At 41.2% G+C, this 70,687-nt stretch overlaps 1 long non-coding RNA gene across 1 annotated transcript; it reads right to left on the bottom strand.

Moving 5' to 3' along the window:
• Positions 1-52,933: 52,933 nt before the first annotated feature.
• LOC127051277 (uncharacterized) lies at positions 52,934-60,518 on the bottom strand. Its single transcript, XR_007774460.1, has 2 exons — positions 60,335-60,518; positions 52,934-54,529 (listed from the first exon to the last, which is right to left on the bottom strand). It is a non-coding gene; the product is annotated as an uncharacterized LOC127051277 (long non-coding RNA).
• Positions 60,519-70,687: the final 10,169 nt, after the last annotated feature.

A 70,687-nucleotide genomic window follows, 5' to 3' on the forward strand; every position in this document is an offset into this window, starting at 1 on the left:
TACTATGTGCAGGTCTGGATCCCACAGGCTACATATTGCCTCTCTTCTTGAGTATATTTTAAATGGCTAGGAACTTCCCCCTGCTGGTGCCACAATATGGTATCTAAGAACAGATATTCTGATAGTGTTGCATATGATGTTGCTTTCTCAGCGAGATGGAAGCTGTCCAGCAGCTTGTTACAAAATGCAGATTGCTATTAAAAACACTTTATTTATGAATACTATTTAAAGGCCTTTGTCTGGCCAAGAAATCCTTTGCCTATCAGTGCAGGAATGCTGCTGTGCACAAAATGGGGGCAAGCTTTCACTTCAAGCTTATTGATTTTTTTTTTTAAAGCTTGTATAAACTTGTACCTTACAGAGGTGTGAAAAGTCAGTAACATGATGTAACGGTAATGGCTTGACATTCTCCTCACATTTTTCCTTGTAAAACGGAGCAGTGCTGACTAAAGGAATGTTCTGAACAGATGTCCAAGTCAAACAACATCAGTATTACTAGATTTTAATGTACAGTAAGTCTTTGAACCTTTTGAACCTTATTCAGAAGCCCAGTGCTTATAGACAATATTTATATTCCTGTTACAATGAGGGCATTTATAGCACTGTATGTATGGATACAGCTCAGTAACTTCACAGTTCAGTAAGGCATGGATAAAGCTGCCTCACTGAGCCATATGGATGCTTTCTTTGTCTTTCAGTATTTCTTCTTTGTTAAATAAGCAGAACAAACTATGCAAATAAAGAAAGACGATAACATTTCATTGTTTGAAAGGTAGACTCACCTTGCACCGATTCAAAGACAATTCCCAGATGTAAACATTTTATTGCAGACATCCAAGCAGGGTCTGTAAAGGATTTCCTTAGCGTTCTAAAGGAACACGAAGAATATATTTATGAGTGGATTGTTGTTGGCCTTGTCACCCCCATTGTGCTAGCCACAAATGCAATGCAAATACTCCCCCAAGCACAGGAATTGCCCCCTGCAAATATCTTCTGGGATGCTAGAGAAGAAAGATAGTCGAGTGTTTAGGGCCCTAGCGTAGAATGTGGGAGAGCTGAGTACAATTCCCTTCTGTGCTATTAGCTTCCTGTGTGACCTTGAGGAAGTCACTTAGCTTCTCTGTGCACCTTAGTTCCTCATCTGTAACATGGGAATAATGGCACTTCCAAATCTCACCAAGTGCTTGTGGATAACTATATTAACGATTGTGAGGCACTCAGATGCTATGATAATGGAAGCCATGTCAGTACCTGTGATTGATAGATAGGCCATCCATCAAGGGCCAGGGAAGTAATAGGGCCATGAGCGCACACAGACTGCAGAGCTGGCAAGTTGTAGAGGCGATTGTATCTGTCACCTCCCTCCCCCCAAGGAATAATGCAAACAGCAGAGCACATAATGTAGCACAAACTTCCTCATACAGGACAGTAATTAACTGATCCATAAGATCAAAGTGATGTTTAAATATTAAACATTATTAAATATCAACTTTCCTAAAATTAAAAGGGTATTTGTGGGTGATGTAGCCATGTGCTGCATCCAGAATAAGGGGCTCAATGGGAACTTTGAAGGCGACATCATGGGCAGTAGAATCTGAATGTGTTTGAAGTTTGCAAAATGGGTTCTTCCACCTAACTTCCATTCAGACCTACAGTTACAGAGAACATTTTTCACCGTTTCATTCTGAAGGCATGAGTAAAGGGTTTGCATGGCTGGACCTTATTCTCCAGTCTCTCACTGATGGGCTCACAAAGACCTATTCATATTTCCTAGGAGAGTTATGTATCCCCAAGGATAGGAATAAAAGATATTAGAGCAGGAAGGGATCTCCTTGTCCATCCTCATGACTACTCAACTCTATCCAATCATAGAAGATTAGGGTTGGAAGAGACCTCAGAAGGTCATCTAGTCCAACTCCCTGCTCAAAGCAGAACCAACCCCAACTAAATCAGCCCAGCCAGGGCTTGTCAAGCTGAGCCTTAAAAACCTCTAAGGATGGAGATTCCACCACCTCCCTAGGTAACCCATTCCAGTGCTTCACCACCCTCCCAGTGAAATAGTTTTTCCCAATATCCAACCTAGACCTCCCCCACTGCAACTTGAGACCATTGGTTCTTGTTCTGTCATCTTCCACCACTGAGAACAGCCGAGCTCCATCCTCTTGGAACCCCTCTTCAGGTAGTTGAAGACTGCTATCAAATTCCCCCTCATTCTTCTCTTATGCAGATTAAATAAGCCCAGTTCCCTCAACCTCTCCTCGTAAGTCATGTGCCCCCAGCGCCATAATCATTTTTGTGTCCCTCTACTGGACTCTCTCCAATTTGTCTACATCCTTTCTATAGTGGGGGGCCCAAAACTGGATGCAATACTACATATGTGGCCTCACAGTGCTAAATAGAGGGGAATAATCACTTCCTTCAATCTGCTGCCAATGCTCCTACTAATGCAGCCCAATATGCCATTAGCTTGCTTGGCAACAAGGCACACTGTTGACTGATATCCAGTTTTTCATCCACCGTACTCCCCAGGTCCTTTTCTGCAGAACTGCCACTTAGCCAGTCAGTCCCCAGCCTGTAGCAGTGCATGGAATTCTTCCATCCTAACTGCAGGACTCTGCACTTGTCCTTGTTGAACCTCAGATATTTTTTGGCCCAATCCTCCAATTTGTCTAGGTCACTCTAGACCCTATCCCTACCCTCCAGCGTATCTATCTCCCCCGAGCTTAGTGTCATCTGTGAACTTGCTGAGAGTGCAATTCATCCTATCATCCAGATAATTAATGAAGATGAACAAAACCTGCCCCAGGATCGAGCCCTGGGGCACTCCGCTCGATACCAGCTGCCAACTAGACATCGAGCCATTGATCACTACCTGTTGAGCCCGACGATCTAGCCAGCTTTCTATCCATCTTATAGTCCATTCATCCAATCCATACGTCTTTAACTTGCTGGCAAGAATACTGTGGGAGTCCGTATGGAATTTCTGATCAAAACAAGAGACCTTCTCCTTCTCTCTCTGGAGTTTTGTCACCAAAGAATGTTTTCATTCCAGTGCAGAATGAAAACAAATTTTGAAAAACATCAATTTTTTTCCTGAAACAGAATTTGTATTTTCCAGCCTGTTCCAATAATGGTCTTTATCATCATGGGGGCTTTATAGGCTTAGCAAATATCATTATACTAATGAGCACAAAGGCAAAGTACAGCAATATTTTTTATGGGACTAGTTGTCTGGAGTTGTGTGAGTAAGCTTTGCATGACTAGACACTTAGGGTGATATACTGGCTCCACAGAAGTCAGTGGCATAGCTTTCGTTAAATGGGGCCAGGATTTCATCTCTGGTGTTACACTGATCATTTAGATTAATTCTAAAGAAGCTAGGAGTGGACAATAGGGGATGGATCACTCGATGATTGCCGTTCTGTTTATTCCCTCTGAAGCACCTGACTTTGGATACCGTCAGAAGACAGGATACTGGGCTAGGCAGACCATTGTTCTGACCCAGTATGACCGTTCTTATGTTCATCTAGACATTATACAATTCCACTTATATGCAGGTTTTACTGGGATTAAGTTCTGTAAATAGACTTATAATTGGTTTGCTTTTTATTTTTAAGATAAATTGGTAGAAACTTGCAAATGTATGAGGCCACTTAGTTCCTTTGAGGCTGCAGAACCATTTGTTTTAGATATTTCCATAACCACCTCTTTGTAAAGAAGGCTGCCCATCTGTGATTAAGTTGTTACACTTCTCTAGTTAACTGCTTTAACCCGTTTTCCAGTGGACAGTAGTCTCCACCACAATAACTAGCTTCACAACAGATATTAATTGGGCCCCATCTTGATAGTCCCAGCAGAGACTAAAAACAGAATAAGCACTGAAAGTATCTTCTGCTGCTTTTTTTTCTTCCCCTCCTCCATCTCCTGAACTGCTTCACCCATCCATAAAACTTTCGAAAACACACGACAGGAAATTGCTTGCTGTGATAAATATTTCCTACAAACCTTCAGCAGAAATGGGTAATGATGGAATCAGCATACCTAAAACAAAGCCAGAACCAAATCCAAGACAGGGAAACATTTCTGTTTAGCTCGAGTATGGGTAAGGTGTTTAAAAAAAATCCTTTTTCCAAAACAGACTTGTTATCACAGATGTATTTTCAGACTTATAAAGATAGCATGTATACCACTATACAAGCCTTCCTTGTGATTAGTTGAGTACTGAGAAAAGAAGGGCTAGACATTCACACATGTGGAAAGAATAATGTTTCCTTCTTCACTTTAAACCACACTGTATATGGCTGCAGTTAAATTGACATCTAGCCACTTCCTCTTTGCTTTATTGCCACATCATTTATGACCTTTAGTGTACATAATTTTGGAGTTATTGGGATGTCATATACTTTATGACTTTTGCTACTTCTGCCTGAATTTGTTCTTTTGAGGCATTCAATAAAGCATGTTAAACCAGGCTTCTACTTGCTATTTCCAATACGTGTTGTTATGTGCTCTCTTTTGTCCTGTATGATTATCTCACGTTAAGCATTATACAGTATCATCTTTCAAAGTGGCTTAACAGAGGGGAACGTGTTTATAACATAATAATCCACAGAGCTTCTAAAAGACAACATATGATAACACTTGTGGTGGTTGCCCACCTACGTTGTGACAATAGATTTTATCTGATAAATTAGACCCTGGTTCAAATTCAGAGCTGATGTGAAAATAAGTGTATTGGAGTCTAAGTTTATATAATTTATACCTTCTTCCAGCCCCTCAGTTTGTAAGTGTTACTGGTTTAAACTCATTTAGTCTCAATTGGATGGTGTCTTAAAAAAAAAAATGCATGTACTGGCTTAAGAGGTGCTGAAGAAATACATATAACTATTACCCGCCCCCTCCTTTCTGCACCTCAGCGTAACTCTGATGATGCACAAGCCAGAGCTCTGACTTTTCAGAAGGCATTACATATAGGTAAACCTCAGGTCTATTGTAAATAAATATGGAAAATAGGTGTTCATAGTTCCTGCATCCCTTATAGGCTTGATCTTTTAGACTTAGGCTAATAACAGCAAAATAAATAAATAAATAAATACAAATACTTTTGGAGGCACCCACTCTTCAGTATGATTTACATATTTCCCCTCCGTAAGACCCATCCGCTTAGTCAGGATGCTTAGTTCTTTAGTTCAAATTGTAGAGGTGATGCTATGACTGACACCAGGGAACTGTTTAAGAACATTTAACTAGTTGTTCAAAAAGTAGTAATCTCAAAGCTGCGAAAAAAGGCTATACTGGTTAAAAAGAAAAACAAACAGGCTGTCATGGAGAGAAAATGAAATTAGCTATTGAAAAAATAGAAAAAAGGGAAAGTTGACAACCATGAATGTAAATTATAAGGTAGGAAGTATAGAAAATTGATAAGGGAAGCAAGAGTTCACAAGGAGACATTTTTGGCCAGCGAAGTTAAAGACAATATCAAATTATGGTGTTCAGACTATAAGAAGAATGTTGAGAGTGTTCAGAGGACAGCTGTGAAAATGATTAAATGATTGGAAAACATGCTTTATATTGAAAGTCTCAAGGAGCTCCACCCTTAGCTTATCAAAGAGAAATTTAAAGAATGACTGGATAACAATGTACAAGTACCTTCACAGGGAACAGAAATTTGATAATAGTGGATTCTTCAAACTACCAGACAAAACTATAACAAGAACCAATGGCTGGAAATCAAGACTAGACTAGAAATAAGGTGCAAATCAGTGTGGGTAATTAATCATTGGAGCAACTTACAAAGGGCAGTGCTGAATTCTATATGATTGGAGAGTTTTAAATCAAGATTGAATATTTTTGTCTAGGAGAAATGTTCTAGTTCAAACACAGCTGTTGGATTTGAATTAGGAATTAATAGAGGGAAGTCCTGTGCCCTGTTTTATTCAAGAGGTCAGACTAGATGATCACAATGGTCCCTTTTGGCTTCAAAATATATGAATGTTTTAGATCTGTAGGTAATAAGTTTGATTCCCAAACATGACCAACATGATGATCATTATGCAATGTCTCTTATCACAAAGTTGCGACTAGACACAATAAATCGAGCCCTGCTGGATCGATCGCTGCCCACTGATCTGGTGGGAAGTGTAGACATACTCTCATATCCTGAAATGTAGAATTATTAGCTTTCTTATCAACCCATTTTGATAAAGGTCCAAAATAAAATAAATTCACTCAGTCCAAAATTACTACACAGTCCAAAAGAGGGAAAGGAAAAGAGGGTGAGAGGTAGTTTTGATTATATTTGTGATACTGATTTAATTTTTTTTTTTTTTTTACAGACTTTTTACAGAGAGATGAGAAGATGATTCTGCTTGGTTAACCATGTCTAAAATAGCTTAGTTTTCTGTGTGTATAGAAGCATTAGAGGATTAAAATTAAGATTAGCATATGATTGTTCAAAGAGCATGAAATCTTTTCCATTACTAAGGTTTGAAAAAGCATGTATGATTCCCCTCCGCCTCCTCCCATTTGTTGTGTTGTACAGTGCATTTTCTTAAAATGGAACATGACTTTAGTGAGTGGTAGCATTAACAAAACTACTTTTTGCATTGCATTTTATCAGCTAGGACACAATTTGGGGTGATGAACAACAAATACTTCATAAAGAGGAAAGAAATGAGCTCCCAAATAGCGCACTGACAAAATGCAGGGAAAAGAAGCTGCTGGGAATAGAGGAGACAGAGAAAAATGTTTGATCCTTTAGAAATCACCACCTTTAATTATCTGTAACTTGAGCAATGTTCTCAGAATTTGGTGGAAATAAGAAAGAAAGAAAGAAACAAACAAACAAACAAACAAACAAAGAGAATCTACAGTGTTGGAAAGTTTTGGGCACCCTCGTTTTCCATCCTGGCCATGGTCTTGCCACTCCTGTGATACACACACCCCTTTCACTGGCATGTCTCTTACATCATGGGCTACAGGAAGGGACAGGAGCAAGCCAGCTTGCACCCTCTGGGGACTCCCTTATATAGAGGTTATCTCCATGAGAGGAAATCTTCTCTCCTTTTATGCCATTTGAGCAGAGAGAAATGAGCAGACATGCCCAGGACATCTGGCCAACCCTCTCTGCAATGCACTTAGAAGTCTTTAAATCAGAAATGGAAGAGACTAGCTTACATATGGAAAACTCAGAGGACTCCAAAAAAAAATAAGGGTTTACATAAGAATGTTGGTAATACACATGGAGGAAGGCTGCTTCATTCACTGCCTTAATCAAAGAAAACTACTACATGATTTGCCCTATTAGTACCTGTCCCTATCTAGACTGAAACCTTTAAAAAAAAAAGTTAGGGCACCCCTAATCATCACTGAAGGAATTAAGGGGTGTTTGGCACCTTTTCTCAAATGTGATGGGATTATCCTAAAACTCAAGAACCCTGGATCAGTGTTCTCTCTCTAATTTAGAAAAATTACAGGATTTAAATTGCCTCATGATAGCTTGGTGATTTTATTGGGATTATCATTCCAGGCTATGTACCCATTTAAAAAACTCTAATTTACAAACATGGTCTGGTGGTAGCCAAACATACATTCACTGAGGGGTTTTTTTTGGTTTGTTTTTGGAGAGTGGGGTAGAAGGAATATTAGACTATACCAGACAGCTCAGAATAAATGTAATGGGGCACGCTTCAATAGAAAAACTAACAGATGGCTTGGGAGAGGGAGTCAACATATTTTTTACCACGTGCATCTCCTTTTGCTAGAATTGGAGGAACTTTAAAGAGACCCAAAAAATCCTTTTCTTCATTACAAGACAATTATTGTTATGATCATACATATGATCCACACATATCTTCACATAAATAAATGCTAGAGGCACAGTAGGCTCCTGTTAGCTAGTGCTGTTTGCAAAAGAAGCTTGGTTGAATGCCATGCCCCACATTGTGAACAATGGTTAACTTTATAAGCACTCTAGCCATACTGGATTTAGGTGAGAAGGATTCAGCCAATAACATCATATCACTCCAGCGAAGACTATGGAGTTAACATCAGTGGAAATCTGTTGTCAGTGTCAGAGGATAATCAGCCTGTAATGCTTTAACCAATAATAGTAAATATATATTTTTAACACTCAAAGAGGTTGAGATTGGCTTGGCTCAGACAGGCCTACCCATAAAGGCACTGAAATCCAGATCCCCTCTAAGAGTGATTAAATGAGCTGCTGTGCTGTAGCAGAGGAATGAAATCTGCATTGCAGTGGTTTGCGTCACTTTTCCACTTTATAGCATGAGCAACTCATCTATGGCGCTATCCAACACCCATAGATTGGGCTTTTTAGCCATCTCAGTGGTACTGTATGTCTGACCATTCTCACTGTAATACAAATGCGTGTCAGCTAAACTAGAGCTTCAAAATATAATCAAGTAAATAATTTCCTGTTAGCATGTGAATTAATTGCCTATAGAGCAAAGAACAAGAGAACAATGAATTTTCTTTTTGGTGCTTCCTATAAGAGACACAGTAGATCACAGCCTTATTATTGACCTGCTGTCACTTTTTTACCTTTTGGGTGATGAAGGGGGCATTTCCCCCCATTCAGCTGGTGCATGCAGTCTCAGTATGAACTACAACTCCCCATTATCAGCAAGCCAGCAGTGCTCCGCAAGTGTCAAGTGAGTTTGTATTCCATGAAAGCATCAATTTAACCTAATTAATAATTGAAGTGTCCTTAACATTTCTTGATTTCTTTTTCACTTTATTATCATTCCCAAAGATATCATCTACTTTGCATAATTAAGTGAGTGGGATTTTAAAAGTGCCTGCAATGCAGAAGCCATAGTTGAGAGTCAGTCATTGCATCCAGTAGTAGAAACCACACTTTACAGATTATAACCAGGATATTTGAATTAATTTCCTGTGGAAAGTTGGAAGGGAATGTTTTCAGGATTGGCTTTATGTTACTATCAGCTGAGCAATTGTTTTAGGCTTAGAAGTTACTGAATTGTTTACTTGTGCTCTTCACCTGCGGTATTTTCTTATATTAAGTTTTAAACCTTTTGTTGTGTGTTTCTATATTGGTTAGCACGGGGTAGGCAACCTATGGCACGTGTGCCGAAGGCGGCACGGGAGCTAATTTTCAGTGGCACTCACACTGCCCAAGTCCTGGCCACTGGTCTGGGAGGCTCTGCGTTTTAATTTAATTTTAAATGAAGCTTCTTAAACATTTAAAAAAAAAACTTATTTACTTTACATACAACAATAGTGTAGTTATATATTATAGACTTATAGAAAGAGACCTTCTAAAAATGTTAAAATGTATTACTGGCACGCAAAACCTTAAATTAGAGTGAATAAATGAAGACTTGGCACAGAACGTCTGAAAGGTTGCCAACCCCTGGGTTAGCACAATAGGGTCCTGGCCATGACTAGGGTTCCTAGACTCTACTGCAATACAAATAAATAATAAAAGCTGTGTTGATGGTACTGTAATTTCACTGTGGGAGCCCCCCCCCACACACGCATATTGACTCATCTATTGTAGCTAAAAATGAACACTGCATAAAAATATATATTTCAGCCTTCTTCCTCTCATAGCAATGTAGCTGGATGTTTGATTATGTACAGCCCTCTTTGGTTGGAATGCTATATTTACCAAACATTGCAAATCTCAATTCTGTTTTGTCTGCTGAAGATTTCCCATGATTGATTAAAAACTATTTGGCTACTATATTTAAGCTATCAACCTGCTGATCAGTTAAGTTGGTGCAAAAAGAACTGGTCTACTGGATGAGAAAGAATTTGTGCACAGCAAGGTGCACTGAGGGATATGACAGGAATTAGATCTTGTTGGGAGAATCTTCCTGAGTAGTGCCATTCAGAAAGCCAAGAATGTGAAGTTGGGCAATTGTTCAGTTATTGCAAGGCATCTCTCTTGTGGGATTCTACAAGGTTCCATTTTCTTCCCGTTCCTGTTCCTAGCTACGCTAATGTTGCCATGACAGCTAAGATCAATAGAGACACTAACAGTCTCAAGATCTGCATTTGTATGCTGTAGCTGAGCCTTCTTAGTGAAGGATCCTCAGCTGTGGAATTTACGTCTCTGAAATTATCCAAGTCTGTTGACTGTGCAAGACCTACCTATTCTCTCAGAGAGTATCTGGATGGTGTGGCGATACTGACAGGCTGTGTAAATAGCTTTAAGTGTAGGAAGAGGGAGTCATTTAAAAATATAAACACATTGACTACAGCAACCTAAAAAATTAAACACACACACACACACACCACTTTCTTTGGTGTTTGCAGTGTTGTTGTAGCCATGTTAGTTCTAGAATATCAGAGAAACAAGGTGAGGGAGATAATATAATTTATTGGACCAACTTTTGTTGGTGATAGAGACAAGCTTTTGAGCTACGCAGAGCCCAGACCTGAAGAGCAGCTCTGCGTAGCTCAAAAGCTTGTCTGTCACCAATAGAAGTTGGTCCAATAAAAGATATCACCTCCCTCATTTTGCCTCTCTCCATATACACATAGAGATAGTATTGAATACAAACATTAAATACAGAAATTGACTAAATGAAATCAAGAAATGAGCTCTGTTTGGGCATGGAAGGATCAGATTTAGAATATATTTGAAATTCCATTGTGATACTGGAACAGTTTAGAATGTTGACATTAAAACACATGCACACATCCACACACAGAGAGACCATATCACAATAGCTGAAAACATACCTGGCACATGTCTGTTATTATGTCCAACAACACTGATGTTAATATGTGAGTAGTAAAATAGCCTGTAAAGAGTGGAGTACGAATTTTGCTACAGGAAATTTAGGGCAGACAGAAAGCAATAAGAAAGATGGAGACACCTTTCCTCTAGGAATTTCTGTCCTATTCTATATAGTTTCTTATACTGTACTCATCATGGTGGTACCTGAGAGCATTCCAGTACTGAATTAAGCAACATGACTGTCACATGTTGTTTATTCTTTGGAAGTTTAGGTTCAGTTTGAATGTCAGATCAGGATTTTAATCTACAAAACTGATCTTAAATGTATAGTTAATTGAATACCCCACATTTTCCAAAGTCAGACAACTTTTACCAAATTAAGTTCTCAGCAGGAGTTCTCTCTCGGAAAGCCTCTGATTTTTCACATGAGGCTATTAGAAAATTCAGAGTTCTCTCCACACAGATCTCCAGAGGCCACTTTCCTGTGGTACTAATGATTTCCTACAAGCGATGATAATATGAGAAAGAGGTACACTAAATGGAATTTTTTGTGACATTTCCAAATCTCAGTCTAACAAATGGAGACAGCGAGCATAGAATATGCTGACTTATCTCATTTCTTAAATGCCATCAGTGCATCTTTAAAGAGAAGATATAATCCAAAGGATATTGATCGCTGTGTGACTATGAATGCCTATTATCTGCTCTGCACAATCTCAGGGAATGAAGCACAAAATGGTGTGTGCATTTGTTGTTGGAAGCTATTCTCTTCATTCGAGCTACATCTGATGTTTTCTTTTACAGAGACTAACATTTAACCACACTTTGTCCCTTCAATTAATCATGATCCAAAGAATCACACTCATTCGCTGCCCCTTCTCTCCATATCAAAAGCAGATGGAGAACAAAACACTCTCCTTGAAGAGATTTTGTGAAGACATTTCTTAGGTGAACACAATCCAGAACTACCAGAAATGGAGATGAACGACTCACTGTGTTCCCATCATTTTACATTTACAACTTAGAGAATACAAAATTCCAATATGAAGCTATAACATGCAGCACTAGCATCACAGATCTTATTTTCATATTTGCATCACTAACACACCCCAGACTTCCATGGACTTCAGCAAGATTGATCTTGGTGGGAGTTTTAGAAGTCCAAGGATATGCAGAATCTGGACCAAAAACCTTAGCAATTGAGAGGAGCTGATGTAGAGATGAAGACAGCTAGAGCTATTTACATGCTGATCAGCTAAAACACTTGAAGGGCTTTTGCGTAGAGGGCTGCCTTACTAATGAAGGATGCTGTGTTAATGCTAATTAATAGTTTGCACAGGGTCTGAAGATGTAAATGCTATGCAAGTGCTAAGGCTTATTATTGCTTTAAATTTCAATCAATAATGAGTTTGTCTGTAATGTCTTTACGTGGGTTTTGGCTGAATAAGGACTGCAAGATTGGACTAGAGAAATATTGGAGATATTAGCTACTTTCCTCACTCTTTTTGGCAAAGACTCTCTCACCATCCCATTCCCCAGCCATTAACTGCAAGAGCTGCGGTTCCAATCTCAGCCTCAAACTGGGATGACACTATTCAGGGTCCTCTGAAGAGTTGACCAAGTCCTGCCTAAAGAGAGAGATGTCAGATCCTGATGCCCTTAGACTCTTATCCTTTAAGGCAAAACTCCTGCTGAGGTGAATAGAATTTTGCCTGATTTTGGATTGTATGATTGGGCAGTGCCTTTTTAAAATAAAATCAGAAGAGGAGCAGTAAATGGCACATAGATGGCACACTAACTTTTTTAATGCTTTACAATTTACAGACGACTAGGTGCCTGTTGGAACAGCTGCCATTTTAGCTTTTTGGGGGCTGCATCATCAACATTTTGTTTCCCAAGGAGTCAGTTTAAGCTTTAGTCACTTTAACTCACCAGTTTCAGCAAAGGGCATATTTGAACTCTTCATTGAGAGGTTGGTACCATCTCACAATCACCATCCTCACAATAAGACCTGAGACACTAACCTGACCTGTAAAGGTGCAGGGCTCACCCCTGCGGCACCTCCTGCCAGTCATGTCCGGGAATTAGCTCTCCAGCCATTGAAGTGCCCTCTGCAGGTCAGTGTCCTGCTGCAGCTTGGCCCCCATGTCCCTCCCAGGACCCTGGTGCCCCTTTAACTAGGTGCTGCCCCCCAGCAGTACCCCCACAGTTCTGGGTCTCCCCCTCCCAGGGGAACCCCCACCCACTATCTCCACTTTGCTTCAGTCTTGGCTACTTCCCAGTCTCCATCTAGTCCCCGTTCACCGGGGCAGACTGCAGCATAAGCCAGTCAGCACAGGCAAAGGAGTTTGGACCTGCTGCCTCTGGCTACCCATGGGCTGCCCCTGCAACCCAGTACCTAAAAGGCCTTCCTAGGCTGGAGCTCCCCAGCTCCCTTGGCCTTTCCCCAGCCCTGCTCCACGCAGGTACTCTCCTCAGGTCCCTGCAGCCAGATCCCTCCCTCCCAGAAGCTAGAGAAAGATTTAGGCCTCTGTCTCACAGCTTTTTTATACAGGCCAACTGTGGCCTGATTGGGGCGTGGCCCAGCTGCAGCTGCTTCCCCAATCAGCAGGGCTGCCCAGAGGATTCAGGGGGCCTGGGGTCTTCGACGGCTGGTTCTGGGGCGGAAGGACCCCCCACCAGAAGTCTTCAGGGCACTTTGGCTGTGGGTCCCGGAGCGGAAGGACCCCCTGCCACCAAATAGCTGCCAGAGACCTGAAGCAGAAAAAGCTCCAGGGGCCCGGGCCCCACGAGAGTTTTCCGGGGCCCCCGGAGTGAGTGAAGGACCCTGCTCCAGGGGCCCCAAAAAACTCTTGTGGGAGGTCCTGCGGGTCCCGGGGCAAATTGCCCCACTTGCCCCCCCGGGCGGCCCTGCCAATCAGCCCAGCTTTTCCCCTGCCACAGCCCTTTCCCAGGGCTGTCTTAAGCCCTTTAGGGTAGGAGTGGGGTAACCACCCCGCTACAGGGCCGCCCGGGGGGGGGCAAGTGGGAAAATTTGCCCTGGGCCCCACTGGGGCCCCCATGAGAGTTTTTTGGGGCCCCTGGAGCGGGGTCCTTCACTTGCTCTGAGGGCCCTGGAAAACTCTCGCGCGACCAGGGCCACCTTCTTCCGCTCTGGGTCTTCGGCGGCAGCGGCAGGGGGTCTGTCCGCCCTGGAGTGGAAGGACCCTCCCGCCCCGGAATTGCCACCAAAGTGGGAACCGCCACTGAAGTGCCGGGTCTTTGGCAGCGGGTCCCAGAGTGGAAGGACCCCCTGCCCCGAATTACCACCGAAGGGGGGCCCCCCCTCTGCCAAAGACCACAGGCCCCCTGAATCCTCTGGGCAGCCCTGCCCCGCTACATGCCCAAAAGTGTTTGTTGATGTTTGGGGGCATATGTCCTCCACTCTTCATTATTCATTTAAGCGGTGAGCAAGTCTTGAATATTTGAGCAAACAGCAATGAGGGTCAAAAATAAAAACAACAAAGAAAACAGCTTCTTTCTAACTTGCATTTGCCTGAAGCAACATCAACATGGCTGATGTTTCATCCCACTAGTAGGGAGAAAGGGCTGCACCTGGAGTAAAATCAATCACTATCTGAATTGGAGTCAGCTTCCATTTGCAATTGGCAGGCTTTTTTCCTCAGAGAGAGAGAGTTTTTAAGAACTTTTCAAAGAAACCAATAGATAGAAATTATATTTATTTCTGTAAATAGACATTAAAGTTTGGGCCTTGGGAGGAATGAGAGAAGGAAAATCTATTTCTTAAAAAGCATAAAGAAGTCACACCTGCACAGCTAATATTAAATGAGCCATTTCATGAAAAGTGTGTCACTGCCACAAATTAGAGGAGGCTAAGCATCAAACAGGCTACCTGCTTCATAAAAAAAGTCAAAGTGGCAAGTCAAATTTAGATTTGCAAAACAGGCAATGAGACCTTTGCAAATCAGAATAATTTCACTGCCTGTGGAAAAGAAAATAAATAAATAAAAGAGGAGGCTTGTGAATATATTTCACCAGTGCATATATAGCACTGACAGCCACCTATTGCTCTAACTGTATCATTCCACAAATGTAGTAAATTTAAGGATTTTTTTAAAGGATCTACTTTGTTGCATATTCAGAAGCCAAATCATATTTTGATTAATATTTAAACTGGACTACCTAAACAAATAGTTCTGCACAAACTGTTTTGTTGCCTCTGGGCAAAGAATCTGTCTAAATGAAGATGTGTTAGTAATGCTTTCACATGATAGCAGCATAAGAGCTTCCTGTCTGCTAATCTGTTTGTTGTTTTCAAAAGGAATGTAAATGAGGTCTGAGAATTTTGACTGCTGTAAATATTCCTCAGCATATGTGTGCAAATGTCCAGGTGTGCATGACATTGCTTTCCAAAGATATTAACTTTCAAATCTCTCACTGGTGTGTGTATAAACACATATATTATAGATAGATAGAAACAGTGTTATCTATTGCACTGTAAATGGTGCTCTTTGACAGTGTTATCTATTACACTGTAAATGGTGCTCAGTGTGGACAGCGTTTTTGCCGTCCCAAGCAGCAAAAAAAAAAAAAAAGCTGCTTTATTCTTCGGCAGCAGGTCCTTCCCCCCAAGAGGGACTGAGGGACCCTCTGCCAAAGCCCTCGTCCAGACTACCCCGCCGTATCGGCGGGTTAAAATCGATTGCTCGGGGATCAATATATCGCGTCTAATCTAGACGCGATATATCGATCCCCGAGCACGCTTATATCGATTCCGGAACTCCATCAACCCAAACGGAGTTCCGGAATCGACACGGAGAGCTGCAGACATCGGTCCCGCGCCATCTGGACGGGTGAGTAATTCGATCTTAGATATTCGACTTCAGCTACGTTATTCACGTAGCTGAAGTTGCGTATCTAAGATCGATTTTCCCCCCCTAGTCTGGACGAGGCAAAAGAGTCAGACATGCCACCCCTTTCCGTTGGCCACCCCAGGCACCTACTTGCTGCGCTGATGCCTGGACCTGGCCCTGCCTTTGACTCTGAAGGATCTCAAAGCATTTTACAAATACATAAATACCACCTAGCTCTTATATCACACTTTTATCTTTAGATTTCAAAGTGCTTTACAAAGAAGGTCAGTATCATGATCCTAATTTGACAGTTGGGGGAAACTGAGGCAGAAAGCGGGGCAGTGACTTGGCCAAGGTCATCCAGCAGGCTTGCAGCACAACTGGGAATAGAATCCATATCTTCTGAGTCCCAGTCCAGTGTTCTATCCATTAGGGTACACTGCCATCATGAGTCATGTTACCCACAAGTGGTAATGCAGCCAACTCTGGGATATAATGTGACAGATGTTTACTAGTACACAGTAATGTTATAAAAAAGTTGAGGCAAAGAGGTACGGAAACTAATAATAATACTTAGCACCTCTATAGCACTTTATATATAAATCATCATCACCATAGTGGCAGTGTCTAGGAGTCCCATCATGTGCCCAATTGTGCTTGACCCTGTACAAACACAGAACAAAAAGTTGATCCCTGCCACTAAGCTTATTGTCTTTTCTAGGCAATGACTAAGTGGAACATAGCATGATTTAGGAGCAGTGACCTGAAGAGGAGCTCTGTGGAACTCGAAAGTTTGTCTCTGTCACCAGTACAAGAACCTTACCTCTCTCATAAAGACCATCCGCAGTTACATGGAAGTTGTAAACAAAGAAGCAAAATAACTTGATCTTACAAAGGAACAACTCAGGTATATGAAGTTAAGCCTACGTGCAAGTATTAGCAGGATCTGTGTCCTAGTGTAGTAGATGGTGTATAATTAAGAGTAATAGAATGTGATTAAGGGAGACAAAAAGAATACCAGGAAAAAAATTCTTATCAGTCAACTTTATTAGGCTATGGAATAGTTTATGAAAAGAAGTGATAGAAGTCCCATCCACTGGGAGTTTTTTAAACAAGGCTGAACAAAATATTAGAAAAGTAGAGTAGAGGAAAATCTCACTCTGGCAGGGAGCTGGACTAGAACTCCTGCTATTAAAACTCAATGAATAAGCAAAACGAATCCCCACTGAATAGTTCTAACACTGTATTGATGTTTTTCAAACAAATTATTTATTATTCTTCATCACAGCCCCAGTTCAGGAAAGCACCCTTTTTCAGGAAAGCACTTAAAACACATGTTTAAAGTTAAATAGATGCCCATGTTTTACTGAAGTCCATGTGCTTAGGCAATCCTCTGAACCAGGAACTATTCCTATTGTGGGAGTGTCTAAAGGTCCAATGTTCTGAGCATTGTATGAGGTACAAGCCAGATTCTATTACTCTTGCTCATGCTGAACAACACCTTACACCATAGTAAATCCCCGTGAAGCTAATGGAGTAAGCGAAAAAGAGTCCCGTGGCACCTTATAGACTAACAGACGTTCTGGAGCATGAGCTTTTGTCATGCATAAGGTGCCACACGACTCTTTGTCGCTTTTTACAGATCCAGACAAACACGGCTGCCCCTCTGATACTTGGCACTAATAGATTAAGGTGCTGTTCAGTGGACAAAACTCACCCTTGGACAAGAGGCCAGAATAGGCCAATGAATCACTTAAAACTTTAAAATACAGCTTAAATTAGAGTCCAGAGGAACATTAGTCTTGTGCTAGGCTTCTGTGCACATGAATAAAGGGATCAGAGGCTGGAGTTAAGTTATTAGTAAACCTTGCTAGATTCTAAAATGTAATGGTTGTTTGCTGGCCCCTGTGAAATGAACTGATTATCCCCTTACAGATAATAGTCCATCACGGTGCTTAATTTTTAGTAAAAGAGGTGTCGGAGCTCAAGCAATGTTTCTGCATTCATAATTGATGCAGCAAGCCCAGGGCTAAGAACTGCCAAGCCTAGAGGTGCCAGGGTTCTGCCATGGTACAAATTAAGCACTGAGTCCATGTCTTAGAAACAACTGTCAGAATCGCCCAAAGAGACCAAGGGCTGAAAGGTAACAGCAGTGGAATTACCCTGCCACCCCTAAGAGTTGTCCTTCAGATCAGGATTATGTCCCATGTGTTATCTGTTCTGTGAATAAAGAGAACTATTAGGTCGTCAGGGCTGTCATCAGTGCTGAATCTTTCACTGAGATTAAATTGACTTTAGGAGATATATAATTTTCAAACCTGATTTTGCTTCTTCAAATCCTACAAACATCAGTCCCCACAAGACCCAAGCATCAGCATGAAGAGATAACCTAATTCAACAGCAAATTATTTTCCAAACCCTAGTAATGAAAATAATCTGTATTCACAGTGATCTGCATGGTATAATATACTTGGAGGTGCTTGGCACCTCTAAGGCGATAGTTAAAATGATTCCTAATTCATAGCTTCAATTCAAAATGAAACCATCAAGGAAATAAACGCAGCTCTTCAATGGCTGTAAATGAGAATATGAGAGAGAGATTCACACCAAACAACTATTTTCCCTCATTCTTTCCATCTCTCTTGCTGCCAGCTGAACTGTCAACCTGTCTCTTTTGAGTTTCATACCTTTCCCTGAATGCATTTTTTCCTCTCCACCCATATCTATTCAAAGCCATCAGTCACACTGCAGCTTTGTAATGAACTCTCTCCCTGCCAAGGCAAGAAAATGACATCATTTTCAAAGAGAGATCATCACTTTAATCTTGAGGAGATAGGGAACAGAACAAAGGAATCATCTGGCAGAAGAGAAGGGGGGGAATGAAGTGGGTAGAAGCTGGGGGAGGTAGGAAGATCCTTGTATCCTTTTCATCCTCCATATAGCAAGCCTTAGAAATTTGGAACATATTTGTTCTTTGTAATTGTACAGATCTGGCCTTTGGGGTCTTGTCTGGAGGTAATTTCTGAGGGAGCATTACACATTGCCTCAAACTGCGAAAGGGGAGAGAGCAATGTTTGAAAAACTTGCTGCCAGTTTTTGACACGTGTTCGGTATTACTGATTTGGAAGACAGCGCATACTAATGTAGTTGTGCAGGTATCATCTCGGCCACACTAAAATGCCAAAGAAATCCTCAATTTCAGGGGCTATGTGGAAAGTGAGTTAAGGAAAGTGAACGACAAATTTCCTTCAGCCATGCTAGGACTGAACAGACTTTGCCCTTATAAGTTAATGAAAATATCCCCTTTGCCTTCAGAAGGCATTGGATCAGCTCCTTCACACAAGTGGAAGAAGCATGAAAAGAGCCAAGTTTTGTGGAGACACATAACCTGATTCTCATTTACGCTAAGGTCCTCTTACACTGTCAGACAAGTGCAAACCTCATTCTTATTTTCACAAAGGCCCTTTTCATCTCTGTGGTAGTATAAAGGGGCCCTACTGTAAATGAGACTCAAGTACACATTTGTAAAAGCAACTGATTCCAGTGTGACATATAATGAGTGATGTGTGCACCTCAGAAAGTTCAGAGGTTTAATCTGTACAGACACCCAAAACACTGGATGCTTTTCTGACACAATTAAAAAAACTTGTATTTGAAAAAAAAAGACAAAAAACAAAACAAAACCACAAAACACCACTAAGCGGAAATCTCACAAGAACAGGTTTTCTCCCACGATGTCTGGTAATTCCTTCTTCCAATAACGCCTGATTTGCCATTCTTGCCATAACTTGGCACTGCTGCTTCTCTGCCTACTGTAAGAGAATGCACAGGTAGGTGCAAATGAAAAGTAATATTTTACAAATAAAGTTACACTAATTTTTGCAATCACCAGTAAAAGTTTGGTGTATGGTTTTGTATTAAGGTTTGGTAACTTCATTATTTTATCCCAGCTGGTTTAGCCATCCCAACACAGAGTTCTTTAATTATTTTAGAGTCAAGTAAAAGGAATTGCCTCTTTTCTAGAGTTTGTTGGGAAATTTCAATTAACTTTTTTCTTTCTTCCAAACAGGGTCAGTTTTGATGAATCTCCTGATTCAAAAACAAAACAAAACAAAAACAACAAGAAAAGAAACCCACCGTTGGTGGAAAAAAGTTTCAAAATTGTTGAAATATTCCATTTTAATATTTTTGAAACAAGAAGTTTTAGACAAAACTACTTTTGTTTTGAAATTTTCATAGGTTTGGACTGTCTGGAAATGAGACGCTGGACTGGTTGGGCTGGTGCTCTAATGTGTTATCAAGAATTTTCTCTCTCAGGTGCTTGACTGGTGGGTCTTGCTCACGTGCTCAAGGTCAAACTGATTGCCATGTTAGAATCAGGAAGGAATTTTCACCCAGTTCAGATTGACAGGCACTTTGAGAGTGGTTCTGTTTCCTCTGCAGCATTGGGTGCAGATCACTTACTCATCTGGCCTATCTCACTAAATTAATTCCCTGCCATTGAAGGGGCCTCTGCTATAGGTGCACCACCTGTCCCTCCAGTTCTCTGCCTGTGGCACACAATAGTTGAGTTTCCTGAGAGCTGTAATACTCTAGTCTAATTCTGGGTGTTCGGTTTGATTTCCTGCCCAAACCTGCTCAATTACCTTTCAGAGTTGGTTACTCTTCTTAGCAAGCTGTTCTTTTCCTACGTTAGAGTTTCAGTATACTCACAGAATCTGTGCCTCATGGAATTTACATAATAATTATATCAGTAATCTATTTCTGTCACAGAGTGATAGTAATATATGACCAATTATTTTGAGAAGCAACAACCAAATATGATAAAAAATTAATAGCAATTCAGTCATTCAGTGAATGTCACTTTTTGTGTGTGTGAGATTTCTTCATGAGCAGCTTCCAATATTCTCACATTAAGATATTATTCCAAATTATTTATCAGATAATTTCCGTGAATAATTTTTCATTGGTAGCTTGTTTGTGAGACGATTATTAAGAATATTCAGTTTTTACAAAAATTAAATGCTGAACATATGATATTTTCTTCTTCGATTGGAGGAGGTAACCCTTAGCATAATATTTTTTGTTCAATATTCTCTTTAGTGATTTTTTTTAACTTGCATTCCTTTAAGATTTTCCAATATGAATTTAAAATTCATTATTTCTTGCCAATAAACTTGCTTTCTAGAAGATTTTAACAAGTAAACACAAAGCTAAATGTATTTTGAACAGCAGGAGCAAAGAGATAAAATAAGTGGCAAAATAAAGTAATACTTACACCAATGAACTTCCTGAGTTCAGTGGAAATCTGATATTCTTCCAACAGCTTCTTGTTCAGTAATCTCTTACCAAGAGCATCAGATTGATCCAAACCTTTACTGTTGAATGTAGAATAGTAATGTACATTAGCAGAGCCAGAAATCAAAAATACTAGAATAAAATAATGATTGTATTTACCTTTATTTCTACATTGTTTTAACATCATTGCATTCATATCCATCTTTATGTAAACTATAGAAATGATTGCAAACACACTTCTCTTGGTACTTTTAGCCTTGTTGGGATTTATACATTCAGTCTTTAACTTGTATTGGTTTAAATCTTAATTTCTTTGGGGCCAGATCCAACTCTCACTGAATTCAGTGGAAAGTTTCTGTTTGACTTGTACGCAAGTTGAAAGGGATGATTAGTACCAAAAATAAGAGGTGCCTGACTCCTTATTTCTCATGGAGAGATTAAGCAGGCACAGCTAAAAGGCAAACTTAACTTCAGTGCTAGCTTCATTGCTCATTCTGTTTAGCTTGATTTGATGACTGTATGTAAGTACCTTCATAGGCAGAAAATACCAAATAGTAAAGGGCCCTTTACTGTAGCGGAGAAAGTATAACAAAAAACAATGGCTGCAGGTTAAGAACAGAGAAATTCAAATTAGAAGTAAGGCTTAAATGTTTAACAGCGAGGTTCATTAACCATATGAAGAAACTATCAAGGGAAGTGGTAGATTCTCCACTTCTTGAGTCTTCAAAACAAGATTGGATGCTTTTCTACAACACAGGCTTTTCTTAAACTCAAGTTATTGGACACAATATAATGTACTTGGCTGAAATTCTATAGCCTGTGTTATACTGTAAATCAGATTAGATAATCGAATGGTCTCCTTTGGCCTCAAAATCTATGGGTGTTCTTCATACTACTCTGCAAATCTGTCTCAGCACTGCTGTGAAAGGAACCACCTCAAGGGCTGAGAGAGTAGTTTCACTGTCCATCCCCACTCAAGCTATGGCTACACTAGAGAGCTTACAGTGGCAAAACTGCACTGATGCGGCTGCACCGCTGTAGCAGCCATTGTAAGCCTAATTACTCCAGCCCCTGAGACTATCAGCTCTCCCGCTGACATAATTCTGGCCACACTGGCAGTTAAGTCAGTGTAACTTACATCATTTGGGGGGTGGCTTATTCACACCCCTGAGCAACATAAGTTATACTGACATAACATGTTATACTGACATAGCCTTAGGCCTTGGCTACACTTGAGAGTTACAGCACTGGTGGTGGCTTTACAGCGCTGTAACTCTCTCCCTGTCCACACTGGCAAGGCACATACAGCTCTGTATCTCCATGCTACAGTGCTGCTTGTATTCCACTTCGAAGAGAGGAATAAAGAGTATAGTGCTGCTGCTGCGGCATTGGGGTGCCAGGATAAACAGGGAATAATCTTACTATGCTGTAACTGACCTCTGGAACCTTCCCATTACCCTTTTAAGTAAAGATTACTCTCTCTGTTTTGTTGTGATGACTCTTGTTTGTTTTGTTGTGAACTCTGGAACCTGCTTATCAAAAAAACAAAACACAGCTCCTGTTTGCTGTGAAGGAGCAGAGGCAGGGGGCTCCCTTTGGAAAGCCCACAGCTAGTGTTTGCTTGAAGAGAGGGGGAAGGAAGGGGCTTGAGGAGAGACGCAGCACGGCAGGTTGGGGGGGATCCATTTCGGAAAGGCTGATTATCTGGTCTGTGAGGAAAAAAAACAAAGAGGGTTATTTGCTTTTAGTGAGTGAGAGAGGGCTGAGGGAGGGAGTCATAACTTGCAAGGCAGGGAGCTGACACAGTGTAGGCTCCAAAAAACCACTCTCTCTCTCCCCCACACTCCCTGTCACACTCCACCCCACCCCAGCCCTTTTGAAAAGCACGTTGCAGCCACTTGAACGCTGAGATACCTGCCCATAATGCACTGCTCCCAATGCCGCTGCAGGTGCTGCAAATATGGCCACGATAACGCGCTGGTAGCTGTCAGCGTGGCCAGACTGCAGCGCTTTCCCTACTGAGCTGTACAAAGTCAGGTTTAACTCCCAGTGCTGTACAGCTGCAAGTGTAGCCATACCCTTAGTGTTTGGTTTCTCTGCTGCGATCATCAGCCACCATGCCAATTGGTGCCGGTTGTGGTGGTGATTTTAAATAACCTGTTCAGTAGGATTGAATTCAGACCACCAGCTAATGTCACATAGGAGTCATCAGCTAGAGATAGCTTGCACTGACAAAATATGATACACTCAAATCAGTGAACTAGAAGTGAAAAGCTCTGCAAGTCATTACTATTTCTCTAAGACACCTAGTCAAGCCTCCACTAAGTCTTGTATAACATCTTGCAGATTGCTCAGAACTGCTAGCAAAGTTATATCAACTTCTCACCTAACAATTATTCATTCCTGTTCTGTGCTGGATGCAAAATTGATGTGTGACATTCTTTGGTAGCTTCAGCCCCCACTCAGCCTACAGAACTTCTGTGTGAAGTGCAGAGGCTTAAGGAACTACAGAAATATCCAACAAGTTCTCGGCAAAGAAACTTCATTATATGAAGAGGACCTAAACAGGCATGTGCCAAACACTTCCCTGCATTGGACTGTATAAAAACCACTTATACCTGTGCAGACTGGGTGTAAAATGCAAACAGAAAAGAATGGTGCTATTTCACACTGGATTTGCATAGGTGTAAATGGCTATATGAGATGCAAAGCACTGATGAATCTGGTCCATGCAGGGCAGGCTTTCAATACTTACAGGGGCCAAGATTTTTCCAAAACTAGGAGTACAAATGTAGGATTTTAACTTTATATTTAAGGCTCTGGCCTCATTTTAAAAAATGCTGAGCACCTACTTGGCCAATGAGAAGTAATTTATGGGATCTAAACTTAGACTCTTGTTTTGGAAAATCTTGGACATACAGTTCAAAGAAGGAAGTAATGAGACCTTACATCCCATTTATTATGATTGTCCAACATACACTGAGCTGATAACATCAGTGCTACTCATTTCTGAGGTAGAAGTTGACTCTGTGACGGGTTTGGTCACAGAGACCCTCCTTGAGACTGTCATCTGATGTGCTCAAGTCAGCACACTTACAACTCACTTAAAATCACTACCAGTATCTCAAAGCAATCAGCTATGCATGGATCCTACTCAACTACACCACTGTGAAGCGTTCGGTCCCAGAGATCACCTTGGGACTGTCACCTGATGTGCTGAGACTACCTCTGAGCCTGTTTTCCACTGCCAGCTGGGACTCCAGAGCCCTGTCTTGTTGAGCCAGATATGCTAACCTACTGCAACACGACCCAGTTCTGGTCCACAACCCCAAAGCTGCAGGCTTAACTGAAAACAGTTTAGCAGGTTACCTGCCAGACCCCCAGCTCCCAATGGGATCCAAACTCTAGATAAAGCTTACACAGGGTAAACTCAAAAATTGTTCGCCCTCTATAACACTGATGGAGAGATATGCACAGCTGTTTGCTTCCTCAGGTATTAATCACTTACTCTGAGTTCAATAATAAACAAAGTGATTTTATTAAGAAAAAAAAGTAGGATTTAAGTGGTTTCAAGTAATAGCAGACAGAATAAAGTCAGCAAGCAAAATAAAGCAAAAAAACATTCAAGTATAAGCCTGATATGTTAAGAATACAGGTGAAATACAGGTAAAATCTCACTCTCAGAGATGTTCCAATAAGCTTGTTTCATAGACTATACTTCTTTCTAATCTGGGCCCAACCCTTTCCCCTGGTACACTTATTGTTTGTTCCAGCAGACATCTTAGGTGGAAACTAGGGGTTTTCTCATGAATGGCAGCTGCCTTTGTTCTGTCCCCCTCCCTTTTATAGCTTTGTCAGAAAGCAGGAATCTTTTTTCTCGCTGGGTCCCTACCCCTCCTTCTAAATGGAAAAGTACCAAATTTAAGATGGATTCCATTATCATGTGACATTGTCACGCCACTGTAATGCCTCATTCTTCATTACCCAGGGACTGGCTCACACTACACAGGAAAGTGTGCAGGTAAATAAACCATCTACAACCAATTGTCCTAGTCAATGGGAGCCATTAAAATTCTAAACCACCATTAATGGCCCAGACTTTGCATAGTTACATTAGGACCTCAGAGTTATACTTCATATTTCTGGCTTCACATACAAGGATGACACATGCATACAAATAGGATGAACACACTTAGTAGAGTGTAAGCTTTGTAATGATACTGTACAAGAGACCTTGTGCATAAAGCATATCCTAGTTACATTATATTCACATTCATAAGCATATTTTTATAAAACATATGGAGTACCACTTCACAGACTCCATTTACATTTTAATAGTAATCTTGAAGGGGTAAAAAAAATCTCTAGTAAAGAGTTGTGGGGGGGGGAAGAGATAGAGCTTCCATCTAATAAAGCAAGTACTAAGCCATGGCAGTTCTGAAACACTGCTATCTTCAACCAAGAAAGGTGCATTTGGTGCCTTAAGAATGAAAGTCACAATGTACCTGAAAAGTATTACATTATTTCAAGACCATAATCTATTAATATAACATGTAGGATAACAAAAGAACGAGCTCGTAGTTGGAAATGTGTATAGTGAGAGATAGCGCCATATATACAAATATATGCCCCATTAAATAATCACATTTATTTCAATTCCAGGTATACAAGGTTGTTGGGATACTGCCATCACTTTAAAAAGAAAAAAACATGGATAAGAATGTGAATGAAGTCCCCTTCCCAGTCAGACTACTTATGTGAGTGAATGCTCACCAAGGCGAGTAAGGAGTTCACAATCCGTTCCCAGTCATCTGTGTTTTTCATTCAAGGATATTACCATCCCAAACAAGTTTATCATTTCAAAATCAGTCCACAATTACTATTAAAAGTTTCTCTTTCTTTGTTTCGCTGTCTTATCATTTTGAGTGACTGAAGCGCTAGAGGAAATCACAATTTGATATCCAATTGCTGCAGTTCTCTGTTTGCCCACGGAAGGGGTTTAGTGAGAGCTGGTTGGAAAAAAAATAGTTTTTGGGGGGGAAATGTCATTTTCAATTCTTTTTATTTTTTACAAGAAATTTCAAAATAAAAAAATGAATAGGAAAATATTTTGTTTACATTTGAATAAGATATTGTCAGCTTGCTTCAATTCAGGTTTCTGAAAAAGTAAATTAAATTAGAATCAAAATAGTTCAATTAAACAAAAATGTTTTATTAATTTTCCCCCAGAAAAAATCTCAGAAAAAAAACTAAACTAAAAATTTTTTTCCAACCAGCTCAGGCAGTAGCAAAATAAACTTTTTTAGTGCACCAGTTCCTACCAATGTGCCTTTATCCTGCCTAAGGGTGAAAACACAATACATGAGTCTCATGACCCACTCAGTTCCTGGCGTCAATCACAAGTTTGCCAATAAAGGTTCTAATTCATGCCAGTTCTCCTGTAGGCTAGGAATATCTAACAGGGTATGACATGCACAGGTGTGGTCGGAACTAACATTCAGTTGTGATTAAATATATTGTATCTGACCCAAAATAGAGCAGAGAAAAAAAGTTTCCAACCCTCAGAAGTTTCTCTGACCAGGAGTGAAAATGGCACCTATCCACTCACTAGGAACTGAATTGAAAGCCACAGATTATGTTTACACACATTGGGCCACCAAACAGCCACCAGATGATAATGATGTTCAGTCACTACTGACAAGGGTGGATTTCATCTCACAATTTACAGGAAAAGCATTCTACAACCCATCACAAATCCCCAGAGTTGTTTTGTAGCCCGGTATTAATTTCCTGTGCATATGACCAACTCCTCAAGCCTTTCAAAACTTAAGTAAAATGACTCACAACTTATCACTGCATTTTCTTGAATTAATTTTGTCTGTCTTTTTTAAAGCTATATCCGCTTTTGACTTTAAATTTGTTAGAATTATTTGTAATATTGGATCAATGGTTCACACTGGCTCATTTGCTGAAAAATTTCTGCCTATTCTTAATTTCTATTGATCCATTGCATATATTAAAATGACTTCTGTCACACAGATGGCACAGCTATGGGGATTTATTTGTGCTTTCTGACTTGCTCTTTAATCCAACCAGGCATGTGCTAACTTGTACTGTGATAATCTTAAGCAACTCTAATGGTATTAGATATTATCTGAATTTTATTGAGAACCAAAGCTTGTTTGATTGTGTTCAGGCCAGTCACATCATGCGGTCTGTAGGTCTCTGTTGGATTGCCTTTTCTATTTAAAGTTATCTAAAATTTGTTTTTCTTCTTCTTTTATCTGCACCGTTTGATTCTTTACTTTAGCTCACTCGCCAAGCATGATGTTAAAACTCTCATTTACACCAACAAAGTACCATATCATCCTTTGAATTCATGAAAATAAAATTCAGGAATGTACACTGGAGCGAAATGAAGCTTTTGTGGTTAAGGTACAAGATGATGCTGATGATGGTTAAGGTACAAGATTACAAGTCTTAAATTCTATCCCTGGCTATCACACAGACTTTATCCATGACTTTAAATAATTCATTTATGACACAATCCTGAAAAATGTCAAGTTCTTCCAGTGAGATACCCATCACTCTTAACTCCCATTAAAGTCCACATGAGTTCAGTGAAGTCATGAAGCCAAAGTAGCAGACCAATAATTCCTTTTGTGCTTCAGTTTCCCCCCATCTGCAAAATGGAAATGATTATTCCAGTCTTACATGAAACTGAACAGCTAGTTTATTAATGGGTGTAAACCACTTTGCGGTTGTTGGATGGAAGGGTCAATATATATCCAAAATATCATTGATCTAACACTGTCAAAGTACTCTAGTTATGGTTGGAATTAGTCCACTTCCTATCCCACTAGCACTTCCTGCTCCACCTTAGAATTTGGAATTCCATAGTACCTGGTACCTCCAACTCACTACTGAAGATTGAGTGACCAGCCAACAGTCCCATTTTGCACGGGGAGGGACCCAGGTGGTAGTGGAAGAGGGTATCAATGGAAAGAGTCGGGGGAAGGCATCAAAGGAAAGTGTGTGTGAGAATAGGGAGAGGGCATCTGGAAGGGTAGGTAGATGGTCTTTGAAGATTATATTGGGAACAGCTCTATTCCTGTGGACTGAGTACCAGGACAGGAAGTAGGAAAGGTATGTTCTCTTCCTCATTCTCCTATTGACTTGTTGGATGACCTTAGACAATGTCTGAGACTCAGTTATACTGTTTTTAAAATGGGGAGAATGATGTTTCCTCATCTTTATGCAATTACCTTTAGGTATGTCACAATTCCCTAGGGTGAACTATCTACCCTCTTTTCTGGTATAGACACACCATGCTAGTGACAGACACAGATTCAGTATCAATGATCACCAAAGAGCACCCTTCACTGGTTGCACGATCTACAGTTGAAAAGGTCTGTGAATGTAAAATATATATTTTAAAAAAATCAAAATATGTAGGGAAGATTTTGATCCAATTAATGTGAAACGTACAGTACTTGAATCCAACCCTGCAGAGAAGTGCAGAGGCTAGTGCAAATAGTCAAGGGAACAATAGTCTTAAACTATATTATTCCTATGTGTGGGATTTAGTGTGACTAAGCTACACCTACTGGTTACTCAGCCTCTTTTCTTTTAACCTCTTTGAAGGATACAGACAGACAACTGAGTCACTAACACTTGTACATTGCTCAGGTGTCTGCTGAAATGCTTGTAAGCTCCAGGCAATTTTCTTGAATAGTTTGTGTTTATCAATTATATAACAATACAGAACAAAATGGCAATGCTTAAATTCCCCTCTTTTATGTCAAAAATAATAAGCGAAAGATCTGAGGAAAACAGGTCATAACTTCAATACTTAATTTTAAACTGTAGTTGGGAACATAAAAGCAAAATGTTGATATTCATTGAAAGTCAAAGCCAAAGAAATTATGATAACATGCTATAAAATTTATTACAAAGAGGTGGAGAAAGGCTTTCTAAATGGGAAGGTACCAAAGAAGGAATTTGATGTTGCAAAACTGAAAAAGACTGAGAATAACTTGAGCCCTAGTCAATATAATTTGTATTACAGTAGCAGCCAGCCAAATTCAGGACCCCATTGTGCTAAAAACTGTTCAAACAACAGGTAGGATACAGTCCCTGCACTGAGGGGTTACATTTTAAAACAAGGCAACTACAGGATAGGTAGAAAAAATTGGCAATATTTAGAAATGGGGAGGTAAGGGACAGAGATATTAAGACAACTGATCAAAAGTCACACTGAAAGTCTGTACTAGAGCTGGGAACTGAGTGAGAATTGGAAAGTAGTGATTCTAAAGAGTATTTAGGGATCACAGGGGACAAACAACTTGTTTGTCCCCTATGATACTGTGGCAAAAAGAGCTAATGCAATCTTTGGATGTATAAACAGGACAGCAGGGAGCAGAAGTACAGAGGTGATTTTGCCTCTGTGTACAGCATTTGTGAGACAAATATTGGAATACTGTCTCCAGTTCTATGACCACATTTTATAAAGGATTTTGAAAAACTGGAGAAGATACAGAAAAGAGCCTCAAAAAATAGTTAAGGCCTGGAAAAAAACCCTTAAAGTGAAAGACATCAAAAGATTAATATGTTTAGTTAATCAAAAAAAAAGAGATTTAGAAGTGGCTTCATTATGGTGTATGCATATTTTCACAAGGAGAAAAGACCAGGTAGTAAGGAGCTCTTTAGTCTAGGGGAAAAAACCATAAAGAAACAATGGAAGTTAAAGAGCGAAATTCAAGTAAGGCACAATTTTTTAACAGTGAGTGTGAGTAACCACTGGAACAGATTACCAAAGGAAGTTGTAGATTCTCCACTTCTTCTTGTCTTCAGATCAAGACTGGTTACTTTTCTGGAAGATATGCTTTAGTCAATCAAAAGTTATTGGGTCCAACACAAGACTGGAAGAAATTGTGTGGCTTGCGTTATATACAAGGTCTGACAAGAAGATTTAATGGTCACTTCTGGCCTTAAAAATCTATTAATTCCCCACATACCAGTGCAAGGAATTAGTCACAAGACCAACCCTAGAAAACAGTTCAGAGATCTCAGTAAGTGATGCATACCATTCAATCATCTTACATAGACAAGTTTAGTCTCTCTCATCCTTACCTTGTCTTCCTTCTCGCTTTCTTCTTATGCCTCTAATTGTGCTAGGAGACCTTATTATGCTGGAGGATGTACAGGAACTAAAACTGTCTTCTTGTCATTGATATTCCCCTAAATACAACAGAACTCTAGAAAGAGAAAGGCTCATGAGAAAAGATGACATTGGGAATGTCTTACTTGGAAATTATGTGCAGGAATAAGGTTACATGGTATGGTCTATAGTTCATCCATATTTACTTTAAAACTGGATAGCTACTATGCAACTTGCTGGCAAGCCATCGGTCCATCATCCAGTATACAGGGAGACAGGGACTAGAATATATATTTAGGTATGCAAACTAAAGAAAGAGCTTCCTGTATTTTTTGTCCAGGCTCTCAAAATCTCAATTTCCTTTTTTACCAGTCCAAAACCCTTAAGACATAGAATATGCAGTGAAATAATTGAGAGATAAAGTGATTTAATCTGATGCTGTGGTCATCTCTCACTGTTTAAAGTCTTTTACCAGTTATTTTATGTCCTTGCAATGCACCACAAAAAGAGCTTGTTTTACAGAATACCATCAGCATGCACATTTAATTCATGAAAACAATATTATAATAGAGCTGTACCCAAAGGCAACATCTAATTAACAATGTGTAATTAACCTGTGGAACTCATTGTCACACAATATTACTGAGGCCCACTCTCTAGTCGTCATCATCATCATCATGTTCCTATTACACCTCTGGCGTTTAGGGCAGTGACGAAGCTCTTCCACTCCTATCTGTTTCTGGCAAGTCTTTCATTGGTTCCCCAGCTGTGCCCCAGGTTTTTCAGCTCAGCTTCCGCAGCTCTTTGCCATGTTGTTTTTGGGCGGTCTCGTTTTCGCTTGCCTTCAGGTGTCCATCTTATTACTACTCTGGTGATGGTATCAGTTTCCATCCGAAGCACATGACCAATCCATCTCAAACGCCTCCCGGCAATGATGGTGCTCAGCCATCCTTGAAAAGGATTATAACAGCTCCCATGGCTACCCTGCTAGTATAAATTACAAGGCTTGTCAATAACTGGGCTTTGGAGCATGAACTGAGAGCAGGAAGAAATACCTTGCCATAATGAAGTATTGTATAGTTAGATGCATTATGGAAACAGAAGTGAGAAGGTGTTAAGCTTCCTCTAACATTTCCAGCACTGTCCATAGTAGGAAATATGGGGCCAGGATTGACTCTTCCACTAACGGAACTCTTACACTACTAAAACTTTTATAGAGCTCATTCTGGCAAAGAGATGGGTCGTGATCTGGAAGAAAATCTGATCTAAAATGAATGATTATAAGGTGTTAATAATAATTCAGCATTATAGGGTCTTTCACACATTTTCTACTTAAATGCTAATTTTACACAAAGAATTTATTAATATTGCATGAAATATTAATTGACATCATAAACAAAGTAATTTTATTGTCATAATAAAAAGGATGTTATAATTCTAAACATGTATGTCACAGGAACCCCTACTCACTGATAGAACACCAGGCTGCACCTGGGGAGTAGCTCTGCCAGGTAGAAACCCTCTTCTTGCTCATCAGGAACTGCAGCATCCTGCCTTTGTGGCTTACAGCTCTGGACAAATCACAGTAGTCCTCCCCTTCAGGGGTAATAAAGTCTTTCTGGACCAGCAGTCCGGCTGGTGTCTCCAATGCTCCTGGGCCACTTCCCAGTTGACGTTAGGGGAACCCAGGCCCTTCCTTGACACTGGGTTCTAGCCCACGGAGCCTGTAACAAGAAGCCAAGGTCTGCACAGTCCTACACCATGCTGCTGTTTCACTGGACTTATTCCTACCTAGCCCTCTCAGGCTTCCTTTCCCCACAACTCTTCTGGGGTTGACTCTTTTTGTAGGGCTAGAACCCAGGGCTTATTCTCCCTCTTGAGTTTTCATCTCCCTTCTCTCTGCTCCCTGAGAGTAACTGCAGCCCCCTGGTTTTATAGAAGTCCCACCTATTCCTGCACAGATGAGTTTCCTTTATGTAGAGCTTTCCTTTCAGTCTAAGTAATTCCCTCCACCCCCAGGTTGCAGCATGATAGGTTAATTGCCCCCATCTGACCTACATTAACCCCTTTAGGGAGAGTGTGGGAAGCACACCCCACCACAATGTGCATCATGCTCTCGTGACCAGTGGGATATTCTGTAGTGTTAACTTGACCAGTGCAATAATCTGATGATGATTCCTCAATTTATGTCCTCTACGCCATCTTTCTGCCCTTTATTTAGAATTCGGGGTAGAAGTCATTTTGCTGCTAATGCAATAATTCCTAGAAGTTTTTTGACTGTTTGTTTTTAAAGTTGCTTTTTACTTTGTGTGAATATGAGGCCCTGTCATAACCTTAGTCCCAGATTTGGACCTTAGCGTCCAAAATATGGGGGTTAGCATGAAAACCTCCAAGCTTAGTTACCAGCTTGGACCTGGTACCTGCTGCCACCACCCAAAAATTTAGAGTGTTTTGGGGCACTCTAGTCCCCCTGAAAAACCTTCCCTGGGGACCCCAAGACCCAAATCCCTTGAGTCTTACAACCAAGGGAAATAATCCTTTTTCCCTTCCCCCCTCCAGGTGCTCCTGGAGAGATACACAGACACAAGCTCTGTGAAACTACACAGAGTGACTCCCCCTCTCTGTTCCCAGTCCTGGAAACAAAAAGTACTTTCCTATTCCCCCAGAGGGAATGCAAAATCAGGCTAGCAAATCCAACACACAGATCTCCCCGATTCCTTCCTCCCACCAATTCCCTGGTGAGTACAGACTCAATTTCCCTGAAATTTCCCAGTAAAGAAAACTTCAACAGGTCTTAAAAGAAAGCTTTATATAAAAAAGAAAGAAAAAATGCATACAAATGGTCTCTCTGTATTAAGGTGATAAAATACAAGGTCGATTGCTTAAAAGAATATTGAATAAACAGCCTTATTCAAAAAGAATACAAATTAAAGCATTCCAGCACTTATATTCATGCAAATACCAAAGAAAAGAAACCATATAACTTACTATCTGATCTCTTTGTCCTTACACTTAGAAACAGAAGACTAGAAAGCAGAAACTACTTCTCCAAAGCTCAGAGAAAGCAGGCAGACAGAAAACAAAGACTCAGACACAAACTTCCCTCCACCCAGAGTTGAAAAAATCCAGTTTTTTGATTGGTCCTCTGGTTAGGTGCTTCAGGTGAAAGAGACATTAACCCTTAGCTATCTGTTTATGACACGCCCCCCAAATTGCAGACAGTGGGGAAGCTCACTGGCGGCGATTTCCTTCTAGAACTTTAAAATAAACAGATTACTACAACACATGCACCTTTACATATACCCCTAAGTATATAACTAACAGACTTTTACATTTTAAGAACACTTTTTAACTACTGAATTTTAGGAAACTTTCACGGGAGAGTGCATTAGCAACTTTATTAGAAGCTCCTGTGATGTGTTGAATTTTAAAATCAAAATCTTGGAGAGCTAAACTTCAACGAAGAAGTTTCTTGTTGTTCCCCTTGGCAGTATGAAGCCACTTTAGTGCAGCATGGTCAGTTTGTAGTTGGAACCGCCGTCCCCAAACATATGGGCGTAGCTTTTCCAGGGCGTACACAATGGCATAGCATTCCTTTTTACTGACTGACCAGTGACTTTCCCTTTCAGACAGTTTTTTACTGAGAAACACGACAGGATGGAAGTTGTGATCTGTTGCTTCCTGCATGAGCACTGCTCCTATACCACGCTTAGATGCATCTGTGGTTACTAGGAATGGCTTGTCAAAGTCCGGGGCCCTGAGCACAGGGTCAGACATGAGCATCGCCTTAAGCTGGGTAAAGGCCTTTTGACACTTATCAGTCCACTTAACTGCATTTGGCTGGGTCTTTTTGGTCAGGTTGGTCAATGGGGCAGCGATTTGGCTGTAGTGTGGTACAAATTGCCTGTAGTATCCGGCCAAGCCTAAGAAGGATTGGACCTGTTTCTTTGACCTTGGGACAGGCCACTTTTGGATAGCATTCACTTTGGCCTGTAGGGGGTTTATGGTTTCTTGACCCACCTGGTGCCCCAGGTAAGTCACTTTGTTTTGGCCTATTTGACACTTTTTGGCCTTAACAGTTAGTTCGGCCTGCCTGATGCGCTTAAAAACTTTTTTCAGGTGTAGTAGGTGTTTGGGCCAGGAGTCTGAAAAAATGGCCACATCATCGAGGTAGGCAACTGCAAATTTTTCCAGTCCAGCTAGTAGACCATCTACCAGCCTCTGGAAGGTGGCGGGTGCATTTCGAAGGCCGAAAGGAAGGACATTGAATTCATACACCCCCGCATGGGTGACGAATGCTGACCTCTCCTTGGCAGGTTCATCTAGCGGTACTTGCCAGTACCCCTTGGTTAAGTTTATTGTAGAGATGAACTGGGCACGTTCCAACTTCTTCAATAGCTCATCGGTGCGTGGCATTGGATAGTTGTCCGGACGAATTACAGCATTTAGCTTACGGTAGTCCACGCAAAAGCGTATTTTCCCATCTGGTTTGGGTACCAGAACCACTGGAGATGCCCATGCACTGGTAGATGGGCGGATTATACCCATCTGTAGCATGTTCTGGATCTCCTGTTCTATAGCAGCTTGGGCATGAGGAGACACCCGGTAGGGTGGGGTTCTGATTGGGTGAGCATTACCTGTATCAATGGAGTGGTATGCCCGTTCAGTCCGTCCTGGGGTGGCTGAGAACAATGGGGCGAAGCTAGTGCACAGCTCCTTGATTTGTCGCCGCTGCAGACGTTCCAGGGTGGTTGAGAGGTTCACCTCTTCCAAGCCACCGTCTTTTTTCCCATCGTAGTAGACACCGTCAGGCCACTCAGCATCATCTCCCGGGACTGTAAACTGACAAACCTGTAAGTCTCTGGAATAGAAAGGCTTGAGAGAATTAACATGGTACACTTTAGGCTTTAGTGAGGAATTGGGAAATGCTATGAGGTAGTTTACAGTTCCCAGGCGCTCTTGGACCGTGAATGGCCCTTCCCATGATGCTTTCATCTTATGGGCCTGTTGCGCCTTCAAGACCATAACCTGGTCTCCTACCTTGAAGGAACGTTCTCTGGCATGTCTGTCATACCAGGCCTTTTGCTCTTCTTGAGCATCCTTTAGGTTCTCTCTAGCAAGGGCTAAAGAGTGTCGGAGGGTGCTTTGTAGGTTGCTTACAAAGTCCAGAATGTTAGTTCCTGGAGAAGGCGTAAACCCCTCCCATTGCTGCTTCACCAACTGTAATGGCCCCTTAACCTTGTGACCATACACAAGTTCAAACGGTGAAAACCCTAAACTGGGATGTGGTACAGCCCTGTAGGCAAACAGCAACTGCTGCAACACTAGGTCCCAATTATTGGAGAATTCGTTGATGAATTTTTGTATCATGGCCCCCAAAGTTCCATTGAACCTTTCCACCAGGCCATTGGTTTGATGGTGGTATGGGGTGGCAACCAAGTGATTCACCCCATGAGTTTCCCACAGTTTTTCCATGGTCTCTGCCAGGAAATTAGACCCTGAATCTGTAAGGATGTCGGAGGGCCAACCTACCCTGGCAAAGATGTCTGTTAAGGCCAGGCACACAGTGTTAGCCCTGGTGTTGCCTAGAGCTACTGCTTCCGGCCATCGGGTAGCAAAGTCCACTAAAGTCAGTACGTACTGCTTTCCCCTGGGCGTCTTTTTTGGGAAAGGGCCCAGAATATCCACAGCTACTCGCTGAAATGGGACCTCAATTATGGGGAGTGGCTGGAGAGGGGCCTTGACCTGGTCTTGAGGCTTTCCCACTCTTTGGCATACCTCACAAGACCGGACATACTTGGCAACGTCCTTGCCCATCCCCTCCCAGTGGAAGGACTTCCCCAACCGGTCTTTGGTTCTGTTCACCCCAGCATGGCCACTGGGATGATCATGGGCTAAGCTTAAGAGCTTCCCTCGGTACTTAGTTGGAACCACCAACTGTTTTTGCGGCTGCCATTCTTTCCGGTGTCCACCAGAAAGAATTTCCTTGTATAAAAGTCCTTGGTCTATAACAAACCGGGATCGATTAGAAGAGCTGAGAGGCGGTGGGGTGCTCCGTGCCGCCGCCCACACTTTCTGAAGGCTGTCATCTGCTTCCTGCTCAGTCTGGAACTGTTCCCTTGAGGCTGGGGTCACCAGTTCTTCCTCAGACTGTGGACTTGGGCTTGGTCCCTCTGGAAGCGATGTAGGTGATGGGGTTGTTTCCGTTGCTGGTGAACCGCTCTCCGCTGGTGCACCTGAGGGTATTTCAGGCTCTGGCTGAGCCTTTTGGGTATGGCTGTCTGTTGCTTCTGCCAGTTGTGGCTCGCTGGCGCCCACTGGCGTTGAGTTTGAAGATGGGGTTGCAATCGCTGGTGCTGGTTGCGGTTCCAGTTCCGGGCCTGGGACTGGAGGTGCTGTGGCTGTTTCAGTGGTTGGCATGGAATCTGGATCCACTACCTCTGTCTGGGTCTCTGGTAACCCAGACTGGGCGTCTGTGGACGGTTCAGGAACAGGAATGGGTCTGGAAGCTTGCCTGGTTTGGCTACGTGTAACCATTCCCACTCTCTTGGCCCGCCTCACCTGGTTGGCCAAGTCTTCCCCCAGTAGCATGGGGATAGGATAATTGTCATAGACTGCAAAAGTCCACATTCCTGACCAGCCTTTGTACTGGACAGGCAGTTCAGCTGTAGGCAAGTCTACAGCTTGTGACATGAAGGGGTAAATTGTAACTTTGGCCTTTGGGTTGATGAATTTGGGGTCAACGAAGGATTGGTGGATAGCTGACACTTGTGCCCCCGTGTCTCTCCACGCAGTAACCTTCTTTCCGCCCACTCTCAAATTTTCCTTTCGCTCCAAGGGTATTTGAGAGGCATCCGGGCCTGGGGATCTTTGGTGTGATGGTGGTGTAATGAATTGCACTCGCATGGTGTTCTTTGGACAGTTGGCCTTGATATGTCCCAGTTCATTACACTTAAAGCATCTTCCATCTGATGGGTCACTGGGCCGAGGTGAGTTACTGGAGACTGGTGAGGTGGAAGGGTAGGGTGTCTGTGGCTTTACTTGGGTGGTATGTGGGGTCTTTGGCTGTCCTCGGTTGTAGGGTTTATGGTCTGTGTGCCCCCTGGGGTAATCGTTCCCCTTGACAGTAGCTTTCTTGCTTTCTGCCAGTTCCATCCATTTGGCTCCAATCTCCCCCGCCTCAGCGAGATCTTTGGGTTTTCCATCTTGTATGTACCGTGTGATGTCTTCAGGAACACCATCCAAGAACTGCTCCATTTGTATGAGGAGGTGCAGTTCTTCCAAGGTTTGAACGTTGTGTCCTGTTATCCAGGCCTCATAGTTTTTTGCAATGTAGTAGGCGTGTTTGGGAAATGACACCTCTGGTTTCCACTTTTGGGTTCTGAAGCGCCGACGGGCATGATCTGGGGTTATCCCCATTCTGTATCTGGCCTTGGTTTGAAAAAGTTTATAGTCATTCATTTGCTGCTTAGGCATTTCAGCTGCCACCTCTGCTAAAGGTCCACTGAGCTGTGACCTCAATTCTACCATGTACTGGTCTTCGGGGATGCTGTACCCAAGACAGGCTCTTTCAAAATTTTCCAAGAAGGCCTCGGTGTCATCACCTGCCTTGTAGGTGGGAAATTTCCGTTGCTGTGGAGCAATAATTGGTGCCGGGTTGTTAGGGTTGGCTGGCACATGCAGCCCCGCTTTTGCCAACTCCAGTTCATGTTTTCTCTGTTTTTCCTTCTCTTCATTCTCTTTTTGTTGTTTTTCCATTTCTTTTTGTTGTTTTTCCATTTCTCGGCGGTGGGCCGCATCTTCTTCTGCTTGTTTCCTTCGGTAGGCCACCTCTTCTTCTTCTAGTTTTCTTTTGTGTGCTGCCTCTTTGGCTGCCTGTTCTCTTTGGAAGGCTGCCAGTTTGATGCTTTCTTCCTTTTCTTTCATCTCCATCTCTTTTTGTTTTATTTCCAGTTGTCGCCTGTGTTCAGCTTCTTTGATTTGTTCTTCGGCCTCAATTTTTGCCTTAGAAGTCATGGTTCCTGTTTTCTTGGGTTGGGGTGCCCTCCGGTGTTTATCTTCAGAACTGCAGGTTCTCTGTTGCCTCCTGAAGTCTGCCTAGCAACAGTGCCTTTAGCTAATTTTCAATGTTAAGTAAACCTGAAAAACCACTTTATTTGCATATATATAGTGCTGGTAATGACTCTCAATGGGAGTGCTATTGTGTGACAAAAGACTCTTAATAGCACCTTAATGGTTTCTTGCTTATGATGCAAGCCACAAACTGCCAGAGAGAGCAGAAAAAAAAATTCTCTCTGGTTCCCTTTTAAAACCAAACTGTTTCTCTCTGCTAAAAAGCCCTTAGCAGAGAAAAGAAAAATATAATATTCCTACTGGCTTCTGGATTCTATCTATATCCCAACCGCTGCTACACCATGTCATAACCTTAGTCCCAGATTTGGACCTTAGCGTCCAAAATATGGGGGTTAGCATGAAAACCTCCCAGCTTAGTTACCAGCTTGGACCTGGTACCTGCTGCCACCACCCAAAAATTTAGAGTGTTTTGGGGCACTCTGGTCCCCCTGAAAAACCTTCCCTGGGGACCCCAAGACCCAAATCCCTTGAGTCTTACAACCAAGGGAAATAATCCTTTTTCCCTTCCCCCCTCCAGGTGCTCCTGGAGAGATACACAGACACAAGCTCTGTGAAACTACACAGAGTGACTTCCCCTCTCTGTTCCCAGTCCTGGAAACAAAAAGTACTTTCCTATTCCCCCAGAGGGAATGCAAAATCAGGCTAGCAAATCCAACACACAGATCTCCCCGATTTCTTCCTCCCACCAATTCCCTGGTGAGTACAGACTCAATTTCCCTGAAATTTCCCAGTAAAGAAAACTTCAACAGGTCTTAAAAGAAAGCTTTATATAAAAAAGAAAGAAAAAATACATACAAATGGTCTCTCTGTATTAAGGTGATAAAATACAGGGTCAATTGCTTAAAAGAATATTGAATAAACAGCCTTATTCAAAAAGAATACAAATTAAAGCATTCCAGCACTTATATTCATGCAAATACTAAAGAAAAGAAACCATATAACTTACTATCTGATCTCTTTGTCCTTACACTTAGAAACAGAAGACTAGAAAGCAGAAACTACTTCTCCAAAGCTCAGAGAAAGCAGGCAGACAAAAAAAAAAAAGACTCAGACACAAACTTCCCTCCACCCCAAGTTGAAAAAATCCGGTTTTCTGATTGGTCCTCTGGTCAGGTGCTTCAAGTGAAAGAGACATTAACCCTTAGCTATTTGTTTATAACAGGCCCATTAAATGGAAAGACTATTAGCAATGGCTTGGACCAGGAATAAGACTATCCTCCACATCTTTAGTTCTACCAATGCACCCTAGTCCTTCTAATCCATAGAACAGCTCTGGAACTTAGATATGGTGTCTTGGCTGTATGATAGGGTTTTCTGGAGAATACTCTACCTGACTCCATTGATATCCCAGCAAAGTACACAGGCTTAGCACAGCTATTTAGGAACACACGATTTCCCATTCCACTAATCTACTGAGACCCTCACTCTGTCTCTGATAGTAATGTAATATTTTATGGGAAATGGGCAAAAAAGATTCCATCCTGGTATCTGAAATGATCAGATGATGCTGTGAAGCAGGAAATCGATTAGCGTTGTTTTAGACATATGTAACTGCAAATGTCATTGATCGCAGAATTATCCTGGTACAACATAACCAATTTAAATATTATTTATATAGTAAACACAATAAGAGATTATGGGCTATACGGCTTTGTTTAGCTAAAACACATCCATTTCTGCCCCTTTTGTTTGAGACACTCCATCTTCTGTATAATTTCTGAAGCTACCCAAAGTTCACATAGGCTGTTATACATCCAGATGACATTCAAATGAGAGAGACAGGGCTGTCTAAGAGACCACTCAAATCACAATTACATGAGCAGTTACATGTATTGATGATAATAATAATTAGCACACTTATAAAGAGCTTTTCATTGCCATTAATTAGAGATGGTCAAAAAAATGGAAATCCCATTCTCGTCAGAACAAAAAGTAGAAATCTCAGATTTTTTGCTTGAAATGTTCCAATATATTTTAACTGTATCACTTCAATTATAATATATCAATATAATATAAATAAGTAAAAATATTTCAATTATTGTTATACTACAAGCCTAAATGAAATTTTGACTTTATCAGAACAAAATGATTAGATAATTTATTGTCAAAAATATTGATGAAATCAATGCATTCCTGTAAAACTTTTTGATTTTTGTAGACTCAGCATTTTTCAGCACAGAAACTTTTCATCAGCAAATTTTAGGCCATCTCTATAATTAATCCTCACAACCTTCCTCTGAGGTAGACCAATGAGAATTATTAAACACATGTTTCAGACTGAGACAATGAAGACCAGAGCAGAGGGAACTGATAACAGTCTTCAAATATGTTCATGGCTGTTATAAAGAGAATGGTGATCAATTCATCTCCATGTCCACTGAAGGTAGGACAAACAGTAATGGACTTAATCTGCAGCAAGAGAGATTTAGGTTAGACATCAGGACAATCTTTCTGAGTATAAGTGACTTAAGCCCTGGAATAGGCTTCCAAGGTTGGTTGTAGAATCCCTATCATTGGAGGTTTTTAAAAAGAGGTTGAATAAACACCAGTTAGGCATGGTCTTTGTTTACTATGTCCAGCCACAGTGCTGAGGGCTGAACTTGATGACTACTCAAGGTCCCTTCCAGTCTTACATTTCTCATTTCTATGAAGTAGAGCAATGAAGTAATTTTCCAAAGGAACCAGAACAAACTAAACTTAGGGTAGAGGTTTAGGTTACCAGTCATGTCCTTAGACGAGGAGCCAAATTCTAATCTTAATTACAGCCCTGTAAGATCCAGAGTTTTTCCACTGATTTCAGTGAAGGCAAGAGATTTACACTAATATAACAAACAATTTGGCTTGATGCCTCTTTAGTACCAATACCACCTCTTGTCTTGCCAAATAAGGACTGTCTACAGTGCATCAGGGGATGAGCCTCCCAGACTGGGAACAGGTTTCAGAGTAAAAGCAGCAAAGAGTCCTGTGACACCTTATAGACTAACAGTCACATAGGAGCACAATTTTTGTGGGTGAATACCCACTTCGTTAGATGCACGTCAGGTTTCAGTGTGGTAGCCATGTTAGTCTGTATCAGCAAAAACAACGAGGAGTTCTTGTGGCACCTTAGAGACTAACAAATGTATTTGGGCATAAGCTTTCGTGGCTAAAACACACTTCATCAGATGCATGGAGTGAAAAATACAGTAAGCAAAATGTATATATTATAACACATGAAAAGATGGGAGTTGCCTTACCAAGTGGGGGGTCAGTGCTAACGAGCCAATTCAATTAAGGTAGAAGTGGCCTCTTCGCAACAGTTGACAAGAAGAGGTAAATACCAAGGGAGGTAAAATTACAATTGTAGTGCTAACAAGGCCAATGCAATCAGGCTGGCCCATTTCCAACAGTTGACAAGAAGGTGTGAGTATCAACAGAGGGATAATTACTTTTTGTAGTGACCCATCCAGTCCCAGTCTTTATTCAGGTCTAATTTGATGGTGTGCAATTTGCAAATTAGTTCTGCAGTTTCTCGTTGAAGTCTGTTTTTCAAGGTTTTTTTGTTGAAGAATTGCCACTTTTAAGTCTGTTATTGAGTGTCCAGGGAGACTGAAGTGTTCTCCTACTGGTTTTTGAATGTTACAATTCTTGATGTCTGATTTGTGTCCATTTATTGTTTTGCATAGAGACTGTCCGGTTTGGCCAATGTACATGGCAGAGGGGCATTGCTGGTACATGATGACATATATCACATTGATAGATGTGCAGGTGAACAGGCACCGATGGTGTGGCTGATGTGGTTAGGTCCTATGATGGTGTCCTGAATAAAGACTGGGAGTGGATGGGTCACTACAAAACTAATGTTCCCTTTGCTGATACTCACACCTTCTTGCCAGCTGTTGGAAATGAGCCACCTTGATTGCATTGGCCTCATCAGCACTACAAAAGTAATTTTCCTTCCCTGAGTATTCATCTCTTCTTGTCAACTGTTGAGAATAGGCCACTTCCACCTTTGCTGAATTGGCTCATTAGAACTGATCCCCCACTTGGTAAGGCAACTCCCATCTTTTCATGTGTTATAATATATACATTTTGCTTACTGTATTTTTCACTCCATGCATCTGATGAAGTGTGTTTTAGCCACGAAAGCTTATGCCCAAATACATTTGTTAGTCTCTAAGGTGCCACAAGGACTCCTCCTTCCAGCTTGGGAAGTCAGACTCACGCTAGCAGAGATCGAGCATTCCGCTAAAAATAAAAATTGCAGCTCAGGCTGTCACGCCTTGGGGGAGGGAGGTATCCTTGGGAGCCTGAGCTCCAGCCTGGGCCACAATGCCCAAATACTGATATTTTAGCTCAACAGCTCAAGATCCACTAGTGATTCCTCGAGACCCACTAGTGCAAGTCTCTCTTCTCAGGCTGTGAGGCTGAATCCCAGCTGCAGTGTGGAAACACCTTTAAATGCCATGGGATCTTTAATAACCACAGTGGTCAGGATCCTGGTTTTAGAACTCAGGCACTTCTATTAACACAGAAACTCTGAATGCCCTGCTAAAGTATTGGTTCTGAAAGATTCTGAGCTATGTGCTGACTTATCAACAGTATATTCCCTAGCACTGTCTTTTGTTTCGTGTCCTCTCTAAAATCAAGTACTGACCAGGCCTGGCTCTTCTTAGCTTGGGATTTGAAACCTGACATGATCACATGTTAAGGGAGCAGATTTGGTTTTAATCACACATCTGTGGGGAGAAACACAGTACTCTTTAGAGCAGTTCAAAGTAATACAATGCAGTTTGGGAAAGAAAATAAAGAAGATTATAATAGTGAATTAAAACAAAAGGAGAATTTTAAATAGGAAGAATGTAGCAGACTGTGGAAGACTTTCCTACTCCTAGGTCAAGTTCCATGGGTTCTTTAATTATCAGACATAGCCAGGAGTTCAATTTTATGTCTCATTGGAAAGCCCATAGCATTATAACAATATAGCTTTCCCTATCACCAGGCTGGGACATTGATTCGCTTTTGACTCAGAAGGAAGAGCATTATCTGCTGAATCACTCATGCCACTTCCTGTAGTACTTTATTTTCCCCTGGAGATCTCCCATTCAATTACTAACTAAGCCCGACCCAGTTTAGTTGATTCTATAGAATAATATCACAGCCTGCAAGGGTATAGAATTGACAGGGATGTGCTGGGATGCGATAGGTGATTTCCAAACACAGAGGCTCATGAAGTCCCTGCATCCCAAAGTTCTTACCATCTAAAAAGATAGGGTGGGGCAAACCCAGACACATAGAGTGATCACAGTGACGACAGACAACTATTGTCGAATTGACTGTTGCTCTCATGAGATTATAATTTTTATGGCAGCATATACAGGGACAGATTTATGAGCTGAGTTATGGCCCCTTTGTACCATTCAGGTGACACAAAAGGGCCATAACCCACTTGTAAATGACCAGCAGAGAATTCTCCTGTCGGAACGTAAATCCTTGGTGGCCCAACTCTGGTGCAGCTGGAACTTGCATCTCCATCCCTCTCTTCTCCTTAGCTTAGAAGGAATGTCAGGATGAGGGAGGAGCTCTACCCTAGCAATCCTTAAGGACAATAAACCAATGGCAGAATTTAAAGCTGCCTGGTAGCTTCTTTACATTGAGTTGGGATTGGGAATGTCCCATGGAATCAGGGAGTCAGATTTGGCTGTGGGATGATCTCCCACCTGCCCATCCTACGAAAAAATCAGATCTAGAGAAATCTAGCTGCTTAAACTCCCCTCATTCTATTTTCCCATCATTATTCATCCCCCTCAATCAATCTCCAGCATAAGTTCTTGCATCTGTCCATCCCTCTCAACATTTGATCCCTTCACTTCAGGTTAAATCAGTTTTCTTCTAAAATAAAGACAAACTAAATAAGCAAATGATATAGTTCCTCTTATGTTGCCCGTGAAGGATGAGTGAACCTTCATGAGAGCATTTGAAACTGTGTGAAATAGAACAAAGCTTGTTAGTTGAGAGATAAGTATGAAGAACTGTACATAAAAACACAATCTCCAATAGAGGACTTCAAAATAGCCTGACTGTCTGAGGAGAGAATACAATTTGAATTATGTAGGCAGGAAATCACAAACTAAATATTAAAACATCTATAAGTGTTGCATTCCATCAATGAGTCAGTCTGATATTTTTAATGAATAAGCAACTATTGAAAAATATTTCAAACAATAGACAGAAAACAAAGAAGCTCCTTTTAGAAAAGCAAGATTAAATCCAGCCAATGGCTTCCCAGTGCCATCAAACTATCCCTCCAGTTTTGTTTAATAATCAATAACAGGGTGAATAATTTACACCGCTACAACCAGATACTGCCATAACTTTAGCTATAGCCCTTAGGGAGCAGAGTATGATACATGGTCTTTTTCACTGTTTGCCCTGACTGATTACCTTTAATTCACATTGATCTGCCTGAATACACCATGTAAATCTTCCCCTCACAAGCAGAGAGAAAATGAAATGGCTATTAAAGATGACCAGATAGAAATTTGATCAGTTTAGCCTAATCTATCTAATGCAATGGCACTCACACTCTTTCAGTCAAACTGCTTCAGCCCCAACTGTATTAAATACATAGTCTGGTGACAGTCATCCCAACCATTCTGTAAGTTCTAGCCATGACCCAAGACTCTGAACAACCCCTTTCAAGGCATGGAAATTAAGACCCTATCACTGCAATAAGACAAAAGAACCCCCAAATCTGGCTAGTTAATTAAACATCACACCATCCCAATGAGGCAGGTAAGCATTATTAAACACATTTTAGAGACAGATAAACTATGTCACAAAGAGGTTAAGAGATGTTGCTACAGGTTAGTGTCCTAGCTCCCACTATTCTGTTCTTACTACGTTTCCTTGAGCCATAGCTAACCATTGAGTCTTTGCATTTCTAATAAAGGAGAGGACTAATTCAATGTAGAATCAGGTTAATGTTCACATATCTTCTATTTTGATTCTAGGTCTTATTGCCACTGCATGAAAACATCAGAGCATTTCAGAGACTCATGGATATGCGAGCTGAAAGGGACATCATTGGACATCTAAATTATAGATTCATAAACTTTAAGGCCAAAAGGGATGATTGTGATCATCTAGTCTGACCTTCTGCACATTACAGGAAGCAGAACCTCACCCACCCACTCCTGTAATAGACCCATAACCTCTGACTGAGTAGCTGAAGCCCTCAAGTTACAGAGAATCTGCCATTTCCTCTAGTTCAAACCAGCAAGTAAAATGTGCCTCATGCTGCAGATGAACACCTCCAGACACACACCCCAAGGGTCTCTGCCACCCTGCTCTAGGGAGAAAATCTTTCCTAACCCCAAATATGGCCATCAGTTAGATCCTGAGCATGTTGGCAAGAACCACCAGCCAGACACCTAGGAAAGAATTCTCTGTAGTAACTCAGAGCTCTCCCGATCTACCCATCTCCAGCCATTGTTATTAGTAGCCATGCATGGGTCACATGCCATTGTAGGCAATCTCATTATACCACCTCTATAAATTTATCAGGATCAATCTTGAGTTCAATTAGGCTTTGTGCCCTTACTGCTCCCCTTGGAAGGCTTTTCCAGAACCATATATAATACCATAGAGTGAAGGGGAGATTTGGTACCAGGACATCTTGTTAGAAGCTCTGGACTTGCACACTAATCTTTCTGACAGCTTGCATGAAGTTATGTGCATGACATTAACTCCTGAAAACATGGAATTGCCTGATTAATTGAATGTATGCCTTTAATAATGCAGGGGAAAAAGTTTAATCTGAGTTCAACTCAAGGAGCATACTGCTTGAGCACAAAGGCCAAGATAAACTAATACTTTGGATATAAAATTCTGCCATCTGTAACACTGATAAGATGAAGACTGTCATGAACTGATTAGCATAAGCAAAACAGATGTGTATATGGCTGAGAATAAGCTCTTTATATAGTTTTGTGGTAAACAGCATATAAATGCTCTATACACAACTATAACAGTAAAGCACCTATTCATTTTCCCTGAAACTAGTAGCGTGGCATAGAAGTTCACACTGCAATCTGTGGAATGCAGTGTAATTGCAGACCCTTGGGAAAAGAGATATGGCTGTTGTACATGTGTTCTCTGTCTGATCTAATGTACTGCATATATTAAAATAGAACAGAGTATTAAATATATATTAAAACATTCATTTACTAAAAAAACTAATGTTCATGCTAGATAAATCTTGGTAGAGAGGGAGGCTGGATGGTTCAGGGGACTGATAATGGGATATGGTGCCTTTCTTCTGTAGATCTCTGACCCAGTTTCATAGTGACTGAAAATCATTACCACAGGATGGATGGTTGGTGTGACTCAGGAACTTCTTGGTTCCAGTTGGAAGAGGAGGTGCAAAAAGTTTTACAGGGAACCCCTTTCTTCAGAAAGTATTCATATTAACTTTGCAAAGGGTGTGTATGTGAGGTCTGTGCCAAGAGTCCACTGGTCATCATAACCATTGCAAATGTATGACCAGATCATGTTTACGGAATTATATGTCAAAATTATGTTGTTAAGGTATGTGAGTTAAGGCAGGTCACTAGAAGGTAGTAAACATACTCCTGTCAAGTCAGAGGGAAGAGACATTTACCTCTCTTTGGCTGGTCATGTGTGTACTATGTATTGTGCACTTCACAAAGAGGCCTGCCTATAGTCTAAACTGAATGTTAATCAAGAGAGTGTGAAGTTGACAAGAAAGAGGCACACTGGGAAAACAACAACTAGCAAGTGGTATCGTTTATGAATTAGAATATTTGGGATGGGGGAAAGGAACCAGGCATACCTGAGGGAACAGGGAGATCTCTGTGGAAAAGATCCAGGTTGAGGCAAGCTGGCAGCATGGCTTGCCTCATGAATGGAAGATCACAGTAGCCTGGCTATAATACGCTGGAAGGATTTGGGGTGAGCTTTGCCCTATAAGACATAACAATAACTCATTAAGTAAGTCTAGGTTCTGGAATATGTGCTAGGTTTTTACTGTATATGTCACCATTTGTTTCCACTATTTCTACTTTCTATCACTTGACTCTCTAGACTTTATTAAATACCTTGTACCTGTACCTTGTACCTGTTTTCATTACAAACTTATCTAAGTGCTGTGTGTTCAGTGAAGCAGTGATCTGAGGTATAAGTGGTAAGCTGGAGTGCACTGATCCTTTGGGAACAGTGACTCTGAATTCTGTGAGTGTCTAGTGGAACAGGGGCTGGACACTCCCGGGAGACACTCGGGGCTGTAGAGTGCCTATAGCTGCGTAGGCTGAGAGTGGAGTGCTTGTGTTGCTCAGGGCTGGTGGAGTCGGGGAGTTGCCCCTTGGCAGGCACAGACAAGGCTCCTTCATGATATGGACAGGGGGTAGCAAAGTGCTTCACAACCCTGGGCATGTCTCAGAAGCATCACAATTGGCAACCTAAATGAAATGAGCTCCTGGATGTCAATTCAGTCCCTAAAGGAGATGGGTAAAATCCAAAATACAATGGGAGTTTTGCCATTAATTTGAATAGAGCCAGGATTTCACTCCAAGTATTCAGATCACAGAACAACTGTCCTCACTGGCTGTCTTAGCAGAGTAAGCAAGGGATAAATGGTCAGGGAGAAGGAATTTTTCTTTCACCCCTTGAGCAACTCCTTTTGCTCAGGCAGTATGGAGATCTCTGTGCTGCTGCCTGTGCTGGACTGTGTTTGACCTATATATAAGTAAAGGACTCTGCTGTTAGTCTGATTATTTTCACCTGCACTTAGAGGAACTCATTTTAAAGGGTACTAAGCATGTGGTATGGTATTTTCCCTTCACAATCCATATCTCTACTAGAGCTGGCCACATTATATTCAAAGAGTTTGTTTCAAGTATTTATAAATAGTTTTTGATAGTATTTAACTGGCCCTGAGTCTCTGCCATCCTAATCAATGACAGAGATGGGAACAGACCTGATTTTCAGATTGTCATCATGATCCACTACTGCCACACACATTGCCTGGACACATTGAAGAAGAAGAATGTGTTTTCTACTGCTTCTGTGTTATGTTTGGTTTGTGCCATTGAATATTTCATGGAATTCATGATTATTGGTTAACAACATTGTAAGGCTCTTCTCACTCAGAGAAATAGCTTGAAAACATAATCAGAACTAATGACATATTTTGTTTGTTTCAGACAATTCATTTAAATGGGGTAGGAAAATCAACTGACTAATTGAAAGTTAAATAAAATTGTGCCTGAGTTGTTGTTTTGTTTAAATTTCCCATTCTCTGTGTATAGTGAAAGTCAGCACTTTCAGTATACAAACTAGGCTAGTTATGGGGACTGAAACTTCTTCAGGCTATCTAATGACTAAGAAACTCATGACATGCAAGGTAACTCCCAAGTAAAGCTCTCATTTCTCTAATGGATATCATTCACATGATCAGCCTTATCTTCTTTTCCTAATTTCATTCCCAGCAGTTTGTAGCCTTCTTAACCTTTTGATCTTTACATACATATGCCTCTAAAAATCAATTTTCTGCTGCTTTCTGGATCTGGTACAAGTAACTATCAGACCCATTTATCTTCATTGTTCTGATTGTCCCACAATCTACTCTATTCATAAAGAAAAGTCAACAAGCTTCCTTATACTAGCAGTGCTAAATTCTATCTACTCCCATGCAACATTACTGAATTCAATGACTTTTTAAAGCCATGCTCTTCTTTATAAAGATTAGGTCATCCAATCAAGGAACCACAACACATGACCCAATTCTGAGTTCAAATTTGCACAGCTGTCACTAAGACAGCTTTAGGGCCCTTGCTCCCACTTAAAGGGATAAACATCTAGAGTTTGTTATCAAATGGTTTCTACAAATTCTAGAACAAAACTAACAAACAACAATTAACATTTAGCTCATCCACAGCTCTTTTTCTGTCCTGTCCTGAATTTGAGCAAACTGGTTTCTCATCCATGCTATGTACACAAGCTTTCAACTCATGTTACCAGATCTTTCAGGAAAGCTTGGAATAGAGGCTTCCTCAAGCTTCTGGACTCATCTGGTGTTTGCATACATGAAGACCCCAATGATCTGAGACAAATTAGCCTCTGGAATGTTTTTGTTTTCAGAGACGTGCTCTGAAATGACAATGTTTACCACACATCTGGAAAAAGTGTGTGTAGGTTAGGGACAGGGGATGGGAAAGCCTTGGGAAAATAAAACATGAAAAGGAGCAGATTGGGTGGGAAAAGTGGTGTTTAAAATAGGAAGAGGTGAAAAGGGGACTACAACAAAGATAAAAGCTGCAAAGATACTTCCAAGAGTAGCATTTTCTTCTGGGGGTTGCAGATTCTTGGCTTGACACAGCATCACATTCCAAGATAGTGGATTAAAAGCCAGACTGGTTTGGCATTTCATAAGAAACTGAAACTGAAGGAGGGCTAGGAGGTGGGGGAGAACAGGTTCCTAGAAATTCTACACATTTTTTTTAAAGCAGCATATTTTGCTTTCAGAGGAATCATCTGTAAAATTAAGACACACAGGGCGACATTCTTTGCTGTGCCTCTAAAGGATGTAAAACAGAATTCACAGCCCAAGGGGAGTGGGGTTCTAAGATATTTTAAAGCCTTCCCCTCTTGTGCTATTATAAGGGCTGGAACGATCACTAGTGTAACTTAAACAGCCCCGGTGGCCCAGTTATGGCAACCTCCCCAGCCTGCTCTATGGGTTGCAGCACTGCCCAGATCCCCCACAGCATTGCTTGCTACAGCCCTGTCTCTCCCATGACCCTCCTAGCCCTATCCCCACACTGGACATACTTCCTATGCTAGAGTCTGTCTCTACACTACTTATGATGGGGTAATCCTTCTCCACTGGACCTGGTTTTCTGAGAGGCCTTTTACTTTGCTTCAGAGCTTTACTCAGTGTAAAGAAGCCAGATTGGCATCAGGATCTCACCTGCTTCTCTCACAAAGGCTCTAATCCTGCAACCGGTTCTACATGGGCCAGCATCTATGCCCACATGGGACTGGTTGCAGAATTGGTACTTGTATGAATTCAACTATAACTAGAGATGGTCAAAAGTTTTCAGACAAATAGTTTATTCAGAAAAAAAACAAATGTAGTTTTAGGGAACCCAAAAGAATTTGCCAGTTTGACCTGATTAGTTTGGTTTTGGAAAAGGTTTTACAGGCTAGTTTCAGAAAACTGTGTGTTCCTGATAACCTTTAGGCTAGTGGTTCCGGCACTTACCTAGGATGCAGGAGATGCATTTTTGAAGTCCTACATTGGAACAGGGACTTGAATTCAGATTCCCTCTCTCCTTGGTAAGCAGTCAGACCACAAGGCTATAGAATATTCTTATCTCAATCTTTCCTGTTGATGTTCCATTTTGTATAAATACTTCAAAATTCACTGGGCCAAAGAGAGAGCGAGTGAGACTAACTCTATAGTCACCTAAGGTGTAGTTTGTAGGAGATATGGATTCAAATGTTAACTCTGCCTGATTCAGAGGAGGGATTAGAATCCCTGGCTCCAACCTGCCAGGTGCCAGAATCATAGGACTATAGAGTGGCTTTTGCTTTTGCTTGTCCAATGAATATTTCTGTATTTGTACAAAGTGGAACAGCTTCAATAGGAAAGCTTACTGGCAGAATAGCCTGGTGGATATGAAGCTCCATTGGTAGGTGGAGACCCTGAGCTTGAGTCACTACTCTAATGAACATTGAAATATTTCTACAACAACTTCAACAGGAACAACTGAGAGCAACCCTCCCCGGAATAACGTAGTGTTAGGAAGCATACCCTGGACAAGGAAGGTCTGAGTTTAAGTCCCTGGTTCAGACTGGGGATTCAGACATGGGCGTCTCTGGGAAAATGTCTTAACCAGTGTGCTAAAGATTATAAGGGAAACCTACCCTTGTAGTTTTCTGATGATGACCAGCTTTTGATGAAAAATTGAGAACTCGATGTTTTGTTTTCAGTTTGCTGGCTGACCTGAAAAGTAAATGATTTGCTTAGCTCTAACTATATCTTCTATATATCCAAAGACCAGTGAGATAAAGAGAGTGTAAGCAGCACGGTAAGCTTCCCCTACACCTCAATGGGAAGGAAAAAGTATGCTAATAACATATAAAGACAACAAAAATCTGGTAGGTCAAATTATTAAGAGTCATAAAGCTCAGAGAATTACCCCACTATTTACTAACATATAGATTTTATTCTACTTTAAATAAACCAGACAGATCAATAAAAAAAACATTGAAAGTAAGGCAAAGGTTGAAAAAACAGATTTATTTTCTAACAATTATGTCTGACATTATCAATACATGAAAGAAATCTGAACCTGACTCTAAGTCTTTGGGATATTCTCAAAATATAGTTCCATCAGTTCTGCAGAATAATCAAAATCCATGATTAAAAGAACAATTAGATGTTCCAATGGTTTATCACCCTCACTGTTAAAAAAATGTGCCTTACTTCACTATGAAATTGTATGTCTTTAAAATCCAGCCTACAAATCTTATTATGCCTTTCTATTCTAGACTGAAAAGCCTTTTAGTTTCCCATATTTTTTCCCCACAAAGATATTTAGTCATTTGGCCAGAAAACAAGGACAACACTGACACTATACCCCAGTAATAGGGCATTTGAGGAGACCTAGGTTTAAATTGCTACTACAATGAGTGTTTATATATAGTGGAACAACTCCAAGAGGAGAGACTCACCCCAGAATACCCACTGATGAGGGCACTCAACAGGCTGTGGGTTCAAGTTACTGCTCAAACTCAGGCAGAGCCAGGTTTTGAATCTGCAGGTCTTATATCCCACCTGAATGATCTAACTACCAGCTTCTTTGAAGGTGAGGAGTTCAGTTACTAGGGTACAAGCTACCTATGCAGCTGGCCTGGCTTAGGTGATTAACTCTAGGACGCAGTTCAAGGATGAAGATCCTGAGTAGAGAGAGGTGCCCACCACTTGGTCTGTTAGTCAGGAACCTAGAGGCCCAGATCAATGAGAGTGAAGGGCCTAAATATTTAGGCTCCAACCCTACCTCTGCATTTCACTCCTGGATGGCATGGTCAGCTCCCTGCTCATCTGAGGATTTCTTCCTTGGACATATAACTCTCCCCATGCATTGTATGGGGACCCTGGGTGCCTAAATCAGGGCAACAGGGCACCTAGGGGCTTAGCATTGCAGCAGTAAGTGGAGGAATACCTAATTACCTATGTGGATCTGGGCATCTCTTGTTAACTAGACAAGGTGGCTTTCTTTAGAAGTTCTTTGCTTTAATAGTTAATTGTAATGTTCTTGGATAAGCATGACTTTTTTTCTCTGGAAGATCTTGTACCTCTTTCTAAGTTTTCCTCTTATCGGTGCTTACCAATGTCATGCTGTCTGCCATGGCTCACAACTGTGTGTGAGTACCTACCTCAGAGCAGACCATCAGAAAACAGGGCAGACACAAAAGCTGATGCCGTGTTCTACCATTAGATTTCATCAAGCCAGTGACAAATATGAACTCCTGGATCACTATAACAATCTTACCATGGAGGCACAGTCAGTCACCTTAGACTTTCCAATCTATCTTGCCACCCAGACAAACTGGACTTTGTGATAAAAGGTCACTTAAATCAAAAATCAGACCACACTAGATTGCTCTTCAGTACCAAGAGACCAGTCACTTACACCAGATCAGTTGGTATTACAGATCTCACATCAAATACAATGCTGGCAGCAAATTCTATAGTAAACTAAATAAAGGTTTATTAGCTAAGAAAAGGAAATGAGAGTTATTGAGAGGTTAAAGCTAGTAAAATATATTAAGAAGTGAGTCATGGTTTGTAATTCCAAATGTTGGTTGTGATGTAATGAACTGCCAATTTCCCAAAAGTCTTTTCAGGGTACCCAGATTGTGTTTTGGGATCTCCGCTTTGCATCTGGTACACTTGCCCGTAAGAGTCCAAACTGTCCAGAGATGAAAGATCTTTCCTTGAGTCCATATTTATATCTTCTTTTGACAGAAAACAAGCTGACAGTGTCTCTTTTCACGTAGACTTTTCCTCTGATTATGGTGAGTAAGGAATCTTTGGTCTCTGGTCATCACACATGATGGCCATTTGCTTTGAAATTAGCACTTTTCTGTTAAAGTCTTTCATTTGCATCCCACAAGACTTCTTTGATGGGTTATTTAATTACAGGGGTATACACAATGTAAATGTGTGCTACTGCATTATAACAGAATACAGATAAGTGAAAACAATACAAGCAATGTCCCATTAGTTTTATGAAATCTAAACACCAAAGATACTCTTCTACATTCAACAATCACTTTGATCTATACTAATAGACAAGTGAATTGGCCTGAATACCTTTGGCATGATCTGATCAACCAGCATCAAAACCATTACTTCCCTTTGGTCGTAATAAACATTCTTATTAAAATACCCAGAATATAGAATTCAAAATCCTTAGAATAACTTCCCTGGATTCTTGATCAGGGATAAATAATTCATAATGAACAACATACAATTTCACACCTTATTATGATAAATTAACAGAAATATGAGGTATAGATTTCAGATATAATTTCATACTGACTATGATGCAAAAGACAGGAAAGCCTCCAAGCTTGTAGCTTTCAAAATTAATTTTAGTTTCGAGACTTGTGTTTCTGTGGAGAGCAGGAGTGTGTTTGTCATTAAGCAGGTGTAATGGCTGATGGCCCATCTAGTTCTGTCATTAATCAATACATGCAAGTATTTGAAAAGCTTCTCTTTAGGAACATGACTTAGGTAACTACAGTATGTGACAGATACTTCCAGACAATTGCTTTGTATGCACCTTGTTAACTCATCAAATCATGTCATTATTCAAATAAACAGTTCCTGAAGCTCAGACAAGAACATACCAGAACTGCAAAATTTCTAGAGATTGCTTAATTTAGATTTGCTTCTCACTTTTATATTCAAATTATATATAATTATATATCTATCCAGGAAGGCTTCAGATGAAATCTAAGTTCATTACCATCTTTCATCTACTTAAGCAACCCTTTTGTATTACAAAAGCAAACATGGGCTTGATTAATATTATTTTCTGAGATGAGTCCTTTTGCTTTCACTTGAATGCAAGAACAATTAAGTATGGTTCAGTTAGCTAGTCAGAATGATTGTCTCAGAGCAGCGCAAAATATAATTCCGGGGAGCAAGGTAGGGAGCCAGGAAAGAAAAGGGGCTTAAAGCTGCTTTTGATTTGTCCAATTCTCGGCCATCCAGGTGCAGGTGTGTTCCATAGAGTACCATATATACTTGATCATAAGCTGGTTCATTTGTAAGCTGACCTCCTGCAAGATGTATAAGTAAAAATGGAAAAATGTTTATAATCCGTTCGTAAATCGACTCTATAATTCAGGGATCAGCAAACTTTGGCTTCCAGGACATCAGGATAAGCTGCTGGTGGGCTGAGATGGTTTGTTTACCTCGAGCATCCACAGGGACGGAGGTTAACCTAAGTTAGCAAAGTGTCCCGGCATACCAGCTGCTTATCCTGACTGGCCGGGACAGCAACTGATGGGGAAATTTCGGGGGGGAAGAAGCTGGGCGTCAGGGGAGTAAACCCTGTGACCACCCCCTACATGACCCCACCCTTAGCCCAGGACCCCCACACTCTCCCCATCCCATCCCTTTCCATCTTATCTGGGGAGGGCCAGGGGAGGATATCTCTAGTCTGGCTAGGGCGGCTCGGCTGTAGCATGTTCCAATGCTCAGGGCCAGGCAGCACAGCCGCAGCATGCTCCGGTGGGCTGGGCAGCACGGCCACGACCTGCTCTGGGGGGCAGGGCCAAGTGGCATGGCTGCAGCCTGCCAGCCCCAGACCTGCAGCTGCTTTGGAGGCTTAGGGGAAAGCAGTGTGGCCAGAAGTGGAGAGACTCCGGCCCTGCCTCTTCCCTTCTGGCGGTGCTGCCTCTCCTTTCTCCCTCTGTTGGAGGGAGGGGCTGTGTCCCACCTCTCCCTCTCTATATTCGTTCATAAGCCGACCCCCTTCTCTGATGCTTCCCTTCTTTTACTAAAAAAACTTGGCTTATGAGCGAGTAGATACGGTAAGTTAGGGCAACCTGAAAGCTGCTGTAGTTTGTACCATACATTAAATGCCGTTATGGACCAAGGTGCCAGATGGCAATTATCAGGGTATAGGGATGCTCAGCAACACTACTTTTTCCCCTGGCCACAACTCTTACTCCAGTCACAGGCACAGAGGTTGTCCTATGCTATTCAGGCTCAATGCCTCCCAGTGTCAACCTACACTATGGTATCCTCCTCTGGTTAAGTATTCCATTCATGGGGAGGGATAGTTCAGTGGTTTGAGCATTAGCCTACTAAATCTAGAGCTGTGTAAGTTCAATCCTTGAGGGGGCTAGTTGGGGATTGGTCTTGCTTTGACCAGGGGGTTGAACTAGATGACCTTCTGAGGTCCCTTCCAATTCTATGTGGCATAAACTTGCTAAGGTTTAAGGCTAACATATTTACAGGTGTATGGTACAAAAGGAAAGACAAATTTAGCAATAAGATACTTCTTTATTGTTTATGGATTAATAATGCAAGTTTACTATATAATATAATACAATGGTTGCATATCTTTATTAAGGTTTGTTGTCCACATTACCCATTGATTATATGTTTCTACCCTGATCTAGAGTGTCCATCATTATGGGTGAGAAAATAGTTCATGCAAGCCTTGGCCTTATTGGTGGAACTACCAATAAAAGTCTCTACTTCTGCCAAATGGATATTTGATTTTGTGTGGAGACAATTTGTGTAGGATCTGGACTAGGGACTCTAACTTGTTACACATAAATTGCTATGCAGCCATCAGGTAAGGACTGTTAGGCATTTCTAACTTAGGCTGAATTTGAGCTGGCAGCCTAGAACTGAAAGCCCCTGTATCCTCTTAATCATGCAACTGTTTCCCACAAACCCATTCCAACCAGAAGGAAATTTTCAATCCATTTTATCCAAAAAAGTGCCAGATTTTTTTGCTTCCAAATTATGTTAATCTTTGTAAAATAAAAAACAAAGCAAAACATAGAAATGTCAGTGTTTAAAAAAAAATATTGCATCATATAGAGATCTCATATACTACATTCCTCATTTCTATGAGGTGATTAGTAAGAACATCTGCCTATGATCTTTCAGTTTTGGCCTAAAGGATTATCATTAACTGCTTGTCTCAGAAGCCTACCTTGTACTTTTATAAACTGTTTTACTTCAAACAAGAGTATCAAGTAAATATTTCTGGTTAATCTCCTTTCTGTTTTGTCTTCCCATTCACTCTACTACAGACAAGTACAAAGGATGATTCATTCCATTCTCTAGCTGAACATGCACAAGCATGACATATGCCTGTAGCTGATTTCAATTTTCTTTTAACTTTGGTATTAGTTACAGGCACAGCAGTTTTTGGAATGAAGTTGTTAATTTATCCTGTATGTTTGATAATGGGGTCCATATCCTCAGTCCCACTCTGTCTCCTTCCCATTGCTCAGGAAGTGCAGATGGGATAGAAAGCTATCATACACAATCAGCTGAAGATTTCCCTTGTATGGAGGAATGCTTGAGTTGTGTAAAGCTAGTGTAGCCACCTCTATGCCATTTGTTGCTTGCTCCGGTATACTAGTCATGCTTAGAGTCAGGCCAGACTACGTTGCACTTCAGTAAGTCTGGACCAGTGGCACAGTCCCTTGGGGACATTATTGATACAAGTTAGTACAGCCGTGAGGCTGCTCTAACTTACTCCAGGGGCTGAATCAGCCTGCAGCTACTCCCAAGTTTAGTGGGTAATGGGAATGAAAAGGCAATAAATGGCTTTTTTTATTAAAGCTAATTGGAGAACAAAAATTCCATTCTACAAAGATGTGAAATTTCAAAAATGATTTTGGTTCTGCTGCAGAATGGAACCAAACCTTTCACTAAATTGTATCAAAACCTCTGTTTTCAAATCAGAAAGGTCAGGATTTTCAATTTCTCTCGCTCTCACACACAGTCTCATATCAGAAGTGCCTGAACCTCGGACAGCTCTGGATTGCAGAAACCTTCTCAGTGAAAACTTTGTCAGAATTGATATCTCTCTACAAAATATTTCATCTCTGGCAACTTATTTTGACAAAAATATATTTCATGAAAAATATTCCAGCTACTTCTCCCATTTATGTCCCCCATCCACAGGTGTGCCAAATGCAGCTCCAGCACACAGGAAAATCTGGCCTTTTTAGTGCCGTGACTGCATGGGACATATACAACCTTTTGAGTATATGATCAAGAATAACTGTTGGGTGCTGTGGTTTTATGCGTCCTCCACTTTCACTGTACTAACAAGAAACCATCCTTTTCTGACTTACACCAATTTTACACTGGGTAACTCCATTGACTTCAAGGGAGTTTCTCCTCATTTAAACCAGTGTTAAGAAGAGCAGAATCAGGCACTCTTGATTCTAGTGTCTTGATATTCAGAAGTGCTGAACATCCACAAATTCAGTATGAGCAGCAGGATTATTATTTACCTATGAGTGGCAATTCTTGCTCTCCTGCACAGGACAAAACTAAGATCTGGTCTACATTACAAATTTATATTGGTATAACCACATTGCACAGAGGTGTGAAAAATTCACACCCCTTGAGCAACATAGCTATACTGACCTAATCCCTGTGTAGACAGTGCTATGTCAATGGGAGAGCTTCTCCTGCCAACATCACTACTCTCGCTCGGGGAGGTATATTAACTTCTTATACGACATTGACAGTCCTCATTAAAGTCCTACAGCAGCATTTTAAGTGTTGATTTGCCCTAATTTCCAAATCAAGGGTCAGAAAGTAATTTTCTCCTGGGGCACAAAGCAGAGATCTTGAAACTGTCACCTTCTTCTAGAGCACTAATTGAGACTCAATCATTAGCATTAAAGTGGGCATCCAATTTGCTAACTACACAGTTAATGTCTCATGATTTTAGGAGTCACAGGAGGCAATTGAGAAATCTCAGTCCTGTCTGTCTTTTCCTATAGTCATGTTTCAAGGCCTCTGTATCTTTTCTTTGCTGAGAAAATACAGCCCCTGCCCATCCATATGATATTAAAAGCAAAATTCAGACTTCTCCCTTTGAGGAAGAAAGCTCAAGTGCAAATGTTTCCCTGCAGGTCATCTCCGTAAAGCTTAGTTTATTTAAACAGCTCTGTATCAAAGTTTAAAAGAATTAACAGGCTCTTCTTTTGTGAGCAATGAGCCATTTTAAAGAACAAGTCCCAAAATGTCATAACATTTCATATTTAATCTACACAAGTACAGATGAACTACTGGGCTATAGGAGGAAAGTGTTGTGTGATGTTTCCAACCTTTATTCATTTATACTGAACAATTGCACTCATAATGTTTTTTTTTCTACCCTATTTTTCTGAACAATTAATTCCCACTGGGTACAGCTTTACTGTAGTCAAGACACATCTGAGTTGTCTCTACACTACCAGTTTCATTGCCACTACCACCAATAGACCTGCACTCATTTAGAAATAAAGGTCCAAAAAATCCTAATCCAGATAAAGTCACTGGTAATTTAAAGAAACATCCGATCTCCCAGTGACTTCACTGCTACAGGTGATATTGTATGAGATCACCCCTCAAACTTATAGATGTGGTTTTGAGAATGTATCTCATGTTTTCCCTTAAAATTAACAGGACATTATCACTGTTAAGGATTAAAAGAAGAACTTTTTCAGCATTTTAGTTTCAATATGCTTTGCACATCTAATTGTCTTGCACTCTTACAAGACCAAAGCAAGCAATAGCATTGTAGTACATCATGTACCTCCAATCACAGATACAGCTACAATGGTATTTTTTTTTAAAAAAGGGTGAGATGTATTATATAAGCTACAATGAATCTTTATAGCGCCAGCAAGCCATTCTGGTATATTGGATCCCCACACATCACCATTGTACCTTAACTACACATATAATATTTCTCTTTTGGTTTAGGGTTTGAAGTTCATTTTGGAGGCCCACATTGTCCTGTACCAATAGAGCTGGTCCAGTTTCCCTCCCACCCCCCATGGAAATTTGCATTTTTCTCTAAATTTTCCACAGATATTTTGAAAACTGAAATATTTTGTCCAAAAATGGGATGTGTGCCTCATGGGAGTTGAAGTTTGTTCCTTGCGTGCCCATTCTCCTCTATGAGCTAAGAGCTCTAACTGGACTACATCTCCCATAATGCATCCTAGTCTCTCCTTTTGGTGAGGGTAGTATGCAACAGCCTGTCCCTGTTCATGGTGCATTATGGGAGATGTAGTCCAGCTGGAGATCCTGGTTCCTAGAGAAGAATAAGGACACGAGGAGCAAACTACAAGTATCAGGATACATTACAGCTCACATTTTTGGTCAAAATTTTTTTTGTTTGTTTTTGGCTGAAATCTTTCAATAAGAAAATGAAATTTGCAGTGGAAAGGGGAAAAAACATTTTATTAAAAACTCAGTTTTCCATCAAAACTAATTTTCAATGGAAGAGATTTGACCAGCCTTAGTACAAACTTTCTCTTGCTGTCCATAGATCTTATTACCTAGCAAACTGAAACTGTATCATGTGAAACCATTTTGTTTCTCCTTCAATGTGCATCTGTCCCAAAATCTGGACATAGCCTCCCCGTCAAAGGGTGCTCATTCAGTAAGAAGATCCCCTTTCACTTACTTCATGTCATAGAATTGTTGCCAACAAACCACATGCCTCAGATAAAGTGGCAGAGATTCCAGCTGACTGGGTATGTCATCTTTAGTGCCTGGCTAATAATTGTTTGTACTGTTTGATAGTGCTGAAAGCTTAAATTCATAACATTGCTAGACACTAAAAATCATGGACTTAATAGCAATGCTGATTTTATGTCTTATAACACAATATGTAACCAGGGCCGTCCTTAGGCATAGGCAGAATAGCCAGCCGCCTAGGGCCTCACGCTGCCTGGGGGCACCACTCTGCAGGCAGCCCAGACAGTGTAGAAGCAGGGCTGCTAGGTCCTAGAGAGAGCCGAAAGCAGCACAGTCTGAGGAATGGGATTGGCTGCAGGGGTCTCTGGGAAGGGGAGAGGGTAGGGGTTGGGGAAGGAGCTCACCTGTGAGTGTGACTCTTTCCCCCTGGCTGAAGTGAGGCAGGCTCTGTGGCTCTGGAACCAGTATCCTTTGTTGTTCCCCATAACATCCATTCTTCTCCCCCCCGCCCCACGGAACACCCCATCCTTTCTCCCTCCTCCCCAGGAGCACCCCTCTCTCTCTCTCCTCCCTCCCCTCCGTCAGGGCTGGGTTGGGTGAGGTGCTGGGGGATAGGTGGGGGGAGGGCTGGCTGGCTGCTTGCTGAGGAATTAAAGTGAAAGTAACTCACTTCCTCCGCAGGCAGCCAGAATTGGAATATCACACAGGGCTTGGCTGGGGTTAGCCAGATGTGTGAAAAATCAGGATAGGGGATTGGGGTACAGTGATCAGATATCCCTATTTTATAGGGACAGTCCCAATTTTGGGGTCTTTTTCTTATACCCCCCCCATCCCTGTCCTGATTTTTCACACTTTCTGTCTGGTCACTCTAGGTGGGGGTAATTGGTGCCTATATAAGACAAAGCCCCAAATATCAGGACTGGCCCTATAAAATCAGGACAACTGGATCTGGCCACCCTAGCTGGGGAGCGCCTCTCCCCCGGGCTGGCAGCTGCCAGCGATCCATCTCATCCGGGGGGAGCTGCACAGGGCAGGATGAGCTGCTGTGGGTCCATGGGTGCCCCGTCCCTGAGATCAGATTCTGTGCTAACTTAACCATGGTCCATAAGGCTGGTGGCGGTGCCCATTGGCATGTGATTGGACCTGAGGGTTTGCTGCTGCTGTTGCCACTCTGCACCCCAAAAGGGGGATTTTGGGGTCCTGCAGTTTTCCACCTATCTCCTCCTCTACTGCAGCTGTTGGACCAGCAGGCTGGGGGGTGAGCCAAGCATGAAAGCAGTACTGTGTTGCCGTTTAGTTTGTCATTTAACAACTGTTTGCCAAAAATTCTTGCTAACAATCCTGAATCCAATTTCAATATTTTTTAAAAAAAAAATCAATATCTTAGCCAAAAACAGAAAATTAAGTTGTTGACAATTATTAGTGACAGGTTTGGTTTGAGGCAGGGAGTGGGCCAGTTTTCATCAGAGAAACAAAAAATGTTGACTGACTTTCCTATAGCCTGTTACTCCTGATAAGAGCCCTCCAACAACTGTAATATGCTCATCTCCTTACTAGTGTATAAAGCAGGGGTCGGCAACCTATGGCACACGTGTCAAAGGTGGCAGGTGAGCTGATTTTTGATGGTATGCAGCAGCAGGCTGAGCGGCTCAGCCCATCACTGCTCTGGGGTTCCGGCTGCTGCCCTATTGCCAGCTGGGATACCAGCCATCGGCCCCACTCAGCACCTGCTGCTGGCCTGGGGACCCCCAAGGAACCCCAGGCTGGCAGTGGGCTGAGCAGGCCAGCTGAACCACTCAACCTGCTGTCAGCCTGGGGTTCCATTCACTCAGCCGGCAGAGGGCTGAGTGGGCTGGTGGCGGGCTGAGCAGGGCTGGTGGGGGGTTGAGTGGCTCAGTCTGCTGCCAGTCTGCGGTGCCAGCAACACTCAGCCTACTGCTGTTCCGGCTGCCGGCCCCTTGCCAGTCAGGAGCTCAGCCGCCAGCCCCACTCTGCCTCCTGCCAGTCTGGGTGAGCAGAATCCCAGGCTGGTAGCGGGCTGAGGGGGGGTTGGCAGCCGGGATCCTGGCTGGCAGGAGTTGGTGGTCAGAACCCCAGACCAGCAGCGGGCTGAGCAGGGCCTGGGATCCTTGTCTAGGGTTCCAGCCACCAGCCTGCTGCCGGTTTGGGGTTTCATTTACTCAGCTGGCAGTGGCCTGAGCAGGACCAGTGGCCAAGACCTCAGATAATAACAATAGTTTATTTATATAATATAGACATAGAGAGAAACCTTCTACAAACGTTAAAATGTATTACTGGCATGAGAAACCTTAAATTACAGTGAACTTGGCACACCACTTCTGAAAGGTTGCCGACCCCTGGTATAGAGTGACCATATGTTGTACTAAGATTCTCCTGCTTTTTTTTTCCCTGTGAGTCAGTATAACTTTTGCCAGCCCAGAAGTTGGGCAGCCAATGTTGTACGTTTTCACAATGTTTTCTCCAACTTTCATAAAGTAAATACATAGTTAATATGAGTTAAAAAGGCCAGGGACACTTCTTTGTGAAGAATCTGTACAGCAGATCATGCCCATAGATGATCCAGAAAAGAAATTTGAGGTTGAATTTTTTAATGTTGTGATGGATAAATCAGTATCTGCTGTTGATGAAAGGTTTAATACCTTGCAAGTACACCATGAACAGTTTGGATTTTTGTATGACATAACTAAATTCAACGAAATAGGAAAACAAGAGCAACTAATGACAAAGTGCAAGAACCTAGAGAGCCTCCTGAAGCACGGTGATAGTTTTGATTTAAATGGACTTGAACTGTACGAAGAATTGAGTACACTGTCATCAATGTTGCCACATGCAAAATCGGTGATGGACATTGTACAGTTTATTCATACCCGCAAATTTGTTGACATATATCCTAATGTGTACATTGCCACTCGTATTCTACTGACAATTCCTGTAACAGTTGCATCAAGAGAACGGAGTTTCTCAAAACTGAAGCTCATTAAAAACTATCTCCGCTCTACAATGAGTCAGGAACGGTTAACTGGTCTTGCTATTCTTGCAATCGAACAAGACACGACTTTGTCTTTGTCATACGATGACATTATTACTGATTTTGCAGCCAAAAAAGCCAGAAAGATTGCTTTTAATTAAAAAACAAATCTTTGTTTCAATACCTCTTCATATAAATTTCCAATAAAATTTTGATAAATTAAAAAATATATATTATTTGCATCATTCTGTCATATCAGAATTTTTTCTATAGTGCTGCTTCTTTAGTGCTAGTCCATCAGCATTACAGTGTGCTTAATTAAGTTAAACTGGTTTTAATAACGTGAATGTGGCAAGTTTTCCAATACTGTAAGCTTATGTTTGTGTTGCTAAGAGCAGATCAGGCACAGGGGCACCAGTTTAATAATCTCACCTAGGGCACCATAAATCCTAAGGCCGGCCCTGTATGTAACCCGCTAACCCTCTATCCTATGACTAGAGAGGTGTAAATTGTACACTTCATCTTGAATAGTCTCTTGCAATATGGTTAACTCCTTATGTTTAACAATCTGTTCCACTTTGTAAGTTAGCTGGGACAATCTGATTCACAGTCTTGAAGAGGAGCTCTGTGTAGCTCGAAAGCTTGTCTCTTTAGCCTGATTTACACTAGGAATCTACATTAGTATAGCTACATCTTCTCAGAGGTGTGAAAAATTCTTCTTTTGACTTAGCTGCTGCCTCTTGGGGAGATGGATTACTTACACAGATAAGAGAACCCCTCTGGTCAGTGTAGGCACTACCTACACCAAAGTGCTCCAGTTTCTGTAGTATTCTGAGTGTAGATTGAGGCCAGGTCTACAATGCAAACTTATATCGATATAAATATATCACTCGGGGTGTGGATTTTTCACACCCCTGAGGGACGTAGTTATACTGACTTAACCCCCAGCATAGACAGCGCTGTGTCAATGGGGGAGCTTCTCCTGTCGACATAGCGACCGGCTCTTGGGCAGATGGATCAACTATGCTGGTGGGAGAAGCTCTCCCACTGGCGTAATAACACCCATAGGCACCACCTTTATGAGTTGCCGGGGGGTGCTTGACCCATGCTCTGCCCGAGGCCCCACCCTCACTCCACCCCTTCCCACAAGACCTCATGCCCCTTCCTGACCCCTCTCACGAGTGTGCTCAGCCCTCACTACCCGCTCTCCCTGCCCCAGAGCCTCCTGCCGGCTGGCAAACAGCTGATCAGTGGTGGGTGGGAAGTGCTGGGAGAGATGGGGAGAAGCTGATTGGTGGGGCTACCAGTAGGTGGGAGGGAGCAGCTGATCGGGAGATTGCTGGTGAGTGCGGAGCACCCACTATTTTTTTTTCCATGGATGCTCCAGCCCTGGAGCACTCAGAGATTCAGCACCTATGGTAGCATCTTCACTAAAACACCACAGAACACTGTATATGTAGACAAGCCCATAGACTTTAACCAGCAGAAGTTGGTCTAGTAAAAGATATTGCCTCACCCACCTTGTCTCACTAAAAAAGGGAAGGAGTAACTTAATGGTAGAAACAAGGTAGGAAAGATTTGTTTTTCACTTAAGATTTTAATAAAAGCTGGAGGGTTAACAAGGGGGGAGAAATCCAGGGAGGTTTCTCCAGATGGCAGAATCTTCAGAGGAGGAAACTATGGTACTAATAATGGCAATATTACCAACCTCAAATGTTCAAAAATCATGAGCCAGTTCCCCTCCCTGCAAAATCATGGGTTGGTTTAAAGGTATGAAATTTATATTATAATTATGCACAAAAACACGCACTTAAGGGGTATCAATAAATGGAAGTCAAATGAAAAGAATAATATATGTATTGTATTCTTTCTATTTGATTTCCAGCCATAGAGCTTTCAAAAATACACTGGGGTCCCACTTTCATGCTTTTCTCTGCAACCATGAGGGCTAGAAATATACTTTGGCCTTGTCTACACAGCCAATTTACAGTGCTGCAACTTTCTTGCTCAGGGGTGTTAAAAACACCACCTTGAATGCTGCAAGTTTCACTGCTGTAAAGCGCCAGTGGAGACAGTGCACCAACCACATTCCCAGTGCTGGTAACTACTCCCCTTGTGGAGGTGGGTTTTTTTATAGTGCTGGGCTCTCTCCCACCACTGGTGCCGCGACTACACAGCCACGTTAAAGCGCAGCCATGGCAGTGCTTTAATGTTGGTAGTGAAGACATACCCTTTATGTAAAATTAAAGTTGAAATTCTCACATAGTCACTTGAATCCAGGCAGGGGGGCTTTAAGGAAATCACCTATTATCATGAGACTTGTTATAAAATCTTGAGCATGGACACCACCACAATGGTGACAATGCAGTCAGGTACACAGTTGAGGCTGGTACTCAATTAATGGAGGGAAATTGGGGTAGACGGAAATGGGCCCTATAAGATAGGCTTGTAGGCAGATATGATTTAAAAACAATGAACGGAATATGACAAAGACATACCTGATTTTGAAGTGACTGGAATAGTGAAGAATTAATCTTTTCAAGAACATCTTCACAACTTTCCTGATCTTATTCTACACTCTGTACTCACAATACACTTGTGCCAACCACAAGAGGTGATAAACTTGTTTTATTGCCCTTCAGAGGTGCTATTGTGTCCAATTAGTTTGGTGCTACAATCGTCTCTAATTGGCTGTGAAATGCACATCATAGTTAATTACACTTTACACCACTATGGAGGCTGGAAATAATTAAGAGTGTTTTCATTATTCATCTGGCCTAGAAGAAGTACATGCATTTCAAGCCCTAATCCTGAGAGTTTTGTTCATATGATGGAAATTAGATAGATGGGAAACTTTGCAAATGCCTCAGTCTGTTATAAGGAATATACAGTAATATTCCTCAGTCAAAACAGTGAGATACAGGAGTCCATGAAATGTTTGCTTATTCCTGGAAGGAAGAAAATGTATAGAGAAAAAGGCAATGTGACTGTATGACTAATGCAATAATCTGATGATGATGATAATAGTAATAATTAATGAGCACTTAGCACTGACAACTGTATATAGCACTTGGAGACAATGGGAACTGCAGTTGCACAGAACCTTTGAAAAGCAAGCCAATAGGGCTTTACATGTTCAAATTTGTTCAGTAATTAAAATTCACTAACTAATTTCCATTAAAAAAAATTCATACTGTGAGATCTGAACATGAGAATGACCTTCTTAAGCAAGATTCTTGTCTTAAGTGTCCATCCCAAAGCATCCTCAAACTCGGCCAGAGTCATATTTATACTAAGCCCCTTTGTGGCACTCTGGCAGTGTAAATGTGCCTTAAAGGAATGTAATGTACGTGATCTTTAGCATTAATTAGAATCTGAACTACCAAGAAAAATTTTTGCTCCACCTCCCTTAACCAACTGATTTTGTTGACCTCTTGAGTGGATGCTTAAGATGGGTTTCACTACATTAATTCTAAGCATTCATATATATATATTAGAAAAGTTAAGAACATTCAAAATGAAAAGTTGTTTCAAAATGAAAAATCTGAATGTTTGTTCTGAAGATATCAAAATGAGATGGTTTTCGTCTGAAACAAAATACTGGTGAAATCAACTTGACTTTGCAAATAATTGGAGATGTACCAATCTCCTAGAACTGGAAGGGACCTTGAAAAGTCATTGAGTCCAGTCCTCTGCCTTCACTAGCAGGACCAAGTACTGATTTCTGCCCCATACACTAAGGGGCTCCCTCAAAGATCGAGTTCATAACCCTGGGTTTAGCAGACCACTGCTCAAACCACTGAGCTATCCCTCTCCATGCACCCAGTTGAAATTTTTCTGAGCAGTTCTATTTCTTAGTTTTTGAAGGCATTTCACTCTGCATCTCCACACAGAATTCAGACTAGAGACTGCTTCTGTGCCAGGGCAATTAAAAGAGGGAAGGGGAGATGAAAGAGAGAATTAGAAATACACCATTACTTCATCAGGCATTTCAAGCTGATTCTTCAGATCTTAATATCTCTGGTGGAAAAGACATGGGAATTTGTTTACAGAGAGCACTACTAGGAAAAATTCTTGCTTCAGCTTGCCTGCACAAATAAAATAAAACAAATATGACATTGGTTGCTAGTGATTTAACAAATTTGAAATAATCCTCTCTCTTTTGAAGCTATGACAAATGAGATTTACCTATCTAGTAAAATATTTTTCCATTTAAAATTCCTAATTTTTGTTTAGTCTGACTTCTTATTTCATATTTTGCCAGCAGTATTAAAACAAAAAGAAAGTAAATCTGAAACAAGCTATGCCTGTCTTCTTGCAGTTTGAACTTCCACCACTAAATGATGGAATGTCGTCTGCGGAATGTTCATCCTAAAACAATTATAGTATTAGCACATACTGATTTTCCATTTTCTATACATTTTCTTTATTTGATTTTTTTCTACAGAGAATTATTTCTAATTGTGGAAATTTTTCCAACAAACTTTCAAAAAAATTTCAGTGGGATGGGATCATTATAAACTGTGTATAGCTCCTCAATGTTTAGTAAAATTGCACATAAAGGATGATTGCCTGTGAAAACATACAAAAAAATTGTGTTTTTCCACAATGATCTGATGGGTTTTTGTTTGTTTGTGTTTGCTTTGCTTGTTTTTTTTCCTCCAAAAAGCTGCTTATATTTCTGCATGCACGATTATGTTTATGCACACATGTATAACACACTGTGTATATATTATCACCTGCATGCATAGGTGAAAGAATTTACTGCTTGTACATGTTAAGTTTCAAAATAGGTGGAAACATATTAATGCACAAACCCATCTAAACACGTTGGGTGTAGTTCTCATTTCTGTAATATATACCACATTCTTCTCATTATCTAAAAAATACACACATACCCCACAAAAAAACACAACCTTTTTTCTTGTGTTTAAACTTTATTTTTTTTAATTTGATTCAGTATTGAAAAACAAATGTACTCCCATTTTAAGGTCCCTTTACAACTTCCAGAGCTGTGTAAAATATTGTTTGTTTAAATAAAATAAAGTTCATTTTTGTTCTTCAACACCAAATCACATTTAATAAAAAATAAAAAATAAAAAAAGCTTAATTAAAAGACAAATAAGTCTGCAAACTCTAACCAGTTTTGCAAATCCAAAACAATAGGTTCACAGAACTTCACACTCCAAAACTTTGCCTGGCACTAGTTCAAGCATCACAAACATTCACGAACTTTCAGTTTGCTGCAAGTTTCTGTGATTGTTGCTGTCTATTCAGGAAAGGAAACTGAGTGTGAAGTGATCATCTCATTGGCAAAACAAATTTTCACTCAATAGCTCAAGTCACAACCTAAACCAATGTCAATAACTAATGGATATGAACTTTGGGTAGGTTTTTACTATAACACAGTGTTTAGAATGAAGTGCTGACTTTTTCCCTACCAGAAAATCAAAGAGTTCATTTCTTCTTATAATCTGCGGCAACTGTGCAACTGATCAGATAACTAGATTCAACGTTCATTCTAACATCTTTTTAACCCTCATTAATGGAAAATCCAAAGGACTGTCCCATTGTCACAGTTTTTTTTGGGGAGGAAGGGGAGGAGTTACTTAAAAACAAACCACAGTATTTCTCAATGTTTGTTTCTGGCTGTGAGACTCAAACAAGTCATGCTGTGACACAACATATCCCACAATCCTTTGAGCTATGTGCCAAGTGGCTGGGTATGGTGCTGCTGATTGAAGGGGTTTCTAGCACATGGGAAACTGAGGGGGCTGTGTAGTTGAAGCTAATAGGGTGAGGGTGAGTGCAGATGGGGGAGGGGCATAGAATATCACAGACACAATTTAGTTCAATATTTTTTATACACACTGATTAAAAATGTACTTAGAAACCAATTGTCCAAACCTGATCCCATGGAAATCAATGAATTTCATGGGAGCAAGATAAGCTCCTAAATTATTGGCCACTACTGCTAATGTCATGTGTTTGTAGTCCAGGTGTCTGGTTTCTCCAGGGTTTGTTGATAGGTTCATAATCTTTCCTTATCTCAAACACTGAGTAAACTCAGACAGACCCAGACGTAATCTGTACTGAAGCAGGACCAGTTTGACTAATCACAGCTATTCATCAGTCCCATGATGCTCTGTGTTGTTCTAGCATGCAGCATAGCACAAGATAGCACATGTTTAACCTATGATCTCCCAGCTGCCTGGTGCAAACTGAGCTGGTTTTGACCTTGCACGGTCATCATTTCCTCTCCATAGCAGTTACAGAAGGATATCTGTTCCTAAGCAAACAGCAGTGGATCTGACCTCTTCTTTAGTCACCCTTCAATCTGCCCACTTTCAGGATGTGTCTCTGTATTTTTACAGCTTGTCAGGGTTCCTTGAATTAAAGATGGTGATAGTGACATAAACCAGGTTAATACTAATGGAGAGGATCCTAATTTAATAAACCCAAGGGTACTAACACAGCTTCTTATATTATTTTCAGGCGAGATGAATCCTCATATGTTATTCACTATCTTTCTTTCTTTTGAGATATTAGTTAGGTAATCAGCTGATATAATTCAAAGTAGCTCCATTTCTATGGCGAAAGCAAGGTTGATTTACACCATCTGAAGACCTAATAATAAACTTATAACAATAATTTGGTGGTAACTCTATAAGAGAAAAATAAGGGCTGTGGAATTCATGTCACTGCTAGAGACTGGGAAAACAGGAAAAATATGCATCCAGGATGCAGTGGAGTTATTGTGATTAGAAAAATAAGCTCTAGCTGGTGATTGTGGATGAGGAAAGCTGAATAAGCCACAACATGGCAAACTTTGGGGGTAAAGTAAACCATCACAGATAATAATAATAATGGGGCACTCATTGACCTTAAGAGAGCTGGTAAAAAAAAAATCAAATTGCATGAAAATGTTCCTTTTCTTTGATCAGCTTTAACTTTTAAATTGTTTAATTTTATTTTAATTGTCTTATCTACCTATCTTACTAATATCTGTATTTGTTTAATGGCCATCATAGAAGTATATTGGTGCCTGTAATGAGTGTACGTTAATCTGAATATAGGGCCTATGCAATCTTTGCCTTTCCACCTAAACATGGGGAAGCTCTCAGCTCCCAAAAAGATATTGGCAAGGTAGACCAAGACAGTCTAGTACAGGTGCGCAGTGTCTCCTGTGAAGTTCTGAATGTCTTCAACCAGGGGTAGCTCCAGGCACCAGCACAGCAAGCATGCCGGTCGTCGTGAAGGCGTCAGTCAGGGAGCTTTCCGCGGCAGTTCTGTGGGAGGTCCGCTGGTCCCACGGCTTCAGCAGCAATTCGGCAGCAGGTACACAGAAGGCTCGGGACTGGCAGCTCATCCGCAGAACCACCGCCAAATCTGCGGAACCGGCGGACCTCCCGCAGAAACGCCGCCGAAGGCTCCCAGACTGCCGTGCTTGGGCGGCAAAAAACATAGAGCTGTCCATGTCTTCAACCCCCTCTATGGTAAACATTTCCAGGGTAAATGCCCATAATCAACTTTACCTCCTCCTGGTATTTCCCCATGAGTTGCTATCAATTTATCTCTCTATTTTAAGTTTTTTTTACAGTGCCCAGCACTGTAGTAATTGTTTCAAGCCTTGCTCCTCCCTACCTGGTAACTTTCACCAAAACCCATGGGGACACTTGATGTTTCACAAATAGACGTCCGCAGATTCAGTAAAGGGACGGCATGATGATGCCACTTAGACTTCTTTCATCATCTTATATTCTTACTA

This window comes from Gopherus flavomarginatus, chromosome 5 (genome assembly GCF_025201925.1).
Source record: "Gopherus flavomarginatus isolate rGopFla2 chromosome 5, rGopFla2.mat.asm, whole genome shotgun sequence".
NCBI lineage: Eukaryota > Metazoa > Chordata > Testudines > Testudinidae > Gopherus > Gopherus flavomarginatus.